The sequence below is a fragment of the Chenopodium quinoa genome, unplaced genomic scaffold (genome assembly GCF_001683475.1).
Source record: "Chenopodium quinoa cultivar QQ74 unplaced genomic scaffold, ASM168347v1, whole genome shotgun sequence".
In the NCBI taxonomy this organism is placed as follows: Eukaryota; Viridiplantae; Streptophyta; class Magnoliopsida; order Caryophyllales; family Amaranthaceae; genus Chenopodium; species Chenopodium quinoa.
Genome location: NW_018742577.1, coordinates 834,316 through 902,962, shown reverse-complemented (window position 1 = coordinate 902,962; position 68,647 = coordinate 834,316). Strand labels below are relative to the sequence as shown.

The 68,647-nt window shown below is 34.0% G+C and overlaps 4 protein-coding genes across 4 annotated transcripts; all 4 read right to left on the bottom strand.

Moving 5' to 3' along the window:
• Positions 1–40,443: 40,443 nt before the first annotated feature.
• On the bottom strand, positions 40,444–41,693 carry LOC110720676. Its single transcript, XM_021899730.1, has 3 exons — positions 41,277–41,693; positions 40,671–41,164; positions 40,444–40,573 (listed from the first exon to the last, which is right to left on the bottom strand). Exons 1-3 carry the CDS (start codon positions 41,634–41,636, stop codon positions 40,444–40,446), a joined length of 984 nt encoding a protein of 327 aa, XP_021755422.1. The 5' UTR covers positions 41,637–41,693.
• Positions 41,654–42,291, bottom strand: LOC110720859. The gene is made up of 2 exons (XM_021899938.1): positions 42,154–42,291; positions 41,654–41,945 (listed from the first exon to the last, which is right to left on the bottom strand). The coding sequence occupies exons 1-2, from the start codon at positions 42,289–42,291 to the stop codon at positions 41,658–41,660; spliced, it is 426 nt and encodes a 141-aa protein (XP_021755630.1). The 3' UTR covers positions 41,654–41,657.
• Positions 42,292–53,909: 11,618 nt separating this feature from the next.
• Positions 53,910–56,995, bottom strand: LOC110720675 (probable WRKY transcription factor 63). Its single transcript, XM_021899729.1, has 3 exons — positions 56,859–56,995; positions 55,196–55,288; positions 53,910–54,650 (listed from the first exon to the last, which is right to left on the bottom strand). Exons 1-3 carry the CDS (start codon positions 56,993–56,995, stop codon positions 54,137–54,139), a joined length of 744 nt encoding a protein of 247 aa, XP_021755421.1. The 3' UTR covers positions 53,910–54,136.
• Positions 56,996–60,211: 3,216 nt separating this feature from the next.
• LOC110720858 (12-oxophytodienoate reductase 3-like) lies at positions 60,212–63,931 on the bottom strand. Its single transcript, XM_021899937.1, has 3 exons — positions 63,639–63,931; positions 61,369–61,422; positions 60,212–61,001 (listed from the first exon to the last, which is right to left on the bottom strand). Exons 1-3 carry the CDS (start codon positions 63,817–63,819, stop codon positions 60,367–60,369), a joined length of 870 nt encoding a protein of 289 aa, XP_021755629.1. The 5' UTR covers positions 63,820–63,931; the 3' UTR covers positions 60,212–60,366.
• Positions 63,932–68,647: the final 4,716 nt, after the last annotated feature.

The following is a 68,647-nucleotide window of genomic DNA, read 5'->3' as shown; positions in this document are numbered from 1 at the left end:
AGCCAGAAACGTGTTTTAAAGTGTTTTGTTTTAAACTTGGCCAAGTGCTTATTTAATTAAGTAATTTTTAAAAGTGAGTTATTTTAATTTGTTTTGATTTTAAGAGAATCAAACATTTATTTTTTTTAGAGGCCCGAATTTTTTTTTTAATAAGGGTGTCCGAATTTTTTTTATGTTGGCCGAATATTTTGGCCTTTTTCGGGGCTTATTTTCAAAAATTAATTTTAAAAGAGGAGCCAAAAATATTTTTAGTTTGTTCATATTTGGTAGGAAAGCAAGGATTGAGGTAAGTATTATGTGTTAAAAGCTTTTAAAAGCATGTTGGTGAGCTTGGGTAGGAAAGAATTTGGGGCATATAAGTTAGAAATAATTATGTTCTTGTATGCATTAATATTTTAGGTTGTGATGTTTGATCATGTGGATTGATTAATTGAAAGCATGTGATTATGTGATTAAGAATAAGTGAAATTGTTTGATTGAACATTGAACCTAATTCATGCAATAACTGTATTAATTTTTTATTTTCTTTGGGAAGGGGATTCTTTTCTAAGCCTTTTCCTTTACAAGATGCTGATTTCTTCCTAGCAAACATTCCCAAATTGGTACTCTAATTAAGAAAAACAATGAACATCCGTTTGATTATGTCAAGAAAATCATATTCTATTGTTCCCATATGAGCGATGTCTTAGGAGACAAGCACTATGACCTTCCTGATCGAGTTTCTGCTATGATAATTCACTGTACAGTCTTCCGGATGAACCCCCATACCTTGCTGTCAAAGCAAAATTTTATGATTTCTATTTACCAGGGGACATCCCAAACTACTCTAAATACAAAAATGTCTATGGACAATGGTACCCTGACTACAGATACTTAATTTCTTACCTCATTAGAGTTGAGAAATATCATTGTGAGCACTTACACATTCCATATCCCAACTAATACTATGAAAATCCGGTAGGGAATAATTCCCCTTCCACTAGTCATCAGTCAGGAAATTCTTCTCCCACTCAGGGTAATCAAGCAGGAACAAATGGAGGGCAACAAGAAGGAGAGTTAATGGATGAGAGTAACCATACTGTTGATAGTTCCATTATGGAGATTCCAAATCCAAATCCAAATCCACCTCCAACTCCAATTATAATCGATATTTCATCTGACGATGAGGAAGATGAAGAGTTTTTCCAAGTAGAGCAAGATCCAGAAACACCTGAACCAATGGAGGAAGAAGATGATCTTGAATTCGATCCTGGAAGTTACAAACAATCTACCGACAAGAAGGATAATGTTTGAAAGGACTAGATTTTTGTAGTTTCATTTCTTTTAAGTTTCTTAGATTCGTTTCCGCATTTTAATTATTTCAGCTTCAGTAAGGCAATAAGTGGCATGTCCATAGTGAGTCAGTAAACTTATGTAGTCGCACAAGTTATTCAAACTCATTTTATTTCAGTATTCCATTCATTTCCTTGTCAATTAATTCATTTTATTGACAATTAATTCATTTCGTATCATTACTCCAATAAGCCATTTCTTACCTAAAAATATTCCAATGATTTATTTCTAAACTCTGGGAATCCATGAAAGTTATTTTTATTTATCATTTTGATTCTTTATTAAATGTGTGGTTGGTAGCAATCAATATTTGGTTGATCAAGCTGCAAATTTTGGGAATTTTAACTTTTGTAATCCCAATTTTAGAGCTTAAAATTTAATGTGTATGCTTCAAGGGTATTACCTAGTTAGATGGGTGTCTAACTTAAGAGCTAGCCATGACCATAATTAATAAAGACCCCTTGTGTTAATTCAGGTGAAGAAAGATGGCAGGAGGGAGTGGTAACAACAAAGATGGAGGAGAGCTTAGTGAAGTTTTAAGGCAGTTGGCAGCTATTGCCCAAAAATTAGCAAGGAACTCAACCAATAATGTAGATGCTCAGGAAGAGCTCTTTAAGAAGGTGGCGCAGAGAAGCCATCAACTTATCAAGGAGAGCTTGATCCAACTATATAGGAAAACTGGTTGAGGGAGTTTGAGAAACTGTTTGGGGCAGTAGGGTGTCCGAAAACTTCAAAAGTAGGCTGTGCTACCTACTACCTCAGGGGTGAAGCTTACCTTTGGTGGCAGCAAAATGAAGTTATTATTAAGGCACTACCTGGATTCAACTGGACTATGTTTCACGAGGCAAGTTTTATCCTAGCTTCTTACAGAAACAGAAAGCTCAGAAATTTTCTAACCTTGCAATGGGGAATATGTCGGTCACTGAATACTACACCAAGTTAATTGAGCTGTCACGATTTGCTAAAGAGTCTGTCTCTATAGAAAAGTCTAAGGCTAGGAAGTTTGAGAGTGAACTGACTACTGATTTGCAGTTAAAGCTGTGTGGGAAAGTATTTGAAACCTTGGATGAAGTGTATGGGAGAGCTGCACACCTATATGCCTTAGAATTAAAGAAAAGGAAAGGGATAGCTGAAGTGGAAGGAAAGGAGAAGAGAAAAGAGGCGGGACAGAACTCTGGAAACCCACAAGGTAACCAGAACAACTTCAAAAAGGAAAAGTACCACCATAATAACAACAACTTCCACTACAACAGTTATTTCCAAGGTAACAATCGCCAAGGTGGTCGGAACTTTAATAGTGGAGATAAGAACTCTACCCAGGGAAATAATAACGGAGCAAGGCATTTCTACTGCAAAAGGTGTAAGAACAATCCCCCTGGTAGGGATTGTGATGGAAATTTGGTTACCTGTCGTGCTTGCAACAAGTTAGGACACAGGAAGTATGAATGTTTCTCCAAGGACCCCAATAGAAACAAGCAGGGAAATAACAACTATTCAGGAAACAAAGAGGCACAGCAGAATGGAGCGAAAGGCAACAACAATAATAATAGGGGTAATTTGGTGAAGAGTGGAGCTCCAGGGAAGTTGAATGTGATGATTAGGCATGAGGCTGATTCCACGAAAGATGTCATCACTGGTACCTTTTCTATAAACTTTATTCCTGTTAAAGTCTTATTTGATTCTGGTGCAACTTTTTCTTTCATTTCAAAGGCCATTATTTCAAAATTATCAAACTGTTTGAAAACCGTAAATGAGGTAAATTTGCCCATAGTTATTCCTATGGATGGGTTAGTAAAATGTAATAAGACCTTTAAAGATGCACCTTTAGAAATTGAAGGAAAATTGTTTCTATCAGATCTCATCGAGTTTGGGTTGAGTGAATTTGATGTCATTTTGGGAATGGATTAGTTGAGCAAGTACAATGCGGAGATCAGTTGTCGACCACAGAAAGTAAAAATGAGTACAGCTGATAATGAGTTGGTGACATATTGGATGCATGGTGAAACCAAGTGGCCAAGGATCATATCTGTGTTAAAATTGGTAAAGTATATTAAGAAGGGGCATCCAGTGTATTTTTGTAGTGGAGGAATATGGAACATGAAGAGACAACTAAGCCTGAAGATATAGAAGTAGTAAATGAGTTTCTGGATGTGTTTCCAGAAGAGATTCCTGGAATGCCACCCAAAAGGGAAATTGATTTCATAATAGAGCTGGTTCTAGGAACAACACCAATTTCCAAGGCACCATATCGAATGGCACCTGTAGAGATGAGTGAGTTAAAGGAGTAATTGCAGCATTTATTAGAAAAGGGATACATAAAACCAAGTGCATCATCTTGGGAAGCGCTAGTGTTATTTGTGAAGAAGAAAGATGGAAGTATAAGGTTATGTATTGACTACAGGGAGTTAAATAAGGTCACCATAAAGAACAAATACCCATTACCAAGGATTAATGACCTATTTGATCAGTTGAGAGGCGTAACTGTGTTTTCTAAGATTAATTTAAGGTCTGGTTACCATGAACTTAGGATTACAGATGAAGATATTCCCAAGACTGCATTTAAAACGAGATATGGATATTATGCATTCACAGTAATTGAGTTCACAGTAATGCCTTTTGGATTGACGAATGCTCCTGCAATCTTTATGGACTTGATGAATAGGGTGTTTCATCCATTTATGGACAAGTTTGTGGTAGTGTTCATAGATCATATACTGGTGTATTCGAAAAGTAAAGAAGAACATGTAGAACATCTGAGGGCAATTCTGCAAACACTAAGGGAAAACAATCTTTATGCAAAGTTCTCTAAATCTGAGTTTTAGTTGGAGAAAGTTGCATTTGCTGGGTCATTTTGTGTCCAAAGATGGGGTAGAAGTAGATCCAGCAAAGATCGAGGCAGTGAAAGGTTGGCCTACGCCAAAAACAGTGTCTGAAGTTAATTAGGAGTTTCTTAGGTTTAGCATGGTATTATAGGCGTTTTGTGAAGGATTTTTCAAGGATTGCTAAGCCTATGACCTCTCCAATGAAGAAGGACAAGAAGTTTGAGTGGGATAACAAGTGTGAGGAAGTTTTTCAACTCTTGAAACAAAAGCTAATCACAGCGCCAGTGCTTACACTGCCAGACAATAGTGGAATTTATGATGTATATAGTGACGCATCCAAGAATGGTCTGGGATGTGTACTTATGCAAAATGGGAAGGTGATTGCGTATGCATCAAGACAGTTAAAGACTCATGAAGTAAATTACCCTACTCATCACTTAGAACTAACTACAATCATTTTTGCGCTAAAGATTTGGAGGCGCTACTTGTATGGAGTGAAATGTAGGATTTATACAGACCATAAAAATTTGAAATACATTTTCACTCAAAGGGATTTAAACTCACGCCAAAGAAGATGGTTAGAATATACGACGGATTATGACTTAGACATACAGTATCGTGAGGGGAAAGCAAATGTAGTTGCAGACGCTCTAAGTTGAAAGACCAGTCATGGACTGAATACTTTGATAGTGGCTGATGAATTATGCAGGGAAATGAGGAAAATGAATCTAGAAGTGGGACAATGGGGAGTGCCACTAAGCATACTTGCGAATCTGAGTATTCAACCAACAATATTTGATGAAATAAGAGAAAACCAAGCAAGATATGTAAAGTTGGATAGGATTCGTGAGAAAATAAAGCAAGGAAAAGCCACGGATTTCAAAATCCATGAAGATGGGAGTTTAAGGTACAAGGGTCGTTGGTGTGTACCACAAAAATGTGAGGAGGTAAAGAGAAATTTGATGGAAGAAGGTCACAATACACCATACTCAGTACACCCGGGAGGGGACAAGCTATATAAAGACTTTAAAAAGATGTATTGGTGGCCCAAAATGAAGAATGAGGTTTCGGAATTTGTGGCAAAGTGTCTAACTTGTCAGAAAATGAAGACTGAACACAAAAGACCGCAAAGAACCGTGCAATCATTGGAAATTCTCGGATGGAAATGGGATTGCATTTCAATGGACTTTGTGACTTGCCTCCCAAAGTCAAAGAGTGGAAATGACTTACACCATTTGGGTAGTGGTGGATAGACTTACAAAATCTGCAGTGTTCATACCAATGAAAGAGACCTGGAAGATGGAGTAACTTGCAAAAGCTTACATCAAAAACATGGTGAGATTACATGGAGTTCCAAAAGATATTGTGTCTGACAGAGATTCTAGGTTTCTTTCAAGGTTCTGGAAGAGTGTGCAGGAAAACTTTGGTACAACACTTAAGATGAGTACAACATTTCACCCTGCCACAGATGGGGCAAACAGAGAGAACCATTCAAACCTTGGAAGCCATGTTAAGGGCTTGCGTTATAGATTTCCAAGGGGGATGGGAAGATAGCTTGGACTTAAATGAATTTTCCTATAATAATAGCTACCATGCAAGCATTGGCATGGCTCCATTTGAGGCATTATATGGAAGGAAGTTTCGCAGCCCGATCTGTTGGAACGACATAAGTGAAACAATGATTTTAGGGCTTCAAATGATCGAGGATACAGTTAAGCAGGTAAGGGAGATTCAAGCTAAGATTCAAGCGTCGCAAGATCGCCAAAAGAGCTACTCGGACTTGAAGCGTAGAGAGGAGGAATTTGAGGTTGGTGATAAAGTATTGTTAAAAGTGTCACCAATGAAAGGTGTAATGAGATATGGAAAGAAAGGAAAGCTTAGCCCAAAGTTTATTGGTCCATATGAAATATTAAAAAGGATAGGTAAAGTAGCTTATAGGTTGGCCTTACCTATGGAGCTAAGTAAAGTGCATGATGTATTTCATGTATTTCAGTTAAGAAGGTATATCCCTGATAAGTCACATGTGCTATAACCCAAAACCATTAAGTTAGATCAAAGCTTAACTTATAAGGAAAGACCTGTCAAGATCCTTGACAGTAAAGTGCGTCGTACACGCAATAAGGAAGTTAAGATTGTTAAAGTGCTATGATCTAACCAAGAGTATGAAGAAGCAACTTGGGAAGCTGAGGATGAGATGAAAAAGAAATATCCCGAGTTGTTTAAGGTATGGTGAGCTACGGGGACGTAACTCGTTTTCTTCTAAGGGGGGTAGAATGCGGTAGAATTTCGCGCTTTTTCCCTATATTTTCAGTTATTTTTGTGCTTTTTACACATTTTTAACGGTTATTTCGAGTAATTTTGATTTCAAAGAGACATTAAAGGCAAAAGTATGACAAAAGAGTACAACAATATTATAAAAAGTGAGAAAAGTCGAATATATATTGTCAAGATTGAATAAGGAAAGCAGGACCAAATATCTCAAGGATCCCTCTAATGGCCGAAATATATTACATCTAGCTCCAAATTTGAAAGGTATGTCATATTATTTGACCTCTCATTGGTATTTTTTTTAGTATTAATTTTAAAAGATAAATGTAGTACATTATATAAAATATCCACAAATATTTTATCAGAATTAATTATATAAAGTATTAATTCTTATAAAATATTGTATTCTAATTCTATAACATCTAACAACGTAAGATTTATGGATGATCAACTAGTTTAATTGGTTATAATCTTATTAAGGGGTGATATCTAAAACTTGGATAAAATCCTGTCTAATGTAAGGCCCAATTTTTAATTATTATAGTTATTGTACCTTTTAACATGGAAGATTATACTAGAGATAGATTGCTAATTACGTTACTAATTACTCACCCCAACCGCTTTTTATTAATTGCTGGTAAATAAAACCAATATGAAAGCAGATGAAGAGTTCGGGACAAGGCTAGTAAATGAAGCACCAGAATTCATCACCGAAAAAGATAATAATGAACAATCAGCTTCGGACAAAGCATATGAAATTGGTCCGGCATGGTTTATTAAAGCAGTTTTGGATAAAGATCCGTTTGTGTTTAATAGTGCACCCTTGGTTTGGACCAAAGCATGTGAAAAAGGTCATGTCTTAGCTATTTATGCCTTCATCAACCATAATCCAGGAGCGTCTCGAGATCTTTGTATTGAACACAAGGGCTCACCTTTTCATCACATACGATTACCTAATTTAACGGGGTATGAAGAATTTCTCAAGATTACACGCATGAAAGATCTAATCAATCTTCAAGATTCTCAAGGTGTAACACCTTTACACAAAGCTTTAAGCAATACGAAATAGAGACTTGTTCTTAACAGAAACTTTACTCAGCAGTGATAAGATAATATATGACATCAAGGATGATGAAGATATATCTACCATAGATCTATTGGCTCAAGAATGCGGCAACAACCAAGCTTGGGTATGATATTTTTTGCATATCTTTTTAAAATTAAGTTTTATTTATTATAAAATTATTTTGCTACTCAGAAATTTATCTCTTTACAACGTAAATTGAATGGTTAATAAAATAATTGGTTTAGGAAAGCAATTTTAATTTGTTTGTGTAAATGTCATAACTGTTTTTCGTACATTGTTGTAAATATGAACATCCCTTATGAATCATTACAGGATCGAATGTGCAAAAGAATTGGTCTTGATCCAAGGATAAAAACGACGTACTTTCAAAGTAAGACAAATTTGTTAGACGTGCGAAATTCCCTATTTGTGGTGCGGCTTTACTAGCCACCATTACATTCACTGCTGGATTTACTCTCCCTGGTGGATTTAAACAGGATATTGGGGATGCACTTTTGGCTACTAAGGCAGCTTTTTTGGTGTTTCTAATATCAAATACACTAGCCTTATTTTTTTCAATGTTGGTATTGATTTGTCTCATATGGTCTATGGTTTACGATTCTAGTAAGTCATTGTTTTTGATTGATCGAAGTATGGTGTTGCTCCGTTTGGCATTATACAACACATTATTGGTGTTTATGAATGGAGTCTACATTGTCATAGCCCCAAAGACATTGTGGGCAGCTATCCTTATTATTGTTATCATGAGCTCTCTCATTGGAATTTCGATCAACAAGATGCTTTTGTACACTGTCTTAGAGTATCTAGACAAGTTAATCACTTCTCCAACCAAGAAGCCCAAAGATCAAATCCGTGTGGTGGAACTGGTAAGCCTCAAAAATATCTAATATCAACATTCTTTCTTAAATTTCAATGTTTTAGGCTAATGCACTAATCCTTCCATAAACATGTGAGCTTTAACGTAACATAGCGTCGCTTTTGTTTAAATATCTAGCCACAATGTAACGTAGCGTGTCTTATGTTTAAATATCTTGCCAAAATGTACGCATTATATATACTATAATTTCAATTCATTTATTTTTAGAAATTTGTATTAGAAAGAAATCCAGCAATTTTATCATCTTTGGGTTGCAGGGCATCTCTAGTGAGCAAGATCGCTTGCTAGCCATCGCAAAGGAGAGCTAGATCGAAGACCCTCGAACTTCAATCCGGCCAAATGAGGAGATGGATGTTAAAGTGTAAAGATCGAATGCAGGTTATTAACTCAAGCCCTTTTATCGGAAATTAACGAAAACTAGGATGGATGTTGTTGACAGGTTTGTGTTAAACTAGGATGGATGTTGTTGACATGTTTGTGTTAGACTCACTTCAACCCGGGGACGAAGAATACAAGTGGAACCCTCTCCATGAAGCAGCCAAAGTTGGTAATGTAGAGATAGTAAAGATGTTTCTAGACGTGTATCGATGCTTACCAACATTACCATCTCATCTTTCGGAACGACCCTGGTTATTGAACAACTCCAGGGGAGATAACCCTTGCTTTGTGGCTACATATAATAGACACAAAGAATGTGCGCAGGAAATTTATAAAATAAATCCGGAGTTGATCTCTAATATGCCTAGTTTTCGTGGTTGCTCCTTACTTTTCGAAGCCGTACATTATAAGATGAGCAAGTTAGCTTTAGAGATCTTGAGATCCCCTCATTTTGTTAATTGCGGTAGCGAGCTCGATAACTTCACGCCGTGTCACTCAATACATTTTATCGAAGGCTCAGGTGAACTTCTTGTCCCTTTCCCTTTTTTTCATAAACAAATTAGTTTAGTTCATGTGCGATGCACGGTTTTAAACAAAATATGTTGTAAGATTTGTTTATAATATGGAGAAATAAAGTTTTCTACTCTGTAATTTTTTTATACATGGTAAGTAATTTCTACTGTAAGCATATTAATATACCTTAAAAAAAACTCGGTAGGGACAAACGATAAAGCATATGAAAGGTTTATTATATAAAAAAATAAAATAAAAAGTTAAATAAAAATAAAAACACTAATGACATCATCATAGCAAATTGGCGGGAAAAAAATTTATGTTAGAGTGACATGTGTACAATTTGAAGAAGGGATGATGTCAGCAACGTTTTATTTTAGTATTATTTAATAGATTATATTTGGAGGTAATATTTATTAGGAACATCTAGTTAATCAGGCTGATTTATTACTTCGTTTTTTATTAGATACATCACTTTTTATATATTGAAGTTTTAATTTAGATGCATCACTTTGTTGAGTCGTTCTCGAGTTTTCATCAGTATATGTAAAAAAAAAGACATAGAAATATAGACATGTGTACATAAACGTAATCTTGGGAAACCTTTTTCTGATCACAGAGGGATCAGAAGAAATTTTTGGGGAAGTACTTCGAAGAGATCAAGAGCTAATTAGACAAAGAGATACGAATGGAGATTTGGCATTCCATGTGTGGGCATATAATGGTAAAATTTGGCCATTTAAAACTTTTCTAAAATGTGATGATATCATCCAAGATGTAAATAAGGTTTTCATAGACTTGGTACCTTCAAAGGACGGAGGTGGTGACAACCTGCTACATAACTTGGCTGAATGTGCCCCTTGTAAAGATGAAGATGCTAAGAAAATAACAGAACTTGTCATAGAAGTTTACAAGAAAAATTTATCGAGCCTTTTAGATGATCAACTTCTCTGGTTAGTGAAAAACAAAGATGGAGAAACACCTTTATCATTGGCTATAGCTCATAAGAAAGAAGATTTTGCAAAGTATATATTGTCGGTGAACGAAAATGTAGTTATTGAATATGAGAAGAATGTTTTGTTCCTGGCTATCGAGAATGAATGTCAAATAGTTGCCGAGGAGATATTGAAGTTAGTAGATAACAAAGGTTGGACTCAACTTCTTACGAATGATTAGAAGCTCAATGTCTTGCATCTTGCACCATTATGCACAGGTGAGTTTACTTATCTATATTCTATTCCTTTCACTTTTAGAATTATTGGTAATCACAATTTTTTATATGTAGCTAGCCACACCATGTGGCAGAGGTTACTTGTAGGGGGTTACTCGTTTGGTCAGGGGCTACTTGTTTGGTCAGGGATTACTTATAAGGGGTTACTCGTTTGATCAGGGATTACTTGTTGGGGGTTACTCGTTCGGTCAGGGGTTACTCGTTCGGTCAGAGATTACTTATTCTTGGGTTATTTATTTTAGGGTTACTTGTTTGGCCAGGGGTAAACTATAGGGGTTATTTATTTATGGGTTACTCGATCCGTCAGGGGTTACTCTCACATGAAAATCCCGCTAGCGCGACTAAGTAAGTAACCCCTTCAAGTAACCCCTGAATAAGTAACTCATACAATTAACCCCTGAATAAGTAACCCCGAAATAAGTAACTCATACAAGTAACCCCTGAATAAGTAACATACAAGTAACCCCTACAAGTAACCCCTCACACGATGTGGCTAGTCACACTGAAAAGTTGATGATGGGTAATATATAAAATTACGAATTATCTCCTTTGTTTTTTCTTTAATTTCGTATGCACATAATTTCCAATCCTATGTAATAAAAAGGTAGATATATTAACTATTTTTTATCTAGGCCATTAAAATTTAAGGATAAATCTTTTTTTCATTTATTTGTTCGACTAAAAAACTCTGTAAGGAAAAAAAAAGTAAACTGTTTTGTATTTACAATAATTGTTTCTTTTTTCTTACAATTGAAAAGAAAATTCCAAAGAAACTATCTAATTTAAAAAATATTGTAAGAAATTACCTTATAAAAAGTAAAATGTTGTAAAAGACTACCTATGGCCAAATTTCCACCGTTGACCTAATTTTCCGACATCGACCCACCACATAACACCCTCGAAACCACCCACTTTTATTCCTAAACCAACATAATCTGCTTGAAATAGCCCCAACAAAGCCTAAACCGCCCCAAACCCCAAAAAATATGGTTTTGGTAGTCTTTTGTGGTGGGTTAACTCCAAAAAAAATTAAGTAGTCAACGGCGGAAATCTGGCTATAGGTAGTCTCTTACAACATTTTCCTTTTATTAGGTAATTTCTTCCAATATTTTTTGATTAGGTAGTTTCTAACAAAAAAAAACCTTTTTTTAATTATTTTTTTTATTTTTTTTATCATTCATTGTGATGAAATGTCGGAAGCATATATATATTGGTTAGGGTACTTTAAAAAAATAGTTTGTTAATAATTACTACTATATATTAACATATATGAATTCTTATTGTTGACTTACATGCATTATAAAATATTAGACATGGACGCATCGCGTCAAAAAAACACTCACTACTAGAATTGAGCCGAATACCAAAATTCATCGTTAAATATATCAAAAACCACCGGTATCACGTTTACTAATGGCTGCCATTAATATTTTGGCTAACGAAGATCAATACGTCGGTAAAACTAACATATCAATGGAAAAGTCATCATGTAAACGTATACCGATGGTTTTACCAATGGTAAAAAAAAAATCGTATTTTTTTAAATATCATTGGCTTAAGCCATTGGTTTTTTTTACCGATAGAAAAAAGCCATCGGTATTTTCAGTTAGCCATCGGTAAATAAAAAAGAAAAAATAAAAAAAATAATTACCTACCCACCCACTGCCCCTACCCCACCCCTACCCCTATCCAAACAACCCTAACCATAACAACCGCCCACCTTCACCCTAAACCACCTACCACCACCATCAAAAACCTCCTACCGCTACCCTGAACACCCCCCCATTTCACCTTCAACCACCGTGAACCACCTACCACCACCAACCACTGTAAACCACCACCCGAAACACCCACTAATTCGTAAAAAACCCCACAAATTCGAAAAAAAAAACCAAAAAACCCACAAAAAATGAAAAAAAAAAAACCCAAAAAATTTGAAAAAACAACCCATAAAAATCACACAAAAACCAACAAAAATCCAACCAATTAACCAAAATAAAACCCATAAAAATCAACATACCATTCGACATTTCATCTTTTTTGTGTTTAAATGGTCAAACTCGACTGTGAAAATTCCAGATCTGGAATTTTCATGGTATGTTCGGAAAAAAAAACCGTAATCTTCGAATAAAAAAAGAGTGCATGTGATGGTGGTAACCACAAAACTTCAAAAACAATTGTTAGTTCGTGATGGTGGTGGTTTTGATAGGGAGAAAAGGGCGAGAGAAAGAAATCGAAAGAGAGGAAAGAGTATCAAGACCAGAGGAGAGAGTAAGGAAAAAGAAAGAGAGAAAACGAGAGATGAGAGGAGAAGAGAGAGAAGAGAGAAGAGAGAAGAGAGAAGAGAGAAGGAGGGAGGGAAGGAGAGGCGTGAGACTGTGAGTGGAGACGAGAGAGAAGGAGAAAGAGAAAAAGGGAGGTGGGAGAGGAAGATAGAGAAATTAGGGGGGCTGCTAGGGTTTGGGTAAATAAAAATCAAATTTTATTTTTAATTATTTATTTTTAAAAAATACCAATGGCTTGTAGCCATCGGTGAAAAAATTGAATTTTCTTTTAAATAAAATTTATTTACCAATGGAAGAAAGCTATCGGAAAAATTATACTGATGGCCTAATCATCGTTATTTCTCAATATACCAATGGCTTAAAAAACCATCGATAAATTACTTTTTCACCGATGGATTTGTATTGGCCATCAGTATTTCCCATCGGTAAATGAGTTTATTCTAGTAGTGGCTAGTTTTACATAATGAAAGAGCAATGCATATATGGTAAAGTTAATCAAAATTGATGTAGATCAAAAAATGGATTGAACTAGATCAAACAGACCATGTTAGCTCTTTATAAAGGATTTTTAAATAAAAATTGTTTAATATGTGGGAAATATATACAATAACAGTTTTTCTTTGAAAGCAGAAAACTTTTGTGCACAATTGGTCGAATGATATCCCGAATTAATTAGGAGAGTTGACAAAGAAGGATCCACAATAATTCACAGTTGGATAAAAAGTGATAAAGAATGCTTATTTAAATTCATGCTGGAGAGCTAGTGGAAAGTTTCACTCGTCAAACTTATTGATGTCATGGATTACAATGACCAAAACAATCTTTTTCATATTGCCGCAACTACCACGCATGAAGCAACAATACAAATTGTACGTCTCCTTGTAGAAGCTTACAAAGAACATTGTCTTAATTTGGAATTGTATGAGATTGGTGACTTTCCATGATTTGAAAAGAATAAAGAAAATGAAGGACCTCTACATTTGGCAATACGCAACCAACGTGAAGAACTTGCATCATACATACTGTCATTACTTGAGGATGACAATATTAGTGAACAACTAGATTATTATGAGCCGGAGCACAGTATTTTGTTTCTTGCTATACAAAATAATTTCCCTCAAGTAGCAGAAACTATAATGTTAGGATTGGATACGGAAAATTGGATCAAATATCTGAAGGATCCCTCCGATGGAAAGAATATATTGCATCTTGCAGCAAGTTTAACAGGTAAGAAATTATCCACTCCAAAGGTATTCATTTCAATAATTTTATATTTGATATATGCATAATATTGTTCTTCGTTCCCTCATAGTATTAGTATATACTTAACACTTATCAAGGCACAATTGTATGATATAAAGACGTTAGTTATTGTATTATGTGAATATCAACAACCTTATGAAGTATTATTTTTATTTTGATAAGGAATATGTATAAGCACTTACTAATATATTGCTAGAAATTGGAGGGGGATATGTCACATGAAAAGAAGAGAGGCTAATTTGGTAGAATCCTAAATAATGTAATAATAGTAGTAGTAAGAGTAGTACTGTAGTAGTAGTAGTAGCAGCAGCAGTAGTAGCAACAGCAATAATAGTAGTAGTAGTAGTAGCAGCAGCAGCGGTAGCGGTAGCAGCATTAGCAGTAGCAGTAGCATCAGTAGAAGCAGTAGTAGCACTAGCAGTAGTAGCAGTAGCAGTAGTAGCAGTAGCAGTAGTAGTAGTAGCAGTAGCAGTAGTAGTAGTAGCAGAAGTAGCAGTAGTAGCAGAAGTAGCAGTAGTAGCAACGGTAGTAGTAGTAGTAGTAGTAGTAGCAGCAGTAGTAGTAGCAATAGTAGCAATAGCGGTAGTAGTAGCAGTAGCAGTAATAGTAGTTATTTCAGTAGCAGTTTCAATAGCAGTAGTAGCAGCAGCAGCAGCAGTGGTAGTAGTAGTAGCAGCAGCCGTAGCAAGAGTAGGAGCAGTAGTAGCAAGAGTAGGAGTAGCAGGAGTAGGAGCAGTAGTAGCAGCAGCCGTAGCAAGAGTAGGAGTAGTAGTAGCAAGAGTAGGAGTAGCAGGAGTAGGAGCAGTAGTAGCAAGAGTAGGAGTAGCAGGAGTAGGAGCAGTAGTAGCAAGAGTAGGAGTAGTAGGAGTGGGAGCAGTAGTAGCAAGAGTAGGAGTAGCAGTAGTAGCAGTAAGAGTAGTAGCAGTAGTAGTAGTAGGAGTCATTAAATGCGATTATAAATAACGTACTTACTGTGTTAATTTATAAGTTTCATACTTCTTTCTAGAAGCGTTGCATCTTTTGCAAATGTGACACAATTTACACGATCGATCCACTTCTACCACATATTGTTATTTGTATGAATATGGTATTTTATCAAGTGGTTAAGATTGAAGGATCTGCGCACAATAGGTTACAAGTTCAAATTCCCCTGCGCTCATTTATAATAATTTGTATTGCCTTATGGTTAATTAGTACGTATTATGATTTATAAATAAAGAAAAAAATATAGTTATTTAAGATTTTTTAAATTCGTCTCTTTAAATACTTTTATATTATCAATTTTCATAAATTGTATTCTTATCTAACTAAAGTTATTTAAGGTTTCGCATTGGGATATGTAAATCTCGGGCCCATATGGTGTAATAATAGCATAACAGAGGATGTAATGCGTAGTTTTATTATATGAATTATTTTTTATTGATAAATGATTACTCCACTTTCGTAAATTTATGAATGCAGATGTGAAGTTCGGGACATTCCTAGTTAATGAAGCACTAGAATTCATCACCGAACAAGATGATGAAAAACAATCACCTTGGGATACAGCTTATGATATTGGTCCAGCATGGTTTATTAAAGCTGTACTAAAAAAGGATATATATGTGTTCAATACAGCACCATTGGCTTGGATTAAAGCATATGAGAAAGGTCATGTTTCAGCTCTTCATGCCTTCATTAGCCATAATCAGGAGCGTTTCAAGATCTTTGTATTATACAAGAAGATTCTCCTTTGCATCATTTGAAACAATCAAGTTTAACGGAATATGAAGAGTTTCTCAAGATTCGACACATGAAAGATCTTATCAATCTCAGCTCCAAAATTCTTAGGGAGAAACGCCTTTACACAAAGCAATACGGAAAAAAGATATATTCCTAGCAGAAACGTTGCTCAACAAGAAAAAGATCCCATACAATATCAACGACAACAAAAATGTAACTGCCATGGATCCGCTTGCACATGCGTGCAAGAATAATGCTAAAGAATGAGTATGTAGTCTTTTCCATTACTTCAAATCAGGCAGTCAAATTAGATTTGATAAACAAAAATAAGTTCAGACTAAATTAGATAAACAGAAATAAGGTAAATTAGAGATACTCTTAATCTGGACCTATAGTTTTAGTGAAAGAGAAGGAATATAATAGGTTTTTTTTTTTTTTTTTTTTTTTTTTTTTTTTTTTTTTTTTGGAATAAAAAAGGAATATAATAGTTTGACAATATTATAACGATAGTTAATAATATGTTTCATGTTACTCAATGTAACATTTTTCTTTACTTCGTCTGTTTTTTTTTATATATGCATCATTTGACTAGCACATTTGCCGAGATGTGACATTGACCATTTAAATCTTTAATCTTCTGTTGGCAAAAATTAAAAGAAAATTATATCATGAAGTAGACATTATAACTAATCTAATGATATATTATACTTCAAAAATAAATGGATATATTATATAATAATTTTTATTTATTATATAGTCGTATAAAAATTAAGTCAAACACTGTATGTGAATAGTGTCAAAGTCAAAGTGACACAATAAAAAAAAAATATAAAAAAAACGGAGTAATGAACTCACAGTAACATGTAGTAACCCATATATTTATGTTTTAGCACATTTGAGCTTTTAAATTGCAATAAGCGACAATTCTATGCATAAGATTTTTTACATGAACCTGACCTAATGATGGTAATTGATTTGGAAAACCTCTTATTCATTTGGTGGTTTGACTTTAGTGATAAGAATGACTTTCAATTTTTGAAATCCTTACAGGACCTCATGTGCAAAAGAAACGGACTTGATCCACAGATAAAAACTACTTACTTACAACATAAGACAAATTTGTTAGACGTGCGAACATCACTATTTGTAGTTGTAGCTCTGCTAGCAACTATTACATTTACTGCTGGATTTACACTCCCGGGTGGTTTTAATCAATACACCGGTGAAGCACTTCTGGGAAAGAAGGCGTCTTTTTTAGTATTTTTGGTATCCGATACATTGGCTTATTTTTTCAATGCTCGTGCTGATTTGCCTTACATGGTCCATGGTCTTCGAAACTAGTAAGTCATTACTATTGGTTTATCGAAGCATGGTGCAACTCAGGATATCACTCAACTGCACCTTACTGGCATTTATGACCGGAGTACATATTGTTGTGGCCCCAAAGTCATTGTGGGTTGCCATTGTTATTATTGTCATCATAAGTTTACTCATAATTATTTCAATCGACAAGAATTTCTTGTATGATATCATGAACAAGCTCCCTGCTGCGAAAAGGGAGTGCAAAGATCCATTGCACTTGGTCGAACTAGTAAGTTCAAATGTCAGTTTTTATTTGCTTCAATTTGAATAAAATCTGTCAGAGGTTTGGGATCTTATGTTAGTTTGATTTCAGGGGTACAAGACTCAGGATGGAATGCATTCCTTGTTGAGTCATCATAGTAGGCATAATTCAAACCAAAGCAATAGAAGTTCAAGCAGATCAAGCAGAAAAACTTCAAGCCAGTCAAGCGACGATGAGGGCTCGAATGATGAGAGTTCGGATGATAAGGTCTCCGCTGATGAGGGCTCGGATGATGAAGTTTCCAAACTGGTAAGCTCTTAGCTTATGCGTGCATGTCGATCATAAACTAAAAATTTTTAATTTAAATTTTAATTGGTAAGATAACACGTTTGATGGGATGTACATTTAAAATTGATCTAGCCAAAATATTTAATACTACATTACTACCCCATCTAATTCTTGTTAAATGTTGCTTTAGAATCACGATCATATTTTTTTTGAGTACTCATAAATCATCATGAAACTTGATCATTGTTTTTATAATGGTTATTACGTTTACAGTCAATAAATATCTGTTAAAAATCCAACTCTTATATCTTAAGTTTGGATAATTAACCTTAAATATATAACGAATAATAAAATTTTTAATTCAAATAAAATAGTCCAAAAAAGGATAAATATTTATTAAATCTATGTTGTGAATGTAGAGCAACCATGACAATGAGCAGGATCGACTGCTTAGTCCAGGGAAGAGCTCAAATCAAGACCGCAAATCTGTTAATAGCCTGCCTAACGAGGACTTGAAGGAGAAAAAATAAACAACTCATGCTAGACTTCGAAGTTTGCAAATTAACATGAAATCTTTGATGTTATTTATTACCATGGTTGTATTAAAATCTAATGTACATACTTACATATTGTACTTCGTATTACAGTATATTTTTATGTCTTCTTATTCTTATTACTTGAGTTATTGTTGGAAAATATTTACATGAATCTGTTTTGGAAACGTATTGTTCAAGACAAGAGTTAAGTCATATATGGTCCCTCCGATTTGTTCCTAAATACGAGTAATTGACATAGTCAAACTTTACAATTTATACACATGTTAATATATTGTCATACTAATTTGACCTTAAATATGTATATGATTAAACATAATTAATTAAAAATATTATCAAGTTGACATTATGTACCTTTATATTAACATATATTTAACAATACATTTTATGTGTATTTCACAATAATATAGAAAAATGCACCAAAGGAAAGTCTTCTCTCTAGATTGAAATTCTTAAATAATTGGTGGCTGTTGGTTCAAGTTTCTTCTTTAATCCAATTTTTTTGGGGTGGCATAAAAACAACTGCATGGGCAATAAGATAAATGTAGTTTTCTTGTATTTTGCTATTTAAATTTTTTTAAAAAGAAAAGAGAGAACACACGAGATAGGCTTTTCGAATTATTTCACTATGCAAAAACTCATTTACAACTGTGAATATTCAGCCTGCACTTAAGTTCCTCTAGGAACTCAAGTACCCCAGCTACGGTCCCTCAACCGCAGCTTAACTCTCTAAGTGATTCGACTCTGAATCACTCACAACTTTGTAACAGACTCACTCAAGTCTCTCAATTACAACTCTCTCAAACCCCAATCCCAATTACAAAAGTAATTACAGACTTTCCTAATGCACTAGAGAAGATTAAGGTAGGAAGGAACTCAGCTCTTGACAGTTAATATATTTGAAAACTTAAGCTCTAAAAACTGAATGTTTTTCCACACTCAAATTAGAGTCCGTTGCAAGCCTTTTATAGAAAGATGGAAAGCCTCAATCTTGTTTCCCACTCATCCCATGATCCACGTTCACCTTAACCTTGGAAGTTAATGAACGTTGATCAAAGAGTGGGAAGTAAGATCTCCCTGACTTTCCTCTCAAGCTTTCAACGTGCTTCCCTAACATTAGACAACCAATTTTACTTGGTCAAAATCAGTTAAAGATATTTATTATTATTTAAAAAGATAAAACTTTAAATAATTATTTAATTTAAAAATAACAAACTTATCTTTTAATTAAACAGTTATTTATCATTTATTTATTTACAAAAAATATGTCTCTTTAAAAACTGATTTTATTTTATCCTTTAATTAAGGATTAAAACTGATTTAAAATCTTACGTTAAAACTTTTTCTGATTAAGACATTAAGTTCCTTACTAAACACTAAGTTCCTTACTGAGTTTCTCTCTGCACATAAAACCTTTAGTGCTTACAGTGAATACTAAGGACTGAAATTTTCTCTTCTTCTTGAAAGCTTGCATATGAATATCAAGACTTCCAATTCAGTTGCATATGAAACCCGTATCTTTTCGTTTTACCAAAGACTATTAAACATCATTAGTCAAAGTTTATTTGTTTGTCAATCATCAAAATACTAAGAGGGTCAACAGCTACCTATCTCATATTTTACTTTATTTTACTACCACCCAAAACACAAAAATATAGATTTTGCTACGCATTAACAGTTTCTGTCAAAGAAAAAGTTAGTGGAGCCCACTCGTCAACTATTAAATGTTTTTTCAATTTGCATACTGAAAAATGTTTCGTCAAGGTTTTAGGGGATCAACTAATGAGGCATTTACGTTATTTTTTTTGTCAATTTCAAGCTTAATTTGGATCTAAAAAGACCCCTAAAACCTTATCCGAGCAATTTTCGCAGCAAAAAGAATAGTAACACGCAAATCGATATATTTTCTAACACGTAAAACGAGGCACTTATATATATTTTTTTTTGACAATTTTAAGCTCAATTATATTTGATCCCTTAAGGAGCAAAATGACCCCTAAAACCTTAATGGAATATTTGTTGGCACGCAAATCGAGAAAAAAATAGTGGATGGCCCTTTATGGAAATGTCAAGTGGTAGCAAAATTTAATTTAATTTTTTAGTTTTTGGTGGTATTAAAATAAAATAAAATAAAATTTTAGATCGGAAGGAAGAATCAAAATGGTGTTATTTAGTGGTAAAAGTCAAAATTTCCTTACTAATAATATTACTCCATTCGTTTCGTAATAATGGCAATGATTTTCCCTTTACGTCCGTTTCATAATAATTGCAACACTTACTTGTTTGGTACGGACCTACTATTATGTTATTAATTATCTCTCCTACTAATCCCACTTTTACAAATATTTTATTATTTCTCTCTCCTACCAACCTTATATTACTTTTTTCTTATTTCTCTCTCATACCAACTATACTTTATATTGTAAAAAATTTGTCCACTTGCATTATTTTATTAAAGCCTACAAGCCTACCCTATACTACAATAAAATTAAGCAAAGGGAACAATGAAAAATCATTGTCTAATATTAAAAAAGTGTTGCCTTGTGAGGTGTAGTTTATGCCGTTGTTGTCTATTCATAAGGCAACACATTTTTATTCAAAGGCAAGCAACAATTATTAGAGTCAAGGTAAAATGAGACCTAAGGCAACAACAATTTACCAAGGCAACAAGTGAGGATTTTTGCAACCTTGGGAAACAATTCAAAATTATCTCCTTATGTGATAATATACAACCACCTTCAGTTGTTATATTTGCTAGTAATAATACAAAAGTGTTATTGAATATCTTAAAGACAACATTGTAAAAATTTATTTACATATAAATATTGAAAGAAGTAAAGATGAACCAATGTGTGAACTTCACAATAGAAAACAATTAGTCTAACAGAAAGTCGAACATCAATATAGATATAAATTGATTTTATAACATAAAGCAATTAACTCATCAAAATCCAAACAACAGCAATATCTAGTGAAATATCAACACACAATGTATCCACCCTTACAATATTAAATAGATTCACAATCTAGTACATTATCAATACCACTAATTGTTTGTATCTAATTCAGTACACTAAGGAGGGATTGTAACGTCAAAATAATAGAAATTCTAAAGCTCTAATAGATCAACTCTTTGTCTCTATCTTTAATATATATCTTGCTTCCATTTACTTTACACCCTGTGATGCTAGGCAATTTAATTTATTTTTCTTAAACTATGTGCACTCCATACTGTTGCGATTATTACGAAATAGAGGGAGTACTTCAAAAGTTCAAACCCTAGACCAACACAAGCCAGATCGAAACCTTGCTAGCCTAAAAAGTCCAAACTAAATCCGGACTTACCAATCTAACCAAACAAAATGAAGCTCGAAGGAACTAAGTGCACTTAGTTACTTCCAAAACTTCCAATTTCCACAAAAATGCCACAAATCTAGCCATGTAGTTAAACCTACCAAGAGCTCTTTATACCCTGAATGGTGATTCTACTTATTCTAATGATAGGGACATGTCCCAATGCAAGATGAGGATCTTTTTGATGTAGGAAGGAACCAAAAATTCTGGATCCAAGGTGTGTAGAGGGTGGCCCGTCGTTGGGGGTCCCATTTCCTCTATGCCCATGGCCCTTTAAAAGCATAGGACTTTACACTTTCAGGGTGTGTTAGGATTTGAATTCCTGACTAGGGGTGTTCGTGGTGCGGTTTGGATCCCAAACTGCAAAATTGCTGTTTCCATATTTTTCAAACTGCACTTATAACCGAACCGTACCAAATCGCACCGCAAAATGCGGTTTGGTGTGGTGTGGTTTGCGGTTTAGCCACATTTTTTTAAAATATACATATTTTCTTAAAAAAAGACTTAATTTTATTGTGTGATTATTAATTTATAATTTAAATATTAAACTCTTTTTTTAACATTTAATTAGCTAATAGTAAAAAATTACATCATTTTTTTAGCTATTTTATATATTCTTTTAATAGAAATAGTATAAAATTGGTATAGCGGTTTGCGGTTTGACGATCTAATCCGCAAACCGCATCAAAGTGCGTTTTGCGGTGCGGTTTGGTCTAAAATGTTTCGAAAACCGAACCAAACCGTAAAAGTGTGGTTTGGTCATTTTCGGAAACCGCCCCACAATTTTCAAACCGCAAATCGCACCTAACCGCAAACTTGCGCTTTGGTTTGCGATTTGGTGCGGTCACTGCACTCTGAACAACCCTATTCCTGAATGTTTGGGAGACCTTGAATTAGAATTGAGTCTGTCAATACTTTTTTTTTTATAAGAAACCAATAGAGAGTCGCCAATGAGTTTTAGGAAAACTCATAAACCTCGTTCATACCTTTCTCCCAAGTAGTGTTTAAGGGATAATTAGCAAGAATCATAAGTTTACCCATGCCCAAATTGGTCTACAAAACTAGAAATGAGTTTAGGAGCGAGGGTACTAGAAAAACATTCTCTTTAAGAATCGTAATCCTACCCCTAGTGCGGCCTCTACTAGCTCTTCCTTTTTCACAATTTCATTACCAAATAATATATGCAACGCAATTCCTAAAAACTAAGTTAGTTGATTTTATTTACAAACATTAATCACAAAAAGTCTACATTGCAACGAATGTCGTTATTCATTTTTAATTCAAATTCGTGAAAGGAATAAGAAATAAAACAAAATTCGCCTTGACTTAAGTGATAACACTAGTAGAAAAAGTGAAATAGGCACCGCACTTTTTGCCCCAGTTCTTAAAAACCGGTGGTAAAAGAAATGGGCGGGATTGGGAAAAAGACTTTTCGCACCGGTTCCTATTAAACCGGTGCCAATTAAAAAAGAGAAAAAAAAGGAGAAAGGGATTTCGCACCGGTTCAAACCAAACCGGTGGGAAAAGTATTGTTTTAGCACCGGTTCAAACTTGTGGGAAATTAAAAAAAAAATCTCGCTCCTGCTTCTTCTTCTTTATTTCTTTCCCCCTGCTTTTCATTTTCAGTTTTCCCTCGCTCTCGTTTTCACCCTTCTCTTAGCTTCGACGTTTGACCTTTCTCCATATCTCTCCTCCATTACGCGTGCTCGTAGTTCTCCATTGAAGCGCATTCTGAGCTTTGTCCATATCACTCCTCCATTACGCGTACTCTTAATTCTCCATCGAAGCGGATTCGAGCTTTCTCACCTCCATTGAAGTAGCTTCGAGGTAAGAATTTGTTGTTGTCCTTTTTAGATTATCGATTTCAGTTTTCACAATCTAGGGTTTGTCGTTGATTTGATTTTCGAATTCAATATATAGTATATGGTGGTGGGGTGAGTGCGGGTGGTTGTGGGAACAACTACGACTTGGGCGGTGATTGTGGGGTATTTTTGGTGGGAGTGTGAGAGAGGGTGACTGCAGGTAGTTGTTGTGGGGATGCGGTGAGATTGAAGGAGCAGTGGAGCTTGGTGATGACTGGTGGTGCACGGTAGATGGCAGCAAGGAGCTACGGTTGCAGCGAGGTGAGAGTGAGGGGTTTTGGGGCGGTGAGTGGGTGGGTCTTGGGGTTTGAAGGCAACATTGCATGTGGCTGGCAGCAACAAGTGGTGGGTTAGGGGGTGGGTTAGTGGTGGGATCTTTTTTTCGATTTTGGGTGGTGGGGGTGGGTGTGGGTGGTAAGTTGGTTGGGTATGGTTGGGTGTGTTGGGGGGGTGGTTAGGTGGGGTGGTGGTCGATTTAGGTGGCGTGGGCGGTGATGGAATAGTGGTGGGCTGGTGGTGTAGGGGCTGGGTGTGGGTGGTAATTTTGCTTTTTTTTTTCTTTACATAACATGTTAGAGTTTATGTACATGCTCATTGTCTAATTTGAACTTAATACACATTAAAATGCAGATAACTTAGTGAAGTTAGTTGAATTTTGGTATGTAAAATATAATGTGGTTGAATTAGTGATCAGCAATTGTGTTATAAATTAGTGAATAAATTAGTGGAATTACATTAATTACTCTAAATTTTACAAAAATTAGTAATTAGCAATTGTTAGTTTGATTACTTATGCGTTATACTTTAGCAATGTATGTAGGTATTAATTACTTACTAACTTTTGTTTTTTGTTTTGTTTTTTCTTTTTGTTTTTTATAGACTCATATGTGAATTGAAGCACAACTTTAGCTTGAAGACTACATATTTAGCTCAAGTGGGAAGTTAGAAAGAATACATCCATTGTACTTGCTATAGTGGTATGAATTATAAACTTTTCTAATCTATATTTCTTTTTCTTTATTAATTTAATAAAAGTTTTTTCATGCTATTACAACTTGTGTGTTGTTTAATGACAAATAAATACAACAATATTAAATCACAAGTTAAGCGAAAATGAATGAAAGTGTTAACTTACTTGCCCATTTTTCACATTTTCTTTTAAATGAATGAAGTAACTTTTAAAACATGTGAAATATGGAATTAAAACGACCTACACTTGCCCAATTTCTATGTTGATTTGTATTATAATATAACAATTTATATTTGATTATAACTTTACCTTACAAATTTATTTATATTACAATAACGTGTTATGTTTGTAATGGCAGGTGTTTACATCTCATGGCGGACGATCAGGACCGTAACTGTGTCGAGGATATAGAGGATGATGATGATGATTTATCTGAGGATGAGGACGAGCTGTATGATGTGAACAAGGAGCCTGAGTTGGGTGAGGCAGAAGATTAGACTCAGGATGAGTTGGAGCGTAGGCTTGATGAATTTGAAATTTCAGCTGAACAAGCGCCTCCTATTGAAAATGCGGTTTCTGAGACGGCTGGTGAGAATCCTACTTCCCACACTCAAAGCCAAGGACAAAGTGTAGGGGGGTGAAGGCACTGGCTAAGAAAAAGGTGAGGGGTCCGATGACAAGTTTCAAGAAACTCGTCGGTCCCATGGTCCTGGAGTATGACAAGACAGGTCAACCTACAGGAAAATGGCGTCGTCAATATGTTGTTCACGTTGGCATTTGTGCGCGCAAAATCCCCATTACTCTTGGTTAGCGGGAAGTATCTCCAGGCTTGATTCAAACATTTTGGAATGATACAAGGGCAAGTGTTTTGTTTGCACATTTACACAATTATAAATACCTTCACTTTATTTTTATTTAAAAGGGGAAACTAATAATCGTTTTTATTTGTGCGTGCAGAGTGTGTTTAATATTCCTAATGATGTCGTCAAGTGAAGGGTGTTTGAATCTTTACTAGCGGAAAGATTCAGAGGCTTCAAGACCACCTTAGTTCGTGGATGGATCACAAAGACAGTTGTGAGGAAACCAAAGAAGAAGAAAGGAGGTGGCAATGATGATGAAGTCATCGAGGAAGAGCAACTCCCATGGTAAAAATGGCCAAGCATATCGAAGGATGATTGGGAAGCTTTCGTTCTTCAAAAAAGTAAAATGGAAGCAATTGTAAGTTTAAGTAAATCTGATGACAATTATATAATATATTAACTCTTTTTGAAGTAATGATACTAACATTTCTAATTATGCAGGAACTGAAGGAGAAAAGTTCCAAAAATGCATTACAGAGGCAATACACCCATCGTATGGGGTGTAAGACATTTGGTGAATGGAGGGAAACGTGGGTCAAGGAGGGAGTATACCCTACTGCGCTTCTAGGGTCCTCCAAAGAACCCTCTTATTCCACGACCACTACGTTGGTGAGTCGTGCTGGCGATTTCATTTGTTCTCTGCATGCGCGCGACAAGGAAACCGGAAAATGGGTCATCAATATCAAGGCTCCGGAAACCAAAGAACTGGCAGATAAACTCGGAAGCAACTATGAACTAGTGAACTTTATGAAGATTTTGCATAAATATCACTTTACAAAAACATTAACTATATATATTCATGTTGCCTTTTTGTTTTTGCTACAGCTTGAGTACACTGAAGAACAGGTTGAAGGGAAGCTCGTCCCAACTGTAGAAAAGGACCCTTTCACCTTGGCTTTGGAAAAGCCCTACCATCCAGGACGGGTATTAGGTGCGGGAGGGACATTGATAGGATGGGAAAAGGTGATGGGTCCAGAATATACCAAATCAGGAAGATCCCGAGCAAGTGTGAACTCACCACATGACTTGGATGCCGCGGTGGCATCAATTAAGGAACAAGTGCGCAACGAGATGCGAGAAGAATTCAATGTTTGGGCGAAGCAAATGAACTTGCCGGGCTTGCCTTTCCCCTCGACTACACCAGTCAACTCATGTAGTCACCCACAAGGACAAGGAGAAGATGAGATACATGGAGACGATGATGAGATACATGAGGTAGTTTCAGATCTATTAGTTTTGGCATATTGAGTTACGTGAGATCTAAGGTGGCATTATTAATTTACTATTGTAGGTTGGTACTCCTACACATTTGGACTCGAGGGAGCTTCATAACCCAACACCTCATGAATTTCCAGATTTACAAGTGATTTGTTTAGTTCTTTGTAAATGTTCTCGGTTATGTTAGAGGTGTTTGAGAGAGTGACCATAGTCTTACTTGCATAACGATTTATCGGGAAAGGAGATGTCCGAGGTGATAGTATTAATTACTATCGAATTGACAAACGTTGACTTGATAAGATAGCTCGATAAATATAGAGAAAAAATAACTTTGTTGTTGCTTGGTTGGCCGTTGCTAATCCATCCATGTTTCTTCGTTTCTGTGTTGTTACTTGGTTAGCCGTTGTTCTGTGTTGTATTGTGCATCTCTGTTTCTGTTGGCTGTTGGTTTGCCAGGGTTCATTGTTCTGTTTTGTTGTGTTGTTGTTGTGCTGGTTGTTGTGCTGGCTATTTCTGTTTTGCTGCTATCTGATGTGTCTGCCTCTACTTCCTGTGTCTGTCTCTGCCTGTCTGTTGTGTGCCTATGTCTGCTGCTTCTGTCTGCTACTATCTGCTTCTGTCTGCTTTCACCTACTGTTGTCTGCTGTCTGCTTCTGATATGCTTCTGCTTCTGTCTGTTGTGCTGCTTCTGATCTGCTTCTGCCTGTTGTGCTGCTTTTGATCTACTTCTGCTTCTGTCTGCTCTATGCTTGCTGATCTGCTTCTGCCTGCTGTGGCTATGAGCTGCCAGATAAATGGCGGTGTGTTGCTGTTGTTTGTGGCTATGCAGAGCAGTTTCTGTTTGCTTATTTGTGTAGTTTTGCTCGGTGTTGTGGTGTTTTGTAGGCCTTTTTTGTTGCCTTTGCTTGTTTTGTTTTTGGTTTTGTTTTCGGTGTGGGCGTTGTTTATAATCGCTTTGGTAATGACCTTTGCTTGTTTTGTTTTTGGTTTTGTTTTCGGTGTGGGCGTTGTTTATAATCGCTTTGGTAATGAAATTTCTTCTTCCAAATTGGTGTAGGAAGAGACCCGTTGTGCACTTCTACACCCGGGCCTATCAAACAGTGGAGATTTGCATCTAGTGGCGTATGCTAGTGCACAACCGACCTGTGGTACGGTCCATTTGCGACCGCTTAGGCCACAACATTACTCATTCAGGATCAATTATGTGATTGTGGGGTTCCAAGACATCCGACTACCGGTGCCCGTAGAGGAGGATGGGATTACTACACTTAGGGAAGAAAAAGGTAGCTTTGTGCAATGGCCACGTGCTTGGGTAAGGTTGATTAACGAGGTAAGATTTTGGATTCACTTTTTACTCTATGCCCGGTTGTCTTCCCAAGAGTTGGATGGATTTATTTTCTAACCAATTGTGTGATTTGCTTTATCAGATTTCGAACAAAAGCCAAACATCAAAGAGAAGAAGGGTGGAGCAGCCTAAAAGCATTGATCAACCGGTGCCAAAGAAGAGGAGTGAACAACGGTCGGAGAGTGAAAAGCATCGAAGAACTCTTTGAGAGGTTCAGCTATGCAAGCTACTCCACTTGTTGCAGACACGGTCCTTCAATCCCTTTCTAATGATTTAACTTATCTACACAACCGTGTTAGTATGTTGCCTAGTGACACTCCCATTGAAGTTGCACTACCTAAGGCATTGTTCCACTATGATGACGATGCAATTGCATGGCTCAACAAAGAAGATGTGAAGGAATTTCTAAGTGGTTCAATGCTTAACATTTCCCTCATTCAAACATTCATGAGGTAATTCAATACCGCTCAAATTATGTTATTCAGATTAGTGGTGATTGTCGTTTATTTTTTCATTAATATTCTTTTATCATGCATGCAGAGCACTACGGGAGCACTTACGTGACATTGATTCTCCGTGTCAAGTTGGGTGGTTATGCCCCAAGCAGATCTCCACTACTAGAATCTTAGGCAACCACCCTGACGTGTTGTACTATGTTGAACGGAGTATCAAGGAATCAGTGCGTGCGAGAGACAAGTTCATATTCGCCCCATGTTATGAGGAGTACGTCTAACCATGTCAAATTCATTTGTTTCCCCTGATTATATGTTGTACATGGCTAATTATTGATTTGTTTGTCTATTGTGAATTTATGTAGTTTGCATTGGACCCTGCTGGTGATTTTTGTTTCCAGTAACACAATCTTCCTTTTTGATTTAGCTGGATTGCCTCATCCAAAAAAGCTCCTCGTGAAGTCCACACTGCAAAAGTAATAAAGCTACCTAGTGTTGATTATCATTACCTAACTCATTTATTAGTCATACTAATCAAATTTGAACTTACTTTTCTATAGTGTTATGAAGAAGCTAAATTGTCGAGCTCCTCAAGGTCCCACATGGAAATCACCGATGATAATGCCACATGATATTGTGATTTTCGTAATAAAAAATGCGTAAAATGTTACTAATTTGCTATGCAAGTTTGATTCATGTACTTTGTTCCTATGCTAGTGCGCACAACAAGATAACGGAGTTGATTGTGGCCTATACGTGATGAGATTCATGTTTGACATAGTGAGTCGTTGTACAGACACACTACAGCTTGATGAGGTATTCCATTGACTTAGTTTATTTGCTCTTAACATGTGATTTGAAAAGAAATGTAGGAAATAGGCATCCTAGTAGTCATATAGGCCTTATTTCGGCCATTTTGGATCAAAATGCGTCCTAAAACACTTGAATTGCTCTTTTCATGTGATTTCAAGCCTTAAGCGCCTATAAATAAGTAATAATGACATGTTATGAGAAAGAATGAGTTGATTTGACAAGAAATGTAGGAAATAGGCATCCTAGTAGTCATATAGGCCTTATTTCGGCCATTTTGGATCAAAATGCGTCCTAAAACACTTGAATTGCTCTTTTCATGTGATTTCAAGCCTTAAGCGCCTATAAATAAGTAATAATGACATGTTATGAGAAAGAATGAGTTGATTTGACAAGAAATGTAGGAAATAGGCATCCTAGTAGTCATATAGGCCTTATTTCGGCCATTTTGGATCAAAATGCGTCCTAAAACACTTAAATTGCTCTTTTCATGTGATTTCAAGCCTTAAGCGCCTATAACTAAGTAATAATGACATGTTATGAGAAATAATGAGTTCATTTGACAAGAAATGTAGGAAATAGGCATCCTAGTAGTCATATAGGCCTTATTTCAGCCATTTTGGATCAAAATGCGTCCTAAAACACTTGAATTGCACTTTTCATGTGATTTCAAGCCTTAGGCGCCTATAACTAAGTAATAATGACATGTTATGAGAAAGAATGAGTTCATTTGACAAGAAATGTAGGAAATAGGCATCCTAGTAGTCATATAGGCCTTATTTCGGCCATTTTGGATCAAAATGCGTCCCAAAACACTTGAATTGCTCTTTTCATGTGATTTCAAGCCTTATCCGCCTATAAATAAGTAATAATGACATGTTATGAGAAATAATGAGTTGATCTGACAAGAAATGTAGCAAAATAGGCATCCTAGTAGTCATATAGGCCTTATTTCGGCCATTTTGGATCAAAATGCGTCCTAAAACACTTGAATTGCTCTTTTCATGTGATTTCAATCCTTAGGCGCCTATAACTAAGTAATAATGACATTTTATGAGAAAGAATGAGTTGATTTGACAAGAAATGTAGGAAATAGGCATCCTAGTAGTCATATAGGCCTTATTTGGGCCATTTTTGATCAAAATGCGCCCTAAAACACTTGAATTTCTCTTTTCATGTGATTACAAGCCTTAACCACCTATAATTGAGTAATAATGACATGTTATGGGTAACAATGAGTTGATTTGATAAGAAATGTGGGAAATAGGCATCCTAGTAGTCATATAGGCCTTATTTCGGCCATTTTGGATCAAAATGTGTCCTAAAACACTTGAATTGCTCTTTTCATGTGATTTTAAGCCTTAGCCGCCTATAAATAAGTAATATTAACATGTTATGAGAAAAAATGAGTTGATTTGATAAGAAATGTAGAAAATAGGCATCCTAGTAGTCATATAGGCCTAAGTAATAAATTTTTGCCTAACTGAACTTGTAAATGTATTTTTACATGCATAACCTAAGTAATTAATTCTAACATACTTTTTATTTATTCCAAGTTTTTCAAGGTACAAAAGGGAGGTCCGTTGATGAGCAAGGAACTTAATGAAGTTCGAGACATATTGGCGTCTTTCATCACATTTAATTTGCAAATGTCATGTCTATTTATACTTGTTAACTACATTATTGATTAGTATTGTTTATTTGTAAATATGACACTTTTTTTTTTTTGAGAAATTGTAAATATGACACTTCATTGTATTGCATTTGGGATTATTAATTAATATCTATGTGTTGTTGTTATTATTTCAATTTAGAAATTATTATTATTATTATTTATAATATTATAATAATAATAATAATAATAATAATTGTTATTATAGTATATAATAATGGTAGAATTAATGCAGGATGTACAGGTTTTCATTATTATTATTAGTATTAAAGTAATATTATTATTTATTGCCAAAAAAAAGCAGTTTTTGGCACCGGTTCACAGCTACAAGCGGTGCGAAAAGTATAGAACAAAAAAAAAGGCGCGCCATGACTTTTAGCATCGATTCACAGCAAGAACCGGTGCGAAAAGTATTGTTTTTAATTTATTTGGGGAATTTTTCGCACCGGTTCACAGCAAGAACCGGTGCAAAAAGTCTGTTTTCGCCCCGGTTTTTAACAGGTGCGAAAAGTCTTAGGTTTTGGCATCCCTCAAATAAATGGGGGTTGAACCGGTGCTAATTACTAATTTTCGCCTAGTGTAAAACAACAATTTAATTATTCAATTCTAGTCTTTAATTAACGCAAGATACTAAGTGAAATTAGTTAATTAGAGTTTATTTAAAGTGATCAAACAACACTAATTAATTGATTAAAGTTACTTAAACAAGAAAGAAAAGGTGATTGATTTAAGTGCTCAGGAAACTAACTATATTCTCCTTTGTTTGCTAGATCTCTATTTTGGATGTTTATGGACCATCCTTCTTCTTCGTATCTCCAAGGCTTCAATGGAATAAATTAGGGTTGGAGAGTATTTGGGAAGAGAGGAGAAAAGTAGTATGATAGAGAAAGAGATTGAGAAATTAGGGATTTCAGAATGCTTAGGTTTGATTTCTGATTTTTTCTGTTGTCTTTAAGGCTAATGAAGACCCCTATTTATAGGCGTAGGAATCTAGGTTTAAAGTTTTAAATCCGTGGCATCAGGGTGCGCGCGCAACTCTCAAATTCGTGATGGAGTGGCGAGCACAACTCTGGGACTTGCGCACGGATGGCGTGCGCAACTCTGGAAGTTACGCGCGGTGCGGTTTGTCTTAATTATACGAAAACGAGTTTTTAAAACTTCCATAAATTTTGATTAAAAAGTAGGATTAAGGAAAATAAGATATCATTGGAAATCTCTGAATGTATAATTTTCAATGCCGTTGTAATTAGGTTAAAATCTATTACGGATCAAAAGATAAGGCCGTTTGAGTGCAAGGGTATCGGTTTTAGGGCCCGGTTTAGTATTTTTGATGATAACTTCTTCGTTTTAACTTGGAATTGGGCTTATAATGTACCGTTGGAAAGCTCTTTGAAAGGGATATCCAGCTAGATAAGCCTTAAACGAATATTATGTGGTTAATTGTTCTGATTGGCTCGGTTTTCGACAATGTAAGATCCATTTGATCCAATCATTGCATTTGACGCATTTAGGTCCGTTAATCAAGATTAAACATTTATGATCACGCTTTAGGCCTAATTAGTAATCGGACTAGGCTTTAAGATAATTTGGTCTCAAATACGGGTTCTAACTTACTTCATAATGCATTTCGGAGTCCATAAACACTTCAACTTTGATCTAGCATGAAGAACGAGTTTTTGTAACATCATCGTACTTCCCGTCGTGACAGGAGGCCAAAAGTAGGTGTCTACACAAGGAAGGAAATATTGAAAAAATGTCATCAAGGAATGCCTTAAAGCCTTCGAATAACGGATCGTTAAAATCTCCGGTGTACCTAAACCCATGCATGGAGCGGAGGAAGAGGCAACGGCTACATAGAGTCGCCTTTAATTTCTCAAAGGAGATCGTTTGTTGGAGTCCCAAAAAGATTTAACACCCTAAACATGGCCATGAATGATGGCGCAGCAGATCCCAACGAGCATGTGTCCCTCTACAAGCAGAATATGATGACTAGCTCCATTCCGAGGAATGTCGGAGAAGCAATCATGTATGTGCATAGGCTTCGGAGCCACTCTATGATGGTCCAACCCTAACCTTGTTCATTAATTTAGATAATTGAACTATTTGATCTTTTGCAGGAATGGTCAAACTTTTTAAAATACAATTCACAAGCAGCAGAAAAATTGAAAAGCAGTCTAGCGATTTGTACCGAATAATGTAAAGCTAAGGCATGGTGAATCCCTAAGAGACTTCCTTAATAGGTTCAACAAAGAGAAGAATGGAATTCACAGATATGATGCTCCAAACAAAATTGAAGCATTCAGAAGAGGAATGTTAGACTATAGTGAACTCTACAAAGAACTGACCAAGTATCCCTACACAACATTTGAGGACGTCCAAGCTAAAGCGGCCATAGCCCAAGTAAAATTTGAAGAGGACGTGTATTCCAGAAATACACCTAAGGTCGACAGAACAACAAGAAGAAGTAACAACTACCCTAGAAGGGACAATAGATTCAAACCCCACCATTGACCCCATTTTGAGCAAGGAACAACAATCAACGTTGTTGAAGAAGAAATCTCATACATACTAGAAAGAAGACCCTAAACTCCCTCCTAAATAGCATGACTATTGTTTCAATGTTAACCTTGCAAGTGTTACTGGAGCCTAATCAAAATGGGCAATACCATCCAATGGCTCAGAAAGAGTCATAGACCACGCAAAAAGCATGATCCGTTGGATTTCGGCCTCTTATCTCATTATATAGTTAATTAATTTTAATATTTATGATTTTTACATGTATAAAATGGAAGTAAAACATTTTAATATGCGTCTTAGGGGTTTAAATCCTCTGTCCCACATTTCATGACCCATTTGTGTTCCATTTAATTTGATTGGTTGTCATAATTACAAGGATCTACTTTTCAAAATTTAATAGACAAAAAAATTATGACAACCAATCAAAACGAGTGGAATACAAATGGGACATGAAAAGTGGGACAGAGGATTTAAACACCTCTTTAATATATGTAAAAAATATAGTCATGTGAGATATTGTTATATAACATCATTTTTTATTAGTATCACGTCATTAAAGATATTGATTATCTAAGATACATACTTCCTCCGTTTTTTTTTAATATTGCAACACTTGCCTTTTAAAGAAGTTTCACAAATATTATACCATATCTATTTTAGGAAAAGAAATATTTGTGTTCATACTACAAATACCTAATATACCCTTATTTTTCAACACTTACTTTTTATTTTGTGTATACAATCACATGAGCAACTTTGTATTTCTACCTTTCTCTCTCATCCTTTTTTCCAATTCCAAAACATTTGTGCCAAGCCCTTATGGTGCAATAATAAAAGAATGGGGAAAGTATACTAAAACCGTGTAAAAAGAAGTAGGCACAATATTATGAATAGGATGTAATATTAGTTACTGCCTTTTATATGCACGCAATGCATGCTTTAAACAATAATTAAAATATCTAAATCATTAGTTATAACCAACAACCTAAATTGTAATATCCCTCTTGATTGCTTTAAAGGAACTTTATATACTACTCATACCAACAAGATGTGTGCATTTTTCTTTTAGGGAGCTCATATGTTAAGATATTTCTCAATTAAGCGTGCTTGGCTGGGAGTAGTCTTTGGATGGGTGACCTCCTAGGAAGTTTTCCCAAGGTGCGCATGAGCGAAGAAAAAATGCGTCGGAAGGATTGTGTTGGTTTGTGAGGACAATTGTTGTACCAAATGCGCATTTCGTGACAATAGCTCCACCCTAATATCCTATGTCAATTGCCTAGCGGGGGAGAATTCTAGGCTATATGGTCGTATCCAGACTGGATGTAACGCTAAGGCTACCCAGAGGCCATTAGGTGTAATATTGGGGTCCTTAGGGGTCCAGACACAACGAGGTCGTTGCCGTTCTCAAATGGAGGTGTATGTTATACCCCTCATAATTGCTTTAAAAGAACTTAACATTCTACTTATACCAACAAGATGCATCTTTCTTTTAAGGAGCTCATATGCTAAGATAATTTTCAGTTAAGCGTGCTTGGCTAAGATTAGTCTTAGGATGGGTGATTTCTTGGGAAGTTTTCCTAGGGTGCCCATGAGTGAGGATAAAATGCAACGGAAGGACTTGTGTTAGTCCGTGAGGACAATTGTTGGTCCCAGATGCGCATTTCGTGACAATAGGCCCCAACTTGATTTTGGGGATGGGGTGTTACATATATAGCCAAATTTAATATTTAAGAATAAAACAAAAAAACTACACTTTTTTAAAAATAAAAAATAAAAAATTTATACAACCTTACAAAAGTCAACAAAGATAAAATTTAGTGTGAAAAACTAGCATACAATAATATACATGTAGTAATTATGAACAATTTTAATTTGTATGTGAAAAAAATGATGAATCGGGAAATATAAGCAAGGATCATATAAAAGTGATGATGATTTTCGTGGTTGATCAATGGCGGGGATGTGTGATAGCACTTCCTGACAATCTTGAAAGTATCTTTTTGATGAACATGAAGAATAACTACAATTTAAATATATGAAATCGGAGAATGTAAAAAAGAAGTTTAATTTGTTTTTGTATATATTTTTTATACATACCTATCAAATGACGAGTGACTGAAGTAAAAAGATTATTTATATTATGAAGATTTTATAAGATTTAATTAGGTAAATTATTGATTTGTAGATTAATTATTGGACGGAAAACTTTTATCATAATTAGGGAATTTATGATTTGATTGAAATAGGATGTTATTCATTTTAAAATCACTAATTGAATGAATCATTATTTTATTGAGGAAGTTATTTGATGTAATAGAAGATGATTGATTGAATCATGGCATTGATTGAATCAATTATAGACGTATTTGATTGAAGATTAGTGATGTGATTGGTTTTTAATTGAATCAAATAAATATGACTATCATAATTTTTTAATGATTATGTAGTTCATAATTGACATATTTTTCTCCAAGTAACAAATTATATTAATTTATTTATGCTATAAAATAGTAATATCAACATTTTTTTTAGTTATCAAATTTTTAGTTTCATTTATGTAATTTTTTTTATTATTATTTTTATAGTTTATTGAAAAATATTTATTTTATGCTAGATTAAAATTTTCAAAAATAATATTTGCATTGAAGATATTAGAAGACTAATAGTGTTTATATTATAATGTGAAAAATGAACCGATCATATTTTTTATCATTAAAATAATATAGTAATCATATTTCAAACTACTGTTATAAAAACACCAAAATAAGTGTTAGCAGTCGAATTGAGATTTTATAAATTTTCTTATGACTTGATTTTCAAATATTATATGTTTGTTTATAGTTTGAAAAATTTTCAACAACTTATACGAAAAAAGTAAGTTTGTTGATTAAAATTGTACTTAATTAATCTAAATAGTTTAATATTTTTATACTTCCTCCGTTATTTTATTATTGCACCATAGAGATTGGACACACTTTTTTTGTTAGTCGTGGGAAAAAAGAAAGAGAGAGAGAGAAGTAAAAGTACAAAATTATCTATGTGATGTAAATATAAACTAACGAATTAAGTGTTAAAAGTAGGCGTGCATTGAATATTTGCTGTGTGAACACAAATATTATGTTTCCTAAAATGGATATGGTGCAATATTTGTAAAAGTTCTCTAAAAGAAAATTGGTGCAATATTTTGGTTATCAATAGGTTTAAGCACGCATGGCGTACATATAATGCTAGTACATATATATTGGATTAAATGAGAAGATCTTTTAAAATGAGAAGGTTGGGAAAAATTTCATTACATATGTTTTGTACTGAATGCCCGTTTCTGAGATGTGTGTGGCCTAGGGGCGAACCTACAAATTGGGGCCTAACCGTCTAATACTTATATTTTATTAATACAACAAACATTATTTGGGTATGCAAAAAAAGATTGAATTTTAACGGAACAATTTTTATTCGAAGGGGGAAGCTATTGAAGATACATAAAATCTTTCTCAATATCAACAAGGTAGTGGAATACCAAAAACAACAACCAAAAAAAAAAGTGATTATACAATTATACATGAAACTAAAAGTAATCACAATATTATATTTAATCAATTTCATCCTATAATCAATAATTCAATATAAATTATCTAATATCAGTTAATTTATTATTAATAATAATCTAATATTCATATTATACCCAACAATTCCAATTTCAGAGTAAAAGAAAATAAAACAGATTTTGCATGCGGAGAAATCAATAAATTTTATTCTAAAACTCATCAATATAATAATTTATTATCAATAACGAAGTAATTAGTTACAAATATATTTCTCAAAGTTACAATATCTTAATTTCTTATTATGGAGGGTTCCACTGAAAACAGGGTTTATGGTGAAAACTAAAAACAGCAAATCTTAGCCGTTGATGATTAATGAGATAATTTGACGGTTGAAATACAACCAAGACATTTTAAAGGGATTTACCTAAGCTTCTTCTCTCCTGCAACGTAACTAACCTTTTTCCCCCAATTTTTTTTGTGAAAAATTCATTGATTAATTATCAAAATTTTCACGAAAAATTTTCAATTAAGAATCACAAACTGTTAAATCACATTGACGAATGGATTCTGAGGTATTTTTTTTCATCCAATTCGTTTCACTATCAATGTTGCTGAAATCACTATCTATGTATCATGTTTGACTTTTATTCAATTTTCATGAATTTAAGTTTATATTATGTTCTTTTTTTCATATAAATATGCTACTTTGATATTATTTCCTTGATTTTTCTGGTTACAAGTTTCAATCATTTCATCTATGAAGGTTTCTATTGTTGCACATAAGGTGTTTGTGATTTTGCTTGAATGACTTTATTTGCTCTGTTTTTTAGTTTCAAATGAATTTTTTTTTCTATACTCTTTTTTCGTTTTTATAACGATTCAACCAATATAATTTGCAATATAAATATTTTATTTCTTGTATTGAAGTTTTTTTTTTCTTGGATATATGATATTAGACATTAGGAGAAATTGTTGCAAATAAGGTGTTTGTGTATTTGCTTGAATGACTAACACCTTGCTCAATACCATATAGTAAATAAATTTTGTACTATGTTTACTTCCTACTGGATTTTCATTTTATATATGTTCATGTACATGATTTCAGGATTTCAAAGAAGAGTAGAAAGGCTGCAAAAGCAACATCAGCTACTGACGACCTAGTGCTGAAATAGAGGAGATGAGAGGAGAGAAAGAACATAGTGCTATAGTGCCCTTTTTATTGATACAGTGACTGTTATTGTTACACATATATTAAACAGAGACCTTTTATTGTTAAAATTTTATTGATAGGGTGACCTATTATTGTTTAACTTTTTATTGACCTTTATATTGTTATTTTGATGTAGTGACATATTGGCATATATATGATAACTTCAATTTATATTATAGCATGTGTTTTTAATGTCATAGTGACTTTTTTCATTGTATTGGAACCTTATATCGTGGGAACCTTTTAGTGATATAATGAACTTTATTATGATATAGGAACCGTTATAAAAAATACTCACATTTTCACAATTCTTCTAAGCCCTCCTCAGCTCCCATAACCCACATAGATTAAGCCAATAAAAAGTTAGGGAAGGAAGGGCTCGTTCTTTTAATTGATATACTAATTGAATAGCTTAAGAATAGATTAATATAAATACGACACTTTTACCTTACATAGTGACCTTTTTATCTAAATAAAGACAAATTATTATAAAAATCTTTTTAATCACATAGTAACGCTCTTGCATCTCATAGTGATCCTTTTGCATCGCATAGTAATTGGCAACTTTTAACTCATATAATGCCATTTTACTTACATAGTGACTATAAAAAGTCATATATAATATCCTTTTTCGAGTTTTTTTTTTCTCTTTTTAAGAGATAAAAAAAAAGTTAGGCATTTTTAGGTACATATTTATTATAGGTCCTTGAAAACTTGTCACATATGTATACAAAATAGAATAATGAATATGGTGGCAATTTTGCATTATAACTTAATTATATATAACACATTGAACTAATAACATTTTAAATACAAAGTGACTTTATAATATACAAACCTTTTAAATAACAAAGCTACCTTTTTAAATACATAGTGACCTTATAATATAGAAACCTTTTAAATAACATAGATACCTTTTTAAATAAAATAGATACCATTTTTTATACCATAGGCACCAAATTTATAACTAATATATATTTCACTAAACTTCTTGAATGTCAATTAAGGATTACATATCAAAAGAACTACCAGTACCACCAATTCAAAGCTTTGTATGAACTGGAACATATCATATTGTTCTATATTAACACTTATACAAATTTGTTAGATTATCCATTTGTTGATGCAAACTACATCATTACATTAGATTTCCTACTTCTGTGCAAAATACAAATACTTCTGAGCAAAAAACTTCATCCACATATTCGTTAGTCTGCCTATACTTTCTTTTCCTTTTTACCTTGCTTTGTTTTCTTCTTAATTCCATCAAAAACATCTTTTGTAACTTGACTCCTTATTAATCTGAATTCAGATAGCTTTTCAAGAACTTCATCTCTGACAATGTTCATATCAGACAATACCAGAGTAGCAGCAATCTGAGCTTTCAATGCCCGTCTAGTTGAAACCTAATATATTAATTTAAGCAAAAATTAGAATAAAAAAGCTAGTTAAATTCCATGGAGGAAATAGTTAATATAATAAAAATTGAAAGCCAAATAAAAAAAATGAGACGAGATAACCATTTTCAAAACATCGCAGTTGAACCCATCAACTCCATTAAAGTAAAGCATGCTGACCATAGTGTAAATAAAACTATCATTATTCTTCTGTTTTCCAGACTTCCAATTTACAGAAGGTGACTCCAAAGTATACTCAATCATGTTCTTCACTGAGTCATTACTTTGAGGAAGGCGTTGATCAAGAAAAGTACTCAGCATATCACTCTAGGCAAAATAAATTAATACTTTAGGTTCCATGAAGCATATCCTAACTAGAAAAATACAAATAAAATCCAAAATATTATATTTTTACCAGAACATCAGAGAACTTCTCAACTTCACTCATGTACTTTGTATCATAACTCATATTATCAATGAACTGAAGCTTTTCTTCCTTCAAATTCACAACAATTAGGAAAAAGTGCTCATTCAAGAGTATGGAACAAATATCTGCAATAAATAAATAAACAACTATTAAGCTTGAAAAACTTAATATAAAAGTACTTAGTTGAAAAATGATTGTCAACATTTGCAATGTATTACCAACTCAACATTTGCAATATCAAAATCATTGCAAGGAATGAACAACCATCTTGACCAAATGTCAAATAGCTTGTCAATGTCTTGTGTGTTACTATCTGTGTTTGCAACTTACAGTAAAAAAGCCTAAAAAAGATCAAACATTAATAAATATTAAAAAAATTAGAAGGTAGAGTTATTTTTCTTAAATGTAATTACTTGAATTACATAGTGACTGTTTTCATTGCATAGTGAAATTAATTTATGAATCATAGTGACTGTTTTCAATACATAGTGAAATTAATTTATGAATTTTTTATAATGAATAACTACCATTATAATGATATAGTAACTGAATAGCCGAAAGATACTTACACTTTGGGAAACACCAAAATATAGTTTTTGAGGTCCATGTGCACTACTCTTCTAGTTTTCATTAAGCAACAAAGCCCAACAATCAATAATAACAGAAGATATAGCAATAGTCGGTTCGCCTAATGAAAGGAATTCATTCCTTGTAATCTCAAATGGTTTGCCAAAAGATACCAACACCTCACTGTACAAGGAAATAAAAATACACATGTATATTAGCATAGTCACTTATTATTAAAATTTGAAAAATAAATAACAAAAAGAACCATGACATGACTTACTTGAGATCGAAACCATGATAATCACTAATGCAGTAGTCAACAAGTTCCTGGACAACTGCATCCAAAACCTTCATATCCTTATTACTTGACTTCATATATTGAGTTACATATGTAACTTTATCACCAAAGAGACTAACATCCATAGCAAGGGAGCATTTAGATTTTCCATTACTCAAAACATGCTCAAAACCTATCCTTGGAACTTCACCAACTACAACATTAATCTCTTTTGCAGGTGCACCATTATCATCAATATCATCATCATCCAAACCATTAGGCACTTTGCTTACCCAATTTACAAGAGACACAATCTCATCAACAATTTCATGAACACGAGGATCCATAAAGAATAAATCAGTTTGGGACATTGGAGGTGTCGAAGTTGAACCATCATTAGGTTTACGAGTCTGAAATAAGACTTTCAACTCATTCATGTAGAAGTTAGATACCACTTCTAAATCTCTTTTCATGAGCAAAAACTTCTCATAAACTTCCTGTGAAAAAACAAATGTAGCACTTAGATTTAGTAAAATAATTTGTGACAAAAAAAAAAAAACAAAAAAAGAAAAAAACCACACAGTCAGAATTAAAGGGTAAAATACTTACATCAATAGCAATTGAACGGATTTCCTCATTAGACATTGAACTAGCAGGTAGCTCAAACTGAATAACACCCTTAACATTGCTACGGACACCTTCATAAACAACAGATTCTTTTCCAGAAGTTTGATTCACAGGAGCTTCCTTGAATTGATTACAAACAACTTGTCCATCCTCAAATTGCAACTTCTCACTCACTGGATATGTATCAAACTCAAGAATGCCACACCCAAAACCCTTGGACAACTTTTCATTTCTAATTCTATCTCTTATATCCACATCAGTCCAATGTTGAATTAAAGGTATTGTAGAATTTAACGCAACATTCCTAAACCTCAATCGATGAAAATAGATAATCTCTAACATCAAAACACAACCACAAAACCATTATATATTTTCTTCTTTGTAGCTCTTCACATCTTCACAAAGTCTATCTAAGACATATTTTGACCAACCATAAGTTCTTATTTGATTAACATCAACCAAACATTTTACAATTCTCAAATCCACAGTTCTGTTGGACGTAGGTGCTAAAAAACTTGAAAAAGCATGCATGATAAAAAGTTGTCTGAATTCTTCCCCGCCATCTACTAGTAAAGGGATCTTAGATTCCAAAAAACCCAAAGGAATCTGATCATTCTCACCCATAAGACCAAAATGAGACCTCCATTTAACCTTTAAATCATAATCAGGGTTGATGACATTAGCACAACGAGAAATTTCTTCAACTTTCTTAGATGTTTTGCAAGGAAGGCAAAAAACATCATACACATCAAATTCAGTCACAACAAAATCTTTTTTTACCATCAATAGTAAACATGCAACTACCATGATCAAAACAATCTACCAACCATGATAGCATATCAGTTGCAGTTCGTTTCACCTTCAAAGATAACAAACCTCCAAAGCCAATTTCTTTAACAGCCTTGATTTGATCATCTGAAATTTTTTTAATCATCTCTACTAAATGAAATGGCCTGCAACGTGTTTTAAATCCTCGTTGTACCCTGTAACAAGACATACGAAAAGATAAACAAAAGAAACCAAAATAGTTGCCTCTTTTTATAGCATAGTGACCTTTTTTTTAAACAAAACTTCAAAAAAAGAAACAAATATTCACTTACCATCTATGATTGCAGATTCTTGCCTATGAGATCATAATGTTCTTATCCTTATTTGCCTTCACTTTCTTCACTTTAAGACCTTCATTTTCATCCAACTTTCTCTTCTTAGCTGACAAAACAATAGCATGTGAAGAAGAAGACTCATTCCCCTTCTTTCCTTCCATCACAGTTGACAAAGGTATAGCACTCTCAATAGTAGAAGGTTTCTTTTTCTTAGTGATAGCTTTCTTTTTCAATCCTTTTTCAATACAAGCATCTTTATCTCTGTTAGTATCATCATCAATCATTTTGCTTCCACCATCAATATGCTCTTCATCTTTATCATTGAGATTGATACATGCTAAAAACACGCAAGCATATAGTTATATATACAATTATCTTCATTTTCATCTAGCAAACAATTATAATAATAGGGAACTAATAATATAGTAACTTTTATATTAATATAGGGACCTACATTCTATAGTATTAGGAGACTATCATGATAGAAGTAACTAGTATATTAACAGGTGTTACTAGTTAGTATTGCTCAAAAATTAACATAATATAATTCAAAAAATTGAATATTAAGGTATAATAATCCAAAAATCAAACATTAATCATACCTAAATAAGAATAAGCATACCAAAAACACGCAAGCATATAGTTATATATACAATTATCTTCATTTTCATCTAGCAAACTATTATAATATAGCAAACTAATAACTTAAAAATAATAATCATTGTCATTGATATAGTGACCTTTTTCGGTTACATAGGGAACTAATAATATAGTAACTTTTATATTAATATAGGGACCTACATTCTATAGTATTAGGAGACTATCATAATAGAAGCAACTAGTATATTAACAGGTGTTACTAGTTAGTATTGCTAAAAAATTAACATCATATAATTCAAAAAATTGAATATTAAGGTTAATAATCCAAAAATCAAACATTCATGATGCCTCATGTATCTTTCAATTTAACTCCTCCTGTTGAGTTACGAAGGCCTCTCCTTTTTTTAAAAGTCGCACCACCTCTAGTTCTCACCATAGGAATATAATCTAATCCAAATCGAATGAAAATCCTTGTTGCACCCTGTAACAAGACATACGAAAAGATAAACAAAAGAAACCAAAGTAGTTGCCTCTTTTTATAGCATAGTGACCTTTTTTTTAAACAAAACTTCAAAAAAAACATAGTCCAACACCCCTCCAAAACCAGACACATGAAACACAACCACCATCTAGTACAACTAAGCTAGCAACGTACAAGCTAGGAAACAACCAAAACCAAAACAAGGGCAAACAACAAGACAACAAAACACCACAACAACAAACAAAGCTACACAAATAAGCAAAGATAGGTTGTAAGAGAGGAACACAACAACATCAAGGAACAACGCAGGACCAGAGAACATCCAAGCATAACAGCAACCAATGAGTAAGTTTTTTAGTCTTACTGTCACTACCAGATGAAGATCAGAAAACGAAACAAAGTATCTAGATACCATCATTCCAGTAAACTGTGATGAATACTGCTCTCAGCAAGAAGCATCACTATATACTTGAAGCAGATTATCTGAAATGAGACACAACAATACAAAATCCACAAGAACATCCGAATATAAATGGATAGGTAAGAAGGTTGTAAGAACAAAATAAAAATAAAAAATTGTATTATTATTATTGACTGCAAATACAATGCTTTTACTTCTTGTTCCTAAACCAATCATTTAAATCCTAGTGCAACACCAAGCTCTCAACATAAGTACAAATAGAATCTAAACGGCGAATAGTAGTTTTCTCACACTGTTTTAATTGCTGATTCCTGATGTTATAATAAAATGCGTTTCCAGAGTGTACTACAAAAATCATATCAGTGTTCTTAACATGAAGAATCACTACATTATTCTTGTTAGTGCAATCTTTGATAAAATCAGAAGCCTCTAAATTCGAGTCCCCTGAAAACCATATCTTCCACATCTCCTTTCCTTTACCATCCTTTTCCATAACCCATACACAACTTTTTTTAGAAGAGACACTCAAAATAGCTAATGACTCATCAAGGAGAAACACAATCCTACCAGTCACTTCTCCCCCAGCATCTGGCAACTCAACAAAACTGAACTCCTCAACATCAAAATCAAAATCCGCAAAAATCAGCTAAAATCAAACCCTAAAGTAGAATTTCGAGCAAAAATACATATAAAAACCTAGTTTACTTAAATTAGGCAAAATTAAACAAAATACATTTAAAAAATACTCCTACTAAAACGAAACTTAAGTTGAAATTCAAAAAATCAAATCAAATCGAAAAAATAAATAAAAAAAACTTGCAAAATTACAAAATTAAACAAAAATCATACACGAAAAACACAATAGACATTAAATTTCCGGTTGAATCTACAAAAAAATACTCATGAAATTCCAGCAAACAAAATTTCAGAAACCTAATAACCTCAAATCGTGCAAAAATAGCGAAATTACCACAAAGAACTCACCTGATAATAGATCATAGAGCTGAGAAATTGCTAAAAATCAAAGTAATTGTAGCGGTGTTTGAAAAAGTAGCGTGAAAATTGGGGAAAAAATGTCGAGAAATTAGAAGAGAGAAAGTGAAGAGAGAAGGAAGAGGAGGAATAAAATAACAGAGGAGAGAGAAAGTGTTTTCGCGGGAGGAGAGAGAAAATTAGGATATATACATTAGATGTCATCCGCTAGATTATAATCTACGGCTAGGATTAATCGTTTTCAGTTTTCACCCTAAGACTTGTTTTTACATGATATATATATATATATATATATATATATATATATATATATATATATATATATATATATATATATATATATAAGGAAAGTTTTTCCCAAGATTTTAGAGAGCCACCTAGGATTTAGAATTTTTAAAAAATTATTAGAGCACCATGTAAGATTATACCACGTAGGATTGTTATTTTAAAGCGTCATGTAAGATTAAAATAAAAATTTAAATTTATTAGAAAAATAAAATACTATCTTTTTAAATTGGAAATTTTATCTAAAAGAAAAGAAAAAATTTATTTTATTTTATTTTGTATGAATATAAAAAATACTAATAAACTTAAAAAATGAAATTCACATTAAATTAATATTTTAAAAAAATTGGATTAGATAAAAAAAATAATGAAAATATGACAAGTGATTATAATAAAATATTTTATAAAAATATACTAATAAAAAAAATAAAATCACGTTCAGTTATATAAAGGGGATTTTTCCCTAGAGAGCCACCTCGGATTTTGATTTTTTTTTTAATTATTAGAGCGCCATATGAGATTAGTATTTTTAGAGCATCACATATAGGATTATTCCACGTAGGATTGTTATTTTAAAGCGCCACGTAAGATTAAAATTAAAAATTTAAATTCATTATAAAAATAAAATACAATGTTTTTAAATTGAAAACTTTATCTAAGAGAAAAGAAACACTTTATTTTATTTCGTATATATATAAAACAAATTAATATTAAATCCAAATGATAAAAATAAAATAAAATATTAGATTAGATAAAAAAAATAATGAAAATATGACAAGTGATTATAATAAAATATTTTATAAAAATATACTAATAAAAAAAAAGAAATCACGTTCAATTTAAAAAAAAAAAAATTGGATTAAATACAAAAAATAAGAAAAAAATCATTGAAATAAAAAATATGTCCTTTCTGTTTTACTAGCAAAAAAAATGTTCATCATTTATCATTTATTTATCTTGAAGATTAACTTTTGCGTTAACAAAATTTATCATATCGAATAATAAACTTTATAATAAATTCATTCCATCTTATGATTTGTTATTATTATAAATAGGCATTAATTCCAATTAAATAAAATATATGTAATTTCGTTTAGAATTAAATAATTCAAATTAAATTCCATAAGTAAAATTGACGAATGAGATTTTAAAGTTTAAACTAATTATATAAAAATTGTTATCTTTTAATATTAGGAAATTCATCTAAATATATAATGAAGGAGAGAAAATTCACAATTTATTTTAAAATAAAAAAAAATTAATGAGAATATGATATACTGCATACAACGAATAAATAAAGTAACAAATTTAATCACAAACATATGAAAAAAAATATAAGTTGCAAGAAAACACAAATAAACCAATTATTTACAGGAAAAAAAATTGACATTTATTTGGAGATTTTAACAAAATTGAAGTACAAATTATTAAAAAAAATAGACAAATTAATAAATTATTCAATGCTAATCTCGTCATCATTTTGGATGGTTCATCTTCAAGCATCATCAAAATCTACCAACCAAAATTTCAAATAACATAAAAAAGTAGTGGAAAGTACTGAGAAAACAATTGAAAGAGTGTAACTAACCATCTAGTATATCATACGAAATTTGATTATATTATCCACAAACTGATTATGTAAATGTATCATTCAAAAAGTGAATTTATCATTAAAAAAAATATCAAACAGTTTTTAAATCATTCAAAAAGTAATTATATCATCTAAAACATAATTACATCATCTTACTAAATTGTTTAAAATAAGATTATACCCTTCAAAATATGACTCACAACAAGATAATTATATCATCTAAAAAAGTGATTATATTATCCAGAATATGACTATATTATTTGAAAGTGTTAAATTTTGGGTCTACAATAATCTAATATATATAAATATAGTAGGCATTTTTCGAGAGCATTCGGCGCGACACATAAGCAAAGGTATTATTTCGACCAATTAAAAATTAAATTAGATTTGTATTTTATTTTAGAATTAAAAAATTCTTTCGCCACCTAAGAACAAGTGACGAATGATAAAAAATTATATCGCCACCTAGGTAAAAGTAACGGATTATATTTGACATTTAAAATTTTAACGCCACTTAGATTAAAAACCACAAATAAAATTATCTTATAATTTATCATATAAACTAATGGTAAAAAAAAAAAAAAAAAAAAAAAAAAAAAAATTGAAGATAAGTGTACAAATTTATAAGATAAAATTTGATAGTGTTTATGATAAATAAATAAATAAATAAAATAAAAAAAAATTGTTCTTTAATCATGATTAAACTAAAATTAAAATTAAACTAAATAAAAAAAAAAGATAAAATTAAAATTTCTGATACCTACCATTATAAATTGACGCATCATACGATACCAGAAAATTTTTGTATCAATCAAAATTCACATCAAGTGAATTTTGTGTTAGTAATTTTGTGTCAGTTTTAGGTTACCAATGGCTGGTTAATTCTTCGCTTAATTTTTAAAATTCATGTTTAAATTTACATTTGTAATTATTATTTAAATTGTGTTTATTAAGGAATGTAACGATTGTATGTTTATGTTTTTCTTACTAATTCTGTTTTCACATGCAGATCTATGTATCTAATTTAATTCGAGAATTAAATTTGAGCAAAAATGATTTGAAATCAACGTACAAGTTTCTTGCCTGTTTGACGTACTAAACTTCCGCAAACAAGATTAGCAGAGCAGAGATTAGCAGAGCAGAGCAGATCGAGCAGGGCAGGACTTCCACACACTACAGAGCAGAGCAGATTTCAGTAGAGCAGAACAGAGCAACTCAAAAGAATAGGGTCTTAATAAGTTTTGGTATGGTCTTATTAAAACGTGGAGGTATTTTATGAATTGTTTGTATTATTTAATTTTTTTCATAAACCTCTTTAGTTTTTTTATTAATTTATTTTATGAAAAAAAAACAAAATTTATGATTTAGGTGGCTTAATCAAGTTATTAAATTAACTTAATTTCTTAATTTTAATAACAGGGTGATTACGTTCATGCCTCAATTAAAGCCAACTTTGTTCAACACTTTTGTTCAAATTTGATTGAAGGAAAAGTTTACTCTGTTGGATATTTTCAGTAGTTCCAAATAAGAAGCAATATCGCATTGTCAATGACAACAAAATAATAATTCAATTTTTTCAGAATACTTCCAATGCATATATTTGTTTTTATACAATTACAATTTTTAGATCAATTTTATACATGTAAAGATTATTTTATATCTATTTAATTTTTGCTAACATTTTAGTGTTCTATTTATCTACTTTGTTAGATTAGATGTAGTTGGTTGTGAATGAAGTTGGTGATTCTATCGAAATAGAAGATAAATGATATATATGTTTTTGATTAGTTTTAAATTAAATACTTATTACATATGTTTGTGTGTATCTAATAATTTTTTTACATGTGTTTATGTTTATATTTTTTTAATGTTCTTATCAAAATATTTATTAGGGGAAACAGAGTACAAATTAAGCTTCTGATTCGAACAATTTTTTGTTGAGTATAAATTTTAAGAAAAACTACCATTAATGATACAACCTTTGGCCAGTTTTTTTTTTAAATAATACAACCTTTGGATTATACCTGAATATTACAACCTTTCGGGGGTCTTAACTTTAAGCAAGACAAAAAATTTGTAACCTACTAAACCGGTTACCTGTGACACGTGTCGTCGTGTAATTGGTCTGAATGATAAATTTTGATTTTTTTAAAATAAATAATTTGTTTAAAACAAAATAAATAAAATAAAAAATAAAAGTCCCTCCCAACTCCCTCCCCCCGCCAGCCATGGTGGTCAGCCCACCTCCCCCAACCCCCAAGCCTACCTTCACGCACATCCCTGACGGCCTGACCTCCGACCACCCTAACTTTACCCTTCCCTAATCCCTACCCAACCGGCCGACTGTTGAATTTACCTTCCCCGCCCAACCGGGTGTGAAATTTGCGAAATTTGAAGGGGTTTCGATAATGGACGGGGGGGGGGGGAATCGGTGGTCGGGAAGGGAGGAATTAGGGCTGCTATGGTCGAAAAGAGGTGGTCATGATGGGGAGGAATTGGGGCTACTTTATTCGAGAAGGGGAGAAATTGAGGAAGTGGGAGTTGGCAACAGTGGTCGGGAATTGGGCTTGCTATGGTGCGGTGGGGAGTTTCGGACTGGTGGGGGACTGGGGTTGGCAACGATGGTCGGGAAGGGGAGGGGCAGGTTCTGGTGGTGGGGATGGGGACCGGAGTTGTGCAGTGGTGGTGGGGTTAGGTGGAGCAGTGGTGGTGTTTGGGGAAAGGAGAGAGAAAAGAAAAAAATAACTTTTTATTTAAGCCAATCATATAGCGACACGTGGCATTGTTAATCTGTCTATCAAGTTGTATCCGGTTTTGTCTTATTTAAAGTTGAGACCCCAAAGGTTGTAATATTCAGGTATAATCCAAAGGTTGTATTATTTATAAAAAAAAAACGGGCCAAAGTTTGTATTATTAATGACAATTTTTCCTAAATTTTATTAATAAAATTTGATATACGAAAAAGAATGTTTGTGGGCAATATATTTATCCTGATATTTGACGGATGAGATACCATATTTGTAATTAATTTAATTAATTATAAATACAATTTTCACATAACTAAATCGAATGAATAATAAAAATAAAAAAAAAGAAAAAAAAAACTATTCTTTTCTAACCAGTAAAATAATCAAAATATTATATGCTCTATATACACTACAAGAAAACAGCTTGATTCCGACGGAAAAAAATCTGTCGGAAACATCGGAAATTCCGTCGGAAAATGGTCTTCCGACAGAATTCCATCGGAATCAGTCTGTCGCAAAACTCTTTATAGGAAATTCGACCTTTTCCGACGGAATTTCCGATGGAATTTCCGACGGATTTATTGCTGTCGGCGCTTTTTTTTTACTTTAATTGAAATTCCGTCGCAAGTTTCCGACGGAAATTTCCGTCGGAGTTGGAGAGATTTCCGACGGAAATTTCCGCTGGCAGAGGTATATTCCGACGAAAATTATGGAACAGTGACAAGAAGCAAGGAGGATGAAACAAATGCAACACAGTGGGATGTCTGCAATGACCTGGTAATCTCTTGGCTTCATAACAATCCGTCGGAAGAGGTATATTCCGACGGAAATTTCCATCGGAAAAGTCAATAAAAAAAATTAAAAAAAAAACAGCCCACCCCTAACCCTTACCCTACCCAGATCCACCCCCGCCACCAGCCCACACCACCCACCACCACCACCACGTCCAACCCCTTTTCCCACACCACCCACCACCACCACGTCTAACCCCTTTTCCCACACCACCCACCACCACCACGTCCAACTGAAAAACCCACCCAGCACCCTAACCCGTATCCCCTCCCAACCACCCAAATACCACCACCCAAACCACCACCCACCTCGCCAGATCTAAAAACCACCACCACCCACCTCGCCATTCCACACCCTCCTAAACCACCACCGAAACCACCCAAAAAAACACCCAAAAAAAACCAAGTAATTCGAAAAGTTTTCAAAAAAAAAACGAAGTAATTTGAAAAAAAAACGAAGAAATTCGACTACAAAACCCAAAATTTCAAAACAAAACCCAGAAATTTCAAAAGAAAACCCAAAAATTCCGGCTTGTTCTTTGATGTTTCAAGCAAAACCCGAAAAAAATAAGAGAAAGAGAATTGACAACTTACCTTGAATTCCATCAAAACCCCTAAATTGGTTTGAATTTGGGTTTTAAAGGTCAAATTCGACCATGAAAACCCTAGATCTAGGGTTTTCATGGTCGAATTTGACATGAAATACCTTATTTTGTTCTTTGAAAAACCTTGAGAAGGCGGTGGTGGTGTGTTGGTTGCGCAGCGGCGGTGGTGCGTGGTGTTGGTTGCACAGCGGCGGTGGAGAAGGAGAACAGAAACGAAGGAAGGAGAAGGAGAAGAGAGAGAAAGAGAGGGCGGAGGAGAGAGAAACGAAGGAAGGAGAAGGAGAAGAGAAAAAAAGAGAGGGCGGAGGAGAGAGAAACGAAGAAAGGAGAAGGAGAAGGAGAAGAGAGAGAAAGAGAGGACGGAGGAGAGAGAAATGAAGGAAGGAGAAGGAGAAGAGAGAGAAAGAGAGGGCGGATCTGAGAGAAGGAGGGAGGTCAGAGAAGGAGAAGAGAGAGAAAGAGGAGAGGAGAGGAGAAAGAAAAAAAGAAAAGATCAGAGAGTTGAGGGTTGGTTTTTTTTTATATAAGAATATACCGACAGATTATTATTTCATCGGAAATTTCCGACGGCGGATTTTCGACGGATTGTTAACATTCATCGGAAATTTCCGACGGAATAATAATCCGTCAGAATATTTGGGATTTTCGACGGAAATTCTTGTCCGTCGGAAATAGGCCTATTTCTAGTAATGTATAAGTACTCTGTAAAAATTATTAAAAAAAAAAATAAAAAAAAAAATCTGAATCGCACGGGCTTTCATCTAGTTTATTATAAACCGGGTCCATGCAAAACCTGCTGTCTTTATACCAACAAATAATTCTATTGATAGCGATAAAACTAACATAATACTTCAAATCAGGGACGAGACTAGTCTATCGATCTACAAAGAATGGGTTGAAGAATCTATACATAATGGAAAATGCACAACTAGGAGAATTTGATGGAGCCAAAGTAACAAGACTAACAGAAGGGAATTGGACAGACACACATTGTCAATGGTCTCCTACACAAGATTGGATAGTATTCTCATCGAATCGTTCGAATCCAACAGCCAAAAAACCCGATGATCTTCCTGATCCGGGGTACTTTGGGGTGTACATGGTGAAGGCTAATGATGGCAATGTGGTCATAAAAGTGATAGACAGTGGAAATACTTATTTATGAGGACGATTTCCAGGGCACGTGAGCATCCATTTTTCAGCCCGGATGGAAAGAGTCTCGTTGTGGCTGCTGATCTTGCTGCTGTGTCGTGTGATCCCGTCTCCATGCCGATATTCCTTCATCCTGTAATACCCTACGGAGATATATTTTATCGTTGATATCGACCCTAGTGACATACTTAAGAATGAGAATTTGAAAAAATTTCACCCGCGTTACACATAGTAGATACGAAAATTCTTCAGCGATTTCGACTAAGGACTTGCTTGCGAAATGGAACGTTCGATTAGCCGGCAACGACGATGCTAAGAAGTACAAACCAGAATGCCCGTATATGCACAAAGGCGGGGCTGAAAGCTTTCATATGACTGCACACCTTTGCATTCCGTTGTTGTTAGATTGAATTTTCTCTTCATTTGTAGCGGAAAATAATAGACGCCTTTCTTAACGAGTGTCGTTTTATCAAAATAAAATTTTTAATGTACTGATTATTTTTTGTTCTAGTATGTATTTTTGTTGAGGACTTTGCTGGTTGATAAATTCAATAATTAATTGTTGTATCTCTCGATAACCGCCTTAGCTTGCACTATTTGTCGCTAACTCTCCATATATTATTAGCCGTCCATGTAAGTCTCTAATTTTTGAACGAGAATGAGAGATTACTATTTATTGTTGTTTTAGAGAAGCAAATCATACAGTATATTAGCTTGTTAATTATGGGGTTGATTCGGATTAAAAACTGGTTCTCTTTGAACCAGTCCCTAAGGATCTTGGTGACGTTTTATTGTAATATAAAGTGGAGTAGCTTGATCTCGATGAATAAGATCACTAGGATCTTAGTTTAGTTCTGTTGCATTTTTTGTTGGTTTTTGTTTGTTTGGCTTTTTGTTTCTATTTGCATTGTTGTTCTTACTTTGCGCCTTGCCCCTCTCTTTCACCTAAAAAACAATAGAATAAATTAAAATTGTTGTTACCTCTCGCTAAATTAGAAGTGCAATTGGGCACAAATTATGCACGAAGCTCGCCAACAAAAATCTGTGATGTATTTAGCCCGTGTCAATCTTTTATAAACGTAGCTCATATACGGTCAGATTCATGTGCTATGTCATGTGGTATCAACATGACCCTATTATTATTTTTTGGAAAAAAAAAAAAAAAAAAAAAAAAACAATAGCCCAACAAACTAGCCAACCCATCGTGCTAAAACTGAATTCTGAAAAGTGATGTTCATGTATTTATAGAGTTGGGCCAACATACTAGCCAACCCATCATGCCTCTCATATTATGTCAAATATTTAGAGTTGGGCTGTCGATTTTTTGCTGACTTACCATGTCCCACCTTTTCCCCCCCTTTTTTTTTTTTTTTTTTTTTTTTTTTTGAAAATTCTATATTTTTTTTTTGAGAAAATTCTATATTTTAACACTCTAGTTTGTGTATTTTCGTTGTGTCCCTTATTTTTGAAAGTTACATATTGGAATCTTCAGGTATAATTGGTAACTATACAGTGAGCATGCCGTTATCACACTGTTAACAAATTATATTATTTTGTTTAATCACCGTTGATGGGGCCCACTCTCCACACATTAATATTTATTTTATCGATTTACGTGTTGGAAAATATCCCGTTAAAGGTTTTGGGGGCTATTTTGGCCCTTAGTGGTCCAAATTTGAGATTTGTGTTTGTGTGTGTGTGTGTTTGTGTGGGGGTAACATTTAGCTTGAAAATTATGATTAGATATAATGGCAATAAATCCAATAATGCATTGGAAATTTTGCAAAAAAACAAACATCAAAAAATAACAACTAAAAACGCAGAGAAAGTAACGAATTTAATCTACGCACTCTTCGTACAATTCAAGAACACTTTAGTTTGTTATTCATGAATATATAACAAATATAAGCTCACTTGCAAAGAATCTAATGCACGTTGAAGAATTTAATATAGCTTATACATCTTTATCTAATTAACCACATACTATGCTACATAGCTACTTAACTAGCTAGCTAGTCCCATGGAAAGGGATTAATGGGAACTTAATTTGGACTCGGGCTTAATGATCGTGATTTAGTCCCAAAGAGGGAGATCCATCAAAGCGTCACTCATAACCAAAGAATTGTCGGCCATCAAAATGTAATCTTGTGCCTCCATATTTGTGCTAGCCAAGTAATTTGGACTCGTGAATAATCTTGGTGAAAACAGCACGTCATGGTTGAGACAAGCGATTTCATCAGCTAGCAATGGCTCCATTATTGTCACCGAATCAACGGGTTTGGAAGGTGGACAATCAATAGTAGCCATTGAATGTGATGCATTAAGGGCAACATTATTGTTCAATGTTTCCTGCTTGGGGTGAATGATAGGGATTTTGGATTCAAAACTTATGAAATTGGTACAATTGTTTTTTTCAGAAGAATATAACATATTGATGTTAGGGGCGTTGTTATTGTAGAGTAGAGGTTGGCATGTATGTTCGGCGTAGTAAGTGATCCTATATGTCGTTGGATTATCCAATATTTTTTGGACTTGTTTGGTCGCTTGGCAATTCTGATCTTCTTTGTATGCACACCTATAGTATTCCCTATTATATCATGGATCGTTGCGAAACAAAAATAATTGTTGATTAGTGATTAATTGTGATTAGTTCTCTAATGAAAAAAAAATCCTTTTGTCAAGTATTAATAGTCTCATATACAACAAGTAAAGTAAAGTATAAAATAATATTAGGCTAACAGTTCGATCTTATACACAAATTATGAAAAATAAATGTTACTATAAAAAAAATAAAGTAAGTCGTCAAAAAAGTTTAGATGGATTACTTGTTATATCAATAGGTTATTTTGATGTGGTTATTTAGCAATATAATCTACCCAAAAATAAATAAATAAATAAATAAATAAATAAATAAAATAAAGTCACTGTATAATTGTATACAAAAATAATAGTAAAGTAGGTGATGTAATTAATAAGATAAAAAGACTATGTCACACCTTTATTACAAGGGTTAGGAAAATGTGACTACTCTTTTTCATAAAATTAGTACTTGTATTAAATACGAAGTATATAAAGTTCGTATGGTCCATAATTGGTTGGAAATTAAATAAGAAAAGACTAGGAGTGACATACCTGGGGTGATTTGTGTTGCGAATTGACTCCTTCCCATATTTTCTCCAAGTATAGCCATCCGGTGTAAGATTTGAAGTATCAATTGTTCGTAACCTATAAAATCACAAATGAAATTTAGCACTTTTAGGGGGCGTTTGGTTCACGGAATATAGGTATGAGGTATGGGTTTAGAATGACTAAAACTCATACTATATGTTTGGTTGTTAAAAGTATGAATTTTAAACTCATACCTCAAACCCATGAGGTATGGGGTTTAGAAACCTTGAGAGAGGGGGGGTGGGGAGGTGAGTTTGGCTTATTCCATTCCCTTAGGTATATTAAGGGGATGAGATTCCATTCCAGAATTGAACCAAACACATGGTATTAAATATCAAGTTTAAACCGATCCACGTTAATCTCATTCCTGATTCTAGACCCATACCACTCTGCGAACCAAACACCCCCCTTAGTAAATTTCTCTGTGTTGTTGTTGTTGGTTTTTGTTTGTTTGTTTGTTTTTTTTTTTTTAATATGAAAAACAAATAAAACATTAATCATCATTTATACGAGATTGGTTAACAAGAATATGCAAGTCTTCATTTATCCTAAGTAACAAAGTTCTAGAGTGTTTTGTCTTTTAACACGAATCTCTTAAAAGTTAAAGAGCAGTAATTGATGAGGAAAATCGAACAAAATTTTTATACTACGTATTAATTTTTATCACTTTCTCTGTTACATATTAGTTGCAACTTTGGGGTATTATTTGTGAGACATAAATTTTTTTAAAGTTGCAACTAATATGTAACAGAGGAAGTACTATTAATGCGCATTATTGGTTAAAAAAGGGTCGACTTTTGTATAATTTTGCAAGAATTAGAGCTACGAGTGTTAGTAAACGATCAAAAAGAGTACACTAGCATATAGCATAAACAATGTCATAAAGACATAAACGAATAGTTATCGCAATATAGAATAAGGTTGGTATCATGGTATGCATTTGTTGCTAATAACAATAAGTTGAACAACATGACGAAGCTAGGTTGATGATATAGATTTGCAAGATGATAACGATTAAGATTCCCGTACGTTTATACGGAGTAAAATAATAAAGGAAGAATCTTTATTACGTTCGAAAAATTATTTGGAGTAAAACTTTCAAGTCAATCCGGTCAATTAATCACGTGGAAAAATATTGACCGGATTAAGGCCATACTTGGAGAATGGGGAAGGGAATTGCAAGAATAAAAAAAAAAAAATGTGTGACTACAGCTGTAAATGATTTTTTTAATAACATGTTCAGATAAATTTACTCCGTATTTAGATAATTTCAAAACCGATTTAAAAAATGTTTACGAGTGAATTCAAATTAATTCAATTGTCACCTCCTTGTCAAGCATTTTTATAGTTTTAATTATTTAAAGATATGTTAATGAAATGAGTTCGTTAACAAGTACAGTGGGATCTTATTAGTATCATGTATCTCTAGAAGTTTTCAACCAACTAGATTATTCGTGATACACATGCATACACCCACATACTGACACATATTTGTATGATTGTTCTATGGTATTTGTTTTAATTATCGGATAATTAAAAAAAACCAATACAAGAAAATTAGAGCAATAGATCCAGTCAAACGTAAATAAAACAACAAAATATATTAAAATGATAAAATTATAAGTACCTTGTCTTTGGTTGTTGACTTGTTTGTTCAACAAATGATGCATCCATTTCCATAGATTGAACAATCTTATTTAAGATGGAAATAGAAGTATCAAATGAATTAACAATGGCGGTCGAATAGTTTTTCATACGTACCATTTTTGTTTCATCATTGAATTGACTTGTTTCTTCCTCACTAATTAGTTGATCTGGTTGACTAAGTAAGCTTCGTAGTTGACTTGTTGCTTCCCATCCTTTTTTCAACTCTTCTTTTACAGTTATTTTCAGATCCATTCTCTCTCTTTTTTTTGCCTAAAAAATCTAGTGAGAGTGCGATTTTTAGATGAGTTGCACTCTATATATATATATATATATATATATATATATATATATATATATATATATATATATATATATAATCATATAAACCAACGTGCGAAATGTAATTAGCAAATCAGGGGCAAAGCAGATACAACTAGCTTGTATAATAATAGAAAAATACGATAATTATTAGATAAATTGGTATAAAAAATTACTCCTTGATCATATATAATTACGTTACGTGCAAATGATGTGACGAACTCCTTAAATTTAACAACTTATTTATGTCAAAAGGGTATATTATAATTTATTACTATTACTAGCAGTCGCCTCCTTGGCTCCTTCCTCACCCTCTCTCATCGGCTCTTATTTTAGGTTCTAAAATAAGATATTTGGCCGTGTAGGCTTGAAATAGTCTAATTACGGAGTTAACTAAATTTTATCTTTTGATCTTAACAAATCTATACAGTATGAGCGTAAATAATAGTCATTCATTCAATCTATCTCTTTATGGTAGAGCTGAGTCATCCTTTGTAAAGATCATTTTTTTTTTCGAATACAGTAGTCAAATGAATCAAAAGGCAATCTATCATCATCCTTGCAACATAAAATCCTCATATTGTTTTCCTAGAAAAGTTGTGAATTCAGCAATGTGTGTGATAGACATATGAACATGCGAAATTAGTTAAAAAGTTATTTTTAAAGAGGTCCATTATTGTATAATAAATTATAGTATGCTGTAAACAACGTACATACTGAGGATGAAGATGCAGTTGTGGATTCTAAAACTAGGATAATATACATGGATAATTCTGTTAAATAATTAGATGAATCCTTAATTATAGATCAAAAATACGCGCATATGATGTCTCTAACTCACTCGAATCAACAATTTATATCCAAGTCAATGATGCCATGTTATTTATTGATATACAAAGTAAGAGATAAGACACGTATTTGCATTTGCAATATCTCCCTTCGTCCCACTAACAGAAGTATGATTCAATTATACTTGGTAAAAAATAGAATATAAAACAATACTTTGGGTTTTGCTCTTTAATTATGAGGGTGTTGACTTGTTACTTTCTATCTTGAATTGTTGACTTGTTGCTTTACATAGACCTTTTGTTTACTTCTTCAATCACTCTTGAGAGTGAAAAGGATGAGATGCCTTTTTATAAAAACAAAGGGGCAAGGTGGAGTAGATGGAAAACAACTTTCCTAAACCCTTAAACGAATTTTTGGAAAAGGGAAAAGAATGTATAATTCATATAAATAATGACACAGTTCCATTGATCCTAAAGAACTAACATCTTTTACATGTCAATAGATGAAGGAGTATATACAAGTAATGGAGGAGAATGTCTATGACTCTTAATTATATGAGATGGTGATTGTGTGTAATAGATCGATAAGAGAAACAAAGTAAAAGATATGTGCATAAAAAAAAAGTGTATTAAGATAGCTAACTATGACATCAACTACCTTGTTCAAATGGTGGTATAATTTTAGACGGTCACGAAAAATCTTCATGCTGTTTTAGTGGAGGATTTCAGTGGTGTGACTCGAGCTAGACTGTTCCTCTTGCTCGAGACATTTAGGTGGAGTTGGAGTAGTTTAGTTTAGGGGTTTTTTTTTTTTTTTTTTTTGGTCTTTGGTTTAATTTGTTCTTGTTTCTTTGGGACTTGCCCTCTCTTTCACCGAAAATAGAAGATCAACTCCTTCCATCACTAAAAATTCTTAATATTTTGATGATTTTATTTTGTGAGAATTATTATTCATAAACAAAGAACTTTTCCAGATGAAATGAGTATTTGTTTATAGCAATAAGAATCTACGATAGATTTTGTAAAATAATTGACTATGAACCTTCCTCGTAGCTTTTTCATGATGAGCATAAAAGAAATATAATAATCTTGCAATCACAATTCTCAGTTGTGAACACCCTGACTTGTGTTCTAAATTCTTGTGTAACATACACCGTACCTTGACTAAAGACTAATTCAAAACATCATGTATATAAGTGGGATGACCATTAATATTATTTCTACATATTATATTTTTTTTGGTGTTAAGAGAGCCACAAAGGCAAGTAATGAGAATCGATCCCATGATCTCCTGAAATTAAGAGAGAAAGTCTAACCACTTGAGCTATCCTCACTCTCATTTCTACATATTAATATTGTAAAACATCATTTCTACATATTAATAATGTAAAACAAAAAATGTTTTGAAATAATTCTATGTGCTACGTCTTTACTTACTTCCTTACAACTCCCAAAGCATATAATTTCAATATACTTCGTATGTAGTTAGTATTTAGTAGGAAATAAGTTAGGTTTAATTTTAGTCTTGATCAGCTAAATAAGACTTTCCTAGCTTTGTTTAACCTTTCTAAATAAAACATTTTAGTAGACATTGAGGTGTTATTATCAAAGATCTAGTATATTACATATAGAGGAATTGTAATGGATAATTCTTTAATTTATTTATTTATTTATTTATTTATTTATTTTTTTCAGCTAATATCCCAACACTTTCAAATGTTGATATCATATCTACACTAGTTATATACTAATCAAGTTGGAAAAGTATCTTCAAGGTAATTAATATAAACAAGCACAAAAGAACCAATTTCATTCCGGATCAAAATTCAAAAACAAAAATTTCAATTGGATGGTTCGAACATGAACTTAATTATCAATACATTCACCTCTATGTTTATAACTCTAAATCAATTTCTAAATGTTTTTATATTCATCAATACCTACATACTATAGTGCCGGGTAAAAAGCTCAAAGTTCGACATGCAAGAAATTGAAAAACATAGCTGATCGTATGGGCTCATCTCAAATTTGTCTCAAAGTGTAATTTCTAGAAAGTTATTATCATAATTTCTAATACAACAAAATAAAAAATATTGATAATTAAAAAAAAAAAAAAAAACAGCCGAACAAGTGTGAAATAACAAATAGATATATCAAAATAAAACAGAACAAAACGGAATTTCAAATTATAATAAACACCATTACAAAAGATTCAAATAAAACAAAGTGTTACAAACCTTCTATTCACTCCTTTTTTTTGTATATATCTTTCTTCTTTTGTTGACAACAATTTCACACACTTTCGTTCATTACTTTGTAAGTAATTTTAACAAACCATAGATTGAGGATTTGACATTTTGACTCTTATTAACATTGCTAAATTTAGTAACCCTTGATTGCTTCCTTTCCCATGAAAGGATAATCGGTATAACCCAAAATAGGATCTTGGCTATAAAATGTAGCCCTAACATAGTCATTCATAGGTGCATTAACCTTAAACCTATGGACTAAATCAGGGTTAGATAAGAAAGACCGCCCGTAAGCAACCAAATCAGCCTCCCCTTGAGCCACAGCTTTCATTCCTTGATCCTTAGTATAGCCACCACTACTCATAAAAGTCCCTTCAAATGCATCCCTCAATTTTTTCGAGATTCGAGCATCACCCTCGGCTTTTTCCTCAGCAACTCCTAGGGCTAACCTAGATCGAGTTGTATGGAGGTAAGCGAGCTTTGATCCCAAGTCGAATTGTAGTTTGTTAAGCCCTTCAATGACTGCTAGACCCAAATCTAGTGAGTTGAAATCAGTGGCTTCAAATCGATCGATGGAAGGTGAGATTCTGACTCCTAATTTGTCAGCTCCTATGGTACCAACAACGGCCTGGATCACTTGCATTAGAAACTTGGTTATGCCTTTGAGTGATGATTTATTCGGCTTTTCGGGTTGATCATTCAATGCAATATTCATAAATTGGTCAATTAGGTATCCATCAGCCGCATGTATCTCCACTCCATCAAAACCTATAAGTTTGATTTGTAAAAAGAAGTAAGCATATCGGATTCAAGATAGGATATATAGTTGTTTTCAGTTGAGCTCATTATTTCATATATGTCATAGTTTTAACAATTGTTTTACTCCCCATGTTTTCCCATTTTCCAAAGGTAAGGAAATCCCCTATTCCCAAGTAAAATAGATAGTTAGGCTCGAACTTGTGACCTTAATGTTACAAGGTGAGTTTCCAACACCTCCACCAAGTATGTTTGGTTTATTGATTAAGTTGAAGAAAATATACCCGTGTTACTCAAACTTGAATCTCAAACAATAATCAATGAAAGATGCATAAAAATGTTAACCTCGTATAATAAAGCATTACGCATATATGCGTACCAGCACGAATGGCATTGAGAGTTGCTTGTCGATAATGTTCTGGACTCCATTTGCCTGATTCAATCGTAATTGTTAACAACATTCATATAACATCTTCATTTTGGTATACTAAGCTAGCTAGCTATTTACTTCAATACTTGCACAGTTGCATTCAATCATTAATACAATGACATCATAATTTATACTTATAATAATTTGAACGAACTTGAATGGCCTAGCTATGTTAACCTTATTTTACTACAATCACCGTCTTATAAATAGCAAGAAATTATTTTAGAGACGGATGGAGTAAAACTAGAGGACATCTATTATATAATTTAAGAGTCACTTTTCCAACTTTTAACCATATCATGACTTTTAATCCTCAATTTCTATTAACTTTACTTTATAAAAAATAAATAAATAAATAAATAACCAATATCCATTCTAACTTCCTATTCTATAACTTCCACTAAACTTATGTTAACTACAAATTAGTTGTTAGTGCAGCGGTGATTGGGGCTGCACTTGGTAGGGAGGACCGCATGTTCGAACCCTGCCCTCAGCTTGCTTAGCCCATATGGTCAACCGAGTGGAACACCAAAAAAAAAAATCTTATGTTAACTTCATTTTTTATTTTTATTTGTTATTATTTAAATATCAATTTCCATTATTTATATATATATATATATATATATATATATATATATATCCATTATAACTTCTTATAACATCTTCACATTCAATAACTACCACTAATCAAATTCAATAACTCCCATAATCGTATTTGCAAAAATAAATCAATGATATCGTAGCTATAAAAAAAAACATTGATATATACAATTAATATATCCCTTGCTTTAGCACAGATATGCTCTAGTATCATGGGAATTATTGAGCTTGACTATACTTCATACTTCCTCCGTTTTCTTTTTTATAGTCTGTGACAACAATTTGACTTTTACACTATTCATGTATTTCACTTTGACTAACTTTGACGGTTTAAACTTAAGTAAAAATACAGTCATGTGGGATCTTGTTAGATTCGTCTCGATTTATACAATTTTAATATCAAATGTTTATAATAATTACATATTGGTAATTAAAGATATTAACGATTGAAAACATGCATCGACAAGCGTGAAAAGAGAAGTGTTGCAACTATAAAAAACACAGAGGAAGTATATCTTAGGTTAGCAAGATCGTCCATGTAAGACTCTTCACCAAACTCAGATCATGCTCTACATTAGCATCAAATTTTTTCCGTAGGGTTGCCACGGAAATGAAAGCCTAAGGGCTTGCTTGGATTGGGGGTAATAAAAGTCAAACTTGAAAAAACATAAGTAATTGGAGGTGTTGTTGCAGGAGGCATGGTGTTTACAAATGAAATAAAGTAATTGTGTCATGAGGAAAAGAGAGAGATGGAGGAATTATTACCCTCATAATGAGGGTAATAGTTACCCACCCTCCCCCTAGCGTAACTATTACCCCCAAAATGAGGGTATTAATTCCTCTTTCTTCACATCATACCACACCATCACTACATAATTTTCCTTACAATCACACCATTACTATCTCCTCCTTCCCTATTTTCACTTTTATTTTGCTTAGTTTGACTTTTATTACTCTAATAATACATCTCCCCAATCCAAGCATGCCTAAGAGGTATACAATTTGATTTATGACGTTGACATTTATATCAAACGTTTGTAATGTAAACCTAATAGGAATTGATTTTATGACATTGACATTATATGAAACGTTTCTATGAAGCACCCTATTATTAACGAAATCACGCTTTCATCAAATTTGACAAGTTGGCTATGAATAGGACTTCATATACAAGTATATTCAAGCTAGTTGGCTATTGACATTGTAATAATTATATAGTTGAGTATATCATATATTTTCAAACAATCAACTTTTTGTAATTTTTAATACTTCGTATATAATTTAAGATATTAATATAGTCCAGGTTTTGCGTTTCTAAAATAGAAGAGAACATCCATTTTTTTTCGGATTGGATGAAGTTTAACTAAACAAAGATGAACTAAATTGTATGATGATGATAAGATGGTGATATATGGATGATGATTGTGATTTGATGGTGATATGAACGGAAGTGAGTTGAGCTAAGCTAAATTATACTTGTAATAAAAAGAGCTGAACTAAACTGAATTGAAATTCTGAAAAATAAATCCATAATAACATACATGACCTAATATAATTGGTTTGAATTCTTACCTTGATTAAAAACCTGACCAACGCATATAATTGGTTTGAATTCTTACCTTGATTAAAAACCTGACCAACGTGCCACAATTGACAAAAGATTATAGCGCCTTTGCTATGAACTGAGTCTACCGCTTTCTTCCATGATTCCACTTGTTGGTTTGTGTAGATTCCAGGGCAATGAGGAGGAACAAATTTATTGAGGGGCCAAAACCAAGCATGACCCTTAACATCAACCATTTTAGAGTATCTATTGAAAGAAAACAAATTAAAGAATAAATGATGAAAGAAAACAAATTAAAGAATAAAAGATAACGTTGAACTCATAAAATATTGATTCCCCCTCCCCCCCCCCCCCCCCCCCCACCCCAAAAAAAAAAATAATGATTTAATGTTGATCTAGTCCTCTCCTCTGTTTCTTAACACATAAAATACTTCATAATGATTTTCACATTAGTCATTATATAGTTTCAACCATTAATATCTTTATTTTATATATAAAAGTAATACTACTTAATTCGTTAATGGTAGAGTTGATCCTCTAACATAATATAAGATCAAGCTTACATCCACCCTTCCTTTACAAAGTGAAATAATATTAAGCGATGTATATGAGTAGGGATCGCAACAGGTTGCATCTGGATAGGTTCCTACTGGATCCAGATCCAAATTTGTTTTTAATATGTGGATCTGCATATTCGAAATTTATGGATCAAGATCAGGATTTCATGGATCTAGATCCACATCAAACTATTTTACGCATTTATTAAATAATTATTCTTGATACTTTTGAACCAAAAAAATTTGATCGTTAAAAATATTTTTGTATATAAAATGTTAACCCCGGAAACCACCCTCTTTGGGTGTTTTTGGGGTTGGAGGGTGGTTTCGGCTTAATGGAAGTAGTTTCAAGCAGGTTGTGTTGGTTTCGGGAATGAAAGCGGGTGGTTTGAAGGTGTTTTATGGTGGATCGATGCCGGAAAAATCGGTCAAAGATTGAAATCCAGCCAAAGGTAGTCCTTTACAACATTTTACCTTTTATTAGGTAGTTTCTTGCAACATTTTTTTATTAGATAGTTCTTCACAATTTTGGATTTATTAGGTAGTTTCTCACAAAAAATCCTTCTTAAAATCCACTATTATCCTCCTTGTAATTATACTCCTTTGTGAGTTTATTCTTGATAGTGAGAGTTAGTATTTGTAATATATACCCCGTTCTTTTGGCTTTCATTTTATTGTTTTTGTGGAATAATTTTTAATACTCTCCTATGTTTCATACAATGGATTATTTTGGGTGCTTGTCGTCCATGAGTATTTTTTTTTTTTTTTTGCATTTATTGTTTGTCCTGTTTTTTACTATCTATCTCGCCTTTATTTTTCCTTATTAATAATTCTTAAACTATACAATTTTCAAACTTTTCTGTTCAAATTTGCTTCCGCTACTCACTCACAACCCTAATAAGACTTTCTTCAATTTGAAAGGCATGTTTGGTAATTAGCTGATAGCTAATTGGTATAATTGGTTTGACTAACTTATTATATTAGCTGATTTGACTAGTTGGTTGTAAATAATGGATATTGTAAAAGTGTTTGTAAAAAGCTCTTTTAATAAACTATTTACCAAAGATCCAAATTAGCTTTTAAAATTGGTCGAACTTCACTCAACAATCTAAAAGCTCTTCAAAAAGAGCTCTTAATCAAACAAGGCCAAAAACAAAACCAAGCTTATAAATACTGTACCAACGAACCCAAAAAACAAGAAGTTGGCACAGCATGTAATGTAAAAATATAATTACCGTGCAGCTAGTGGGGCGATGAGGGTGCCTTCGGTAATGAGCAAACCACCAAGAGTGGATCGTTGTGAGTAATACTTCTCAAGTGTTTCATTTGGTGTTTCGGGTGAAAACAATGGGACCTTGCCGAAGGTCCGCTGAAATGGAGAAGGCTGGATTCGGTCCAAGTTATGTTGGGCCGAAGATTTCCTGCACAGTAAACACACGTAAACTAGCCTCGGGGGTGTTGCCGAGGAAGGCCCCTCCGATGCTAAAGTCAGTACAATGTGTAAGAAGAAGACACTATGCAAGAGAGTTTGTTGCTTGAGGCTTTTTTGGAATATCTCAGAATATATGAATCTATGAATGAATCAGAATGAATCAGAATATGAATCCCCCCCTGAATGTATCAATATGATGGCTTTTATACCTCATCATACATGGAGAGGTTGGGCCTTAGCCCAATTGGCTTGCTTTGTGGGCTGACCTTTGACTTTAGCACAATTGGAGAGTTGAACCTTGACCTTGGGCTTTTAATTGGATCATTTAGTGCTTAGGCCCAATTGGACTAAATTGGACCCAAACAACTTGCCCCCCAGACCCGATTTGGAAGGATGACGGATCGGGTTTGATTTAATTCAGAAAAGGAGGGAAGTAAATGATTTAATTAATCCAAAAATTTGAATTTAAACCGTAATTAATGAGATAACAACGATTAATGATTGTGGAAGTTGGACGGATAATGGGCAGTTTAATCACAAGATCATGTGTTTAACGGTTATTTAGTGGAGTATTTAAGAGAAATTAAAACGCAGACTCCTCGTATCCCATACCTGGAGATATAAACAGAGGCGCGTCATCTCTCCTCACTTATTCACCAACACAAACCCAGAATTCTCGAGAGAGAAACCAAGAACCCGCATCAAAACTTCGCAAATTCCCCGAGCATTAAGCTTAGAAACTGAGACTTGCCACTACGAACTCGTAAATCGGCAACTTTCGCTTCAGATTAAGGTAAATTCCTTTGATTTCAGTTTATTTTTCTTCGAATTCGAACTCCTTCCCCTTTTCTTTCGACTTTTTTCTTCGAAATAATCAATGGCAAGAGGAGTTAGAGGTAGAGCCCGTGCTCCAAGAAGAGCAAGGACGATTCCCGATCCTAGGAACAGGATTGGGACCTGGAATGGTCAAAGGCCGGAGTCTGACCCTGCTGAAGGGATTAGGGCGACTCCCCTTTCCTCGGCTCCTCCTCAGAGAACGGAGGAGCCGAGCGCTTCTGGGCGGGATGATGAAGTTCCCGCTGTCCTTTGGGATATCCTCCCCGGGTTTTCAGAATGGGAGAATGCCGAAGTTGCTTCGGCCATGATAAAGAACCGCCCCTACTCATGGTGGGTGGAGAATGCCGATCAATATCGATTTGCCGAGCAAATTGAGTTGCATTACGGCATTTTTGAAGCTGATGGGTACTGGTGCCGAATGCCCTCGGCATCCGATAGAATCCATCGTCCACCCCCGGGGTATGTGGGGGTGTACACAAGACAGCTTCAGTACGGGCTGAGGTTCCCTTTGGACGTATTCGTCCGAGACTTGCTGATCCATTACAACATCTCTCTATGTCAGTTAACTCCCACCAGCATCCGAAGGGTGATGACTTACTTATGGGTCTGCAAGTTCTTCAAGTACGTGCCGAACCTGCACTGCTTCAAAAAGCTCCATCGGCTAGTGCCAAATATTCAAAGTGGGCACGGAAGCCATGGTTCTGGGTGGTACCGGATTGAGTCCCGGCCCCAATACCTAACCATGTGGCCAAACGACTCTTCAGACAAGGACTGGAGAGGTCAATGGATTTGGGTTAGGGCACCCACAGATCCGGGCCACCCTTGCGTCTTCAGCGCTCCCCGGTACCTCGCTGAGCCTGATCCCGAAATGGGAAGTCTAGGTCCCCCCGCAGATAACGGGGCGGATCCGAACCTGGATCAGCAACATATCTTCGGCAAGCTGCCGAACCGGGGGGGCAGTGGCCGAATGCAGCATATCCCGGAGACTTGGCTCCCCGATACGCATTACGTTTTCCAAGAGAACATGCTAGTAGCTGTTGGCCTCAGCCGAAAGTTTAAGGATGGTAAGCTTCTTCGGCTGGGGCCGAGGCTTTTTAACTCTCTTTTTCTTCTCTCGCTTCGCTTTTTTATGCTGTGCCAACCTATCTGAGCTAACCTTTCCCCTTTCCTTTTTTCAGAGCGGGACGAGACCAACGTTGGCATTAACTACGCTCGTCTTGGTGTCAACCGAGAACGAGTTGTAACTGAACGGGCCCCGTCTATCACTGAGCCGAGGAATAGGGAAGTTCATCTAGACTCTTCCCACTTCCAAATTGAGGCTGTTGCTCTGTATCAGAGGCAGAAGCCTTGGTGGAAGAAGAGAGACCCCTGGTTTCAGCTGCTGGACGAAGAAGCTGAAGCTGCCCGCACAGCCGAAGAGGTTGCACGGGTTCTCGAAGCTTGCGAAGGAGGAGAAGGGTCCTCCAGAGCTGCTGAAGCCGAAGCTGCAGCTAGAGCAGCTGAAGAAGACGAGGCTTTGCTGAAGACCTCGGTGAGCTTTCAGACTTAACTTTTTCTTTTTTCTTTTCTTCTTCTTTTCTTTCTTTTTTTTTTTTTTTTTTTTACTCACATTCTTCTTCCCCCCTGTCTGTTACAGTCTGAAGAGAGTAACAGACACAGAGAAGGCAAAGCTCTTGTTCGTCCCGAAGACCAAATACAAGGAGAGTCTTCAGACTCAGATATGGACGAGCAGCCCCTTCTGAAAAGGCGCCGAAGAATGGCCATCATCGGCCCTCATGACTTTCAAAGGAGGTCGATGACCATCGGCGTTGCAATAAGGGAACCCGATGAAGGCAATGGATCGCCGAGGGTTCCCCGGCCACCACCCCAATCACCTCAAAAGACCCCTCCGCCACCTCCTGAGATAGAGGTGGATCAGAAAACTCCCGAATCTAAGGGAGGGGTCCAAGAAGAAATTAGGGAGAGTGCTGCTGAGCACGAAAACAAGGATGCCGTGATGTCCAGTGCTGAGGGCTTCACGGCAGACATCGCAAGAGAGGTTGAGGCTTTCGTCCTCACCCCTGAAGAAGAGGAGGTCATAGTAATTGACTCCTCTGAGAAGGATGATGCTGAGCCATCCAAAGCTAATCAAGCTCCATCGTCATCCTTCCCTTCTTTCCAGACTCTGCAATCTGGAGAAATGGGTTTCTCGGCCCCCCGAATTCCAATCCCAGACCACATCTGGGACCTCATATGGGA

Coding starts and splice junctions, on each gene's coding strand:
- LOC110720859 (XM_021899938.1), bottom strand. CDS start 42,291: ATGTCTTGTTACAGGGTACAACGAGGATTTAAAACACGTTGCAGGCCA. Junction 41,946..42,153: donor GAGGTTTGTTATCTTTGAAG/GTGAAACGAACT, acceptor TATGATTTAAAG/GTTAAATGGAGGTCTCATTT.
- LOC110720675 (XM_021899729.1), bottom strand. CDS start 56,995: ATGGTACGTATGAAAAACTATTCGACCGCCATTGTTAATTCATTTGAT. Junction 55,289..56,858: donor AGTCAACAACCAAAGACAAG/GTACTTATAATT, acceptor GTGATTTTATAG/GTTACGAACAATTGATACTT. Junction 54,651..55,195: donor CGCAACACAAATCACCCCAG/GTATGTCACTCC, acceptor ATGATATAATAG/GGAATACTATAGGTGTGCAT.
- LOC110720676 (XM_021899730.1), bottom strand. CDS start 41,636: ATGTTAGAGATTATCTATTTTCATCGATTGAGGTTTAGGAATGTTGCG. Junction 41,165..41,276: donor TCCGTTCAATTGCTATTGAT/GTAAGTATTTTA, acceptor GTTTTTTCACAG/GAAGTTTATGAGAAGTTTTT. Junction 40,574..40,670: donor TATCATGGTTTCGATCTCAA/GTAAGTCATGTC, acceptor TTCCTTGTACAG/TGAGGTGTTGGTATCTTTTG.
- LOC110720858 (XM_021899937.1), bottom strand. CDS start 63,819: ATGGTTGATGTTAAGGGTCATGCTTGGTTTTGGCCCCTCAATAAATTT. Junction 61,423..63,638: donor TGGTCAGGTTTTTAATCAAG/GTAAGAATTCAA, acceptor CGATTGAATCAG/GCAAATGGAGTCCAGAACAT. Junction 61,002..61,368: donor TCTCAATGCCATTCGTGCTG/GTACGCATATAT, acceptor TCAAACTTATAG/GTTTTGATGGAGTGGAGATA.